Source organism: Acinonyx jubatus, chromosome E4 (genome assembly GCF_027475565.1).
Source record: "Acinonyx jubatus isolate Ajub_Pintada_27869175 chromosome E4, VMU_Ajub_asm_v1.0, whole genome shotgun sequence".
NCBI classification, from domain to species: domain Eukaryota; kingdom Metazoa; phylum Chordata; class Mammalia; order Carnivora; family Felidae; genus Acinonyx; species Acinonyx jubatus.
Genome location: NC_069395.1, coordinates 4,425,772 through 4,483,030, shown reverse-complemented (window position 1 = coordinate 4,483,030; position 57,259 = coordinate 4,425,772). Strand labels below are relative to the sequence as shown.

The window sequence follows — 57,259 nt, the reverse complement described above, 5'->3', positions numbered from 1 at the left end:
GTGCCAGGTGCCGGGAACACAGACATGGAAGGCGTGGCCCTGCCCTCTGGAGTCTGCAGTCTGGAGGAGGGGATGGGCTGTGTCACCTGATAATGACAGTCAGCCTGGTAAGGGTGGCTTGCAAGGGCTTATTTAGAATGGGGTCTGGTGCGTGGTCAGCACTCACAAGAATCTTAACCGTTGCTACTAAGTGGCCAGGGAGGGAAGAGAAGAGAGCAGGTTAATGCAGAGCAAGGGGGTTCGGGTGTGAGTAGCTCCATCCGCCGGTCCCAGACTGGAAGCTTGGTGAGGACAGGGCCAGGTCCCTACCCTTCCCCCTGCCGGCAACACCCCCAGCCCCTTGCCTCGCCCCCCGTCGATAGCCACGGGCAGCCTCCCCAAGCCGGAGTGCCCTGGTCAGGTGTCCGGTCAGGTGTCAGGCCTGGGACGGCGAGGGCGTGAGACGTAGGAGTGGGGCCGTGGCGGGGATGTAGGGAAAGGGGCGCCCAATTCCTGCAGAGCAGACGGTGGGCGATCGTACTCCCTCCTCTCCCGCTTGGTCTATCCAAGCAGGCACTGAGTTGAAATCGCTGCCTTCCCAGCCCACCCCGTGCCCTTTACCTACAGGGGAACTTCAGGGAAGCCCAGGAAGGGTGAGGAGGGGGTTGGCGGGGGGTCAGCGGACATTCCGTCTCCCAAAGGGAAGAGCTCCAGGCTGTGTGACGGCTGGAGAGAGATGGACAGGCGCAGTGCGGGCTGGGTTGGGTCTGCGGAGACAGGCTCGCCCCCGCTGCTGGTCACTGGTGCAGAGCACGGTAATTACCCCACCGCGGGGACAGCTCTCGAGTCACGGGCTGGGAGTTCAAAGGCACCACTCCCACATTCCTTAATTAAGAGAGCAGCTGGCAGCTGGGCCTTTCTGGGAAGCCTGACCCAGGGAGACGCTGGGGCTCCAGGCTGCGGCCCCCTCTGCACCTTGCCCTCAGCCTACCTCCACTGCGGGCGGGGGCGGGGAGCAGGTGTCCCCAGTGACCACGCGGGCCGCCTGAGCTCTGTTCGGGGCCAGTGGAATCTGGGGGAGGGTGTGCGTGTCAGGGAGGCACCTGCCCTGCCCACTCACACTTGTCGTTAATTCTCGGACTGGCCTGGACACAGAATGGGGCCACGCAGAAGAGGGGAGAGGTGGAGGAGGGACAAAAAGGGGAGCAGGCAGGCAGGGGGGCAGGAAGGAGGGGCATTCAGCGGGCTTTTTGGGAGCCAGGGTGGGGGAAGGGGGCAGAGATGTTACCTTCTGAGGGGTGGGGGGTGGGGGCTGAGAGGCCAGGTAGAGCCCCGCCTAAGCCGTCACGGTGCCACTGGGCGCCGGCTGGCCCCCAAGGCTGCCCGGGGTGGGGCAGCCCATGCCCGCCACTCCCTCCGCAGCCAGCTTGGGCAGCAGGGGCAGTGCCCGCACGTGTGGAAACGGTGCACCTGACCTCCCACCAGAGGACACTGTCAGCCTGCGCGCACGGCCTGAGCTGCCTCTTTAATATTTGTGTGGATGGTGCCTGTCTTGTCCCACCCTGGTCCTGGCCGTGCCCCAGGGACAGGGGCAGGGAGCGGAGTCTTTGCCCTTTGGTGCCTGGGAGCAAGGTGCAGGCAGCTTGAGACGGAAGGTGGGAGAGAAGGGGACCAGCCCGTAGGAACTGGGTGGGGCGGTCCAAGGCTTGGTAGGATTTGCTTTTGAGGCACAAACATACTTCCCCAGAGAGCTGAAGGCAGGCTGCATACAAAAGCGACAATGCCAGGACTGTGCTTCGTGGGGGTAGCGAGGGAGGGGCTGGACTCTCATTTGCTCATTCAGTCATTCAGCAAACATCTGCGGGATCCCCACCCTGGGCACCTTGCGCCGGTGAGCGGATGTGTAGAGCACTCAGCACGGTAAGCCCGTGAGCGGAGGACTGGAGGATACGGGGCTGTTTCTGTTTTTTTTTTTTTATTTTATTTTTATTTTTAAATGTTTATTTTTGAGAGAAAGAGACAAGTGCAATTGGGGGAGGGGGAGAGAGAGAGAGAGAGAGAGACAGATAATCCGAAGCGGGCTCCGAGCCGTCAGCACAGAGCCCCATGCGGGGCTCGAACTCAGGAACTGAAGATCGTGGCCGGAGCTAAAGTCTGATGCTTAACCGACTGAGCCACCCAGGCGCCCCCTGCAGGGCTGCTTAGCGGATGCTTGCTTAGGACAAATTGTCCAAGACCTTACTTTCTAGCCAAATCTAAAATAAACCCAGAATTGAAAGAAATCCCAGTATCTGCAACCTGCCCGGTTCAGGGAAGGGCCACGTTTCATTTTAGTCGTTGGCATCTAAAGCGTTTAGCCGCACACAAAGCAAGGCCCGGTGCCTGATGGCACCGCGCAGTGAAGCTGTCGGGCGGATGGTCGGACCCAAGGGGGCCAGCAGAGGGCAGCCGCGAGGCCCCGTCCGCTCTCAGTCTCCCCGAAGGGGCGGTGGCTGCCTCAGCCCTCAGCCCGGCTGGGCTTGGAGTCCTTTCCCTCCGGCTCACCCAGCGGGTGATCTCTGTCGCCTGCCCAGCAGGTGCTGCGGCCCCTCGGAGCCCCTGTCCCTGGAGCAGGCAGACAACTCGCCTCGGCTGGGGGGGGGGGGGGTGTTTGCATTTAGCTCTGACTCGGAGAGGAGAATGACGTTTTGCAGCGCAGGGCCTTGCGGGCAGCGGTGCTTGGGGATGCCATGTGCCGCCTTCCTTGGTGTCTGCAGGGTCTGTCCCCAGAGACCCGTGACAGTCCTCTTCTCCTCGCCACCACTACTTTCCAGGGCCTGCAGCAGGTTCCTGCTTCCAGGGCTGGCAGCGAGCCCTGGGGCCCGCCTGCTCCAGCCAGAGTCTGGGGTCCCGTCTGGGGTCCCCTCTGTAGGCTCTGCCTTCTCTGTGGTCTTTTTTCCCCCCTCTAAAGTTTATTTATTTATTTTGAGAGAGGGAGAGAGTCCCAAGCAGGCTCTGCACTGTCATCGCAAAGCCCCATGCAGGGCTCGAACTCACCAACCGTGAGATCATGATCTGAATGGAAACCAAGAGTTGGACACTGAACTGACCGAGCCACCCGGGTGCCGCTGTTTTCTCTATGCTCTTTTGGGGGATTTTCTTTGTCTTCAATTTTCTGAGTAATTGTTCATTTTTAAAGATGGCGGCTCATTCTTTTCTAAACTGAGGGGAAAGGATATTTTTGGCTCTGTCAATAGAAGTGGGGGTGGGGAGGAATTCTGGGGGAGGAGCATAGTGGGGGGCGGGGGCGGAGACCGGGACAGGCGTGTATGTAGACCGAGTCTGTGTGTGTGTAGGGTGGGACTTTTCACCTATCTGGGTCAAAGGAACTGTTTTTCTTTATTTTCCCATCCATCGCGGACCCATACTTTTGTAGGATACAATAAAAGCAATGTACTCAAAACTAAAAGAAAAAGAAACATACAAAATCTAAGCGCTTTTTTTTAGGACTATATTAAACAAACAAAATTGCTCCCTCAGGTTGCTATAAAAGGGTCTGAGTTCTTGCTTTTCATTGTTCCCCGTAGCCCATCCTGGGCCGGTAAAGACCATCCCCAGCTGGGCCCCGTGTCGCTGGTGTAGGGCAGAGGGCAGGAGGCGTGAGTTCTCAGGGAGGAAGCGGTCCCTGGGGATGACCCGCAGGGCCGGCTCCTTCCGGGTCCCCAGCATCAGTGTCTCCTTCATGAGCTGTCCTGTCTTTGACCGGACTCTTTACGAGGGGCCCGGCCCGTTTATAGAGGGCGCGGCAAGGCTTGGCTTCTACAGTTGCTTCCTGATTGACCAGATAGGACCCTGTGCTTCCAATGACCTGGCATGTGCTCCTCGGCCTGGCAGACAAGAAGCGAGGGGGAGGGGCCCCGGTGTATCCTGGATGTGGATTGGACCAGCCAAGAGAGAGATGGGGAAGAGGAGGCAGAGGCTGGGCAAGAGGAAGGTCAGGTGGGGGGAGGGAAGGAAGAGAAGGCATAGGGAAGTGAGAAACGCCAGCACATGCGTTGGCCTAGTAGCTCTCTGGGCCCCCTTGTGTCATCCAGTGACGCTCCAGAAGGCGAGTGGACAGAGGTATTCCCATGAAGTTTGGAGGCAGACCAAGCTTTTTAGACTTTACTGGGCAATACGAACCGCCTAGAAATCTTATTTTCAATGCGGACTGAGATTCAGCAGATGTGGGGTTGCCTCTGAGTGGCTACGTTTCTATTAAGCTCAAGGATGAACCCTGACCGTGGCCAGCTCCGGGTGTACGGGCCGGAGTCCTCTGAAAACGTGGACCTCTTCCCAGGAGAGGCGGGCGGGGTCTGCGGGACCCCACTCTGTGACCCGGGAGCAGGGACCCGGAGGGAACCGGGGCTCGGAGGAGAAGCAGGGATAATTGATCTTCCTAGTTACTAGTGTGACACTCTCAGCGTCACGGAGTGTGGGCTCTACAACCCCAGACCAAACTGAACCAGCAGGCACTACAAGCGATTGGTATTGGTGAATAATATTGATGCTTTTCTATGGACAAATACGTTCTACCAGCACGCATCTTTGCAAACACAAGGGGTAACAGTTTTCTGCGGTGCTCCCCAAGGGGGGATTCGGGGCAGGCCTCATTCCATAAACGTGGGTAACCTGGGAGCCTGGAAGGGGTGTGGACAGAAACGGGTTGCATGCGAAGGCAGCATTCTCCGGGCCTGGGGAGGGGCTCTGGCTCAGGGGTTAAGAGTTGTGTGATATTGTGGGCTCCAGGCCCTTTCCCCCGACCCTTGATGCCCCCGAGCCTCTGAGAGGCCCTCAGCCCTCCGGTCACTCAGGGGCCTCAGCAGAAGCTTGGAAGTTGGAAATGCTTTATGGGAGCTGCCCAGGGCCAGCCCTCAGGGTGTGCAGATTAATTCTCTCCGGCAGGGTGAGGCCAAGCCCATCCATGGGGACCAAGGGCTGTGGGAGAAAGCACTTACAGATGTGTAGACAGAAGGGATTGCAATGCTTCCATTCGTGTGAAAGAAAACATCTGTGGCTCCCGTGTCCAGTCCCCTCGTCACGCGTGAGTGCGGATGTCCCTGCCCACACGCTGCCTGTTCTGCTCAGAGGGGGCCTCCGAGATCATTTAGGCGCTCGTCGAGTCTCCGGGGACCCTGGCCAGGACACGGGGCTCCCTCACTGCCAGACTCAGGGACTGGGGACCTACAGAAGGGGCTGGGGTCCCCGCTGGCCTCCTGGGGAGCACCGGAGGGTGGTGTTGGGGGGAATGCCTTTAGTAGTGGAGAACCTCCTCTAAGTGACCAGGGAGGGCTTTGTGGGTCCTGCTTCTCGGATTCCGTTTCGCGGCTGGAAGTTCACCAAGCTGTGATCGTGTCACCTCCGTGTAGATGACAGAACTGTCCTGTGGGAGAGGCGGGTCGGGATCAGGAGGCAGATGTAACACAGAGGGTGGGGGGAGGGCAGGGAGCCCAGCTCACCTGAGTCCCCGGGGCTGAGGCAGCAGGCCCGGCTGTCGGGGGGAGAGAGAAACACTCCGGTTGGGGTGTCTGGCTCATCCGTGCACCTGCAGCCCGCCTCCTCCACGCTGTCTTCTCTTACAGAGCACAGACCAGCCCAGGGAGCGCTGCTCCCCCTTTCGCCTCTGGGAACCCCTCATTCTTCATCCAGACACAGGAGGTCTGGGTCTTTCCACCTCAACCACAGCCCAGCCATGTGACTGCAGGCCAGCCACTCAGCCCTGGGACCTCAGCTTCCATAGCCAGGGAGAAGGGAGGGGGTGGTCACAGGGATTATAAGGAGAAGAAAGAGAGATGAGCCTATCAAGGGTGCCTTTAAAACAGCTACTTGATTAGACAGCTACCATGCACCAGGCAATCCTTCTGGTGTGGGCATTATATTTATTATATTAATCTCACACCAATCCTGCAAAGTAGCGATGATTGATTCCTTCTCCAATTGAGATGAGAAAACGGAGGCTCAGAGTGGCTGATACTCCCTGCGGTCATGTCTGTAAGAAGGGGAACTGTAGACAAATATCAAATCTTTGCATACGTGAAGCATTCTTCCAATGATAGAAGATCCAGCGTCCCCTTCCTGTGAATCTTGGAATACAATGGCCTTTCCTGACTCTGGGTTTCGGAACCCCTCGCCCTCCCATCAGGGAGAGCCTATCGCGAGCTGGGAGGAGGCCACCCGGCCCTGAATCACGCCTTCGCCTTGTTGCCCTGCTGTGATGAAAACGGCCACATTTCCTTATTGCAGCCAGTGAAAACCATATTTGGAGGTTGGCTTCTTTTTTTGTCTCTCTCGTGTTCAAGTCCCCATTGTGACTCTCCTCTGAAATGACCCGTGTCTATGTGCGTGTGCCTTCCCATCTATCCGGCCATGCTAGGGTCCTGGGGAAACTGCCCCTGAGTCCAAGAGACTCCTTGTCTGTCCACTTCCCCTCGTGCCCTTCATGGGAAAGAGCAGGAACCCCAGGCTGATTCAAACCCATCGTACAGCCCAGGAATAGAAATAGCAGCAAAACAAGAGCTAGAAGCTTCCTGGTTTTGAACACCTGTGGCACAGCAGATAACCTGTGAAGTGTCGAGACCTCAGTTCCATTCCTAGTAATTTAAAATAGCCTTGCAAAATTAAGCGTTATCTCTATTTTTTTATACATTAGAGAGCTTAAGAGAGAGAGCTTAAGTAACTTGCCCGGTAGCAGCACAGTGAATACACAGAGTCCCGTTTCGAACTCAGATCCGACTGACTCAGAAACCCATACTCTCCCCATGACGCCATGTTGCTTTCCACCCCCGTTGGAGGGATGACTAGCCTTTCCCTGTCCCTGCCATCTGATTCTGGTGTTGGTGGCCGGAGCTCAGGGTCTCGGCTCCTCTAAGAGCCGGGACTGTCCTGCTGAGACTTTTACTCTGGGGCAAAGGCACACTGTGTTATTCTCTCTCTCTGTTTTCTTTGTTCCTCCACAGTGCTGAGAAAAAGGCAGAAACACTCCCTAGTTAGGGTGGCAACGGTGGTGGAGATGATGTGGAAGACAGTCATTATGGTGGACATAGCGTTTTTGGGGAGGATGGTGGTGATGGTGGGGGTGGTGATGGGGGAGGAGGTGACGATGATAATCGTGGTCATGGCACAGCGGTAATGTCGGTAGCGATACTTCACTCCAGGCCCCAAACTTCCCCTTTACATTGGCAAAAATGTCCAGTTTCACCCAAGAGTACTCACCTTTACTCTTCCGGGAGGTTGCATACACTACAGAGTAATCATCATCTTCATTCTCATTCTGCCAATGAACTGAAAGAAAGAATGGGGCTCGAATAGGACCCACCTGCTCTCCCACCTCAAGACCCCTGTGTCCTGAAGACACCTATGGAGGGAAGCCAGTCGGGGGCTCTGTCATGGCGGTAGCTGGGAGTGGGTGGCAGCCATTAATGTGAGATACCCATCTTGGCAGAAGGCGCCCGCCCCCACAGCAGGTTCCAGTAGCTTCACCAGCCCCAACTAGAGGTTTAAATTCTTTTTCTGTAAACAAGAGTCAACCCTTGAGGCTTTGCAGGCCATATGGCCTCTGTTGCCTCCACTCAGCTCTGTAGTGTGAAAGGAGCCATACACAAAACATATACAATGTTCTCCACAAATGCAAAATTGTGTGGTGAACTAGATTTGGCCCACGGGCCAGAGTTTGCCAACCGTTGGTCTAACCTCTCCACGCCCTCTCTTCGGAGGCCGGGCTTCCCTCCTACCTCCCTGTGCCTCCACCGGCTTCGTGGCACTGTCCCCTCTAGCTCTCCCCAGAAACCATCCGCTTCCTTCCCCGATGACCGATTCCTGAGACTTGGGGGCTCCCGGGGGGCTCATTCTTGCTCCCCTTCAGAGGCCCTCCTCTGCCGTCCGGGACAGACCATGCGTGGTCCTGCTGGAGGGACTTACCTTCGCCATACAGTAGGTCCTGCTCTCCACCGGGGGCTGGGAGTGGATTCTGAGATGGAAGGGACTCTGGGAGATACAAAGGCGCAATTTGGTGAGTTCCCTGAGAAAGTGTGCTGGAAAGTAGGGGGTAGAGAGTCTGAGAGAAAGAAAGTCGGTGGAGGCTGCTGGAGGTCTGAGTCTGGTTTGTTTACGAGGGCTAATTCACAGGTCTGGACACGGTTAATTTTTATGGGATGTTTCCTTTGAAAAATACCCTAGAGGGTAGCATGGCCCCATGGGAATCACAAGCCGGGAGGAAGTAGGGTCCCCAAGGATGAAGACCTGCATGGAGAGGGCCCAGATTCACCAGTCAGGCTGCTTTACAGAAGAAGGAGAAGCTGATAACTGTGACCACCCACTATGTGCGAGACACTGGGCCAGGGAGTTCAAACACGATGTCTACTTCACGGCACAGTGGCTAACCCCGTGCCCAGCACATAGCTGGACGGCAAAAGAGCCTCCCTTCCTAACCCTTTGGGGTCTGAGAGTCTTTTTACAACCGTCGTGCAAAGGTCGACGCTATGATATCATAGTATCATACGTAGTATTATGGAGGAGGTGACTGAGGCTGGGAGAGGCGACTTCTCCAAGGTCATACAAGGTGAGGGGTAGGGACAGAATCTCAATCCAGGTTTTTATGCTTTTTCTCCACTGGCGTGCTGCCTCTGTGAAAGCGGGTGCTTCCAGAACCTTAAAGATTAGCTCCTGGGATAGGAATTGGGCCACATGTGGATTTTAGAGCACCTGCTCACACCTGGTGCCCAGGAAACGTCCATTAGCTCTGACAGCAAGAATTTTCATGTTTTGAAAATTGCCTTGCGAGATGCAGCCCGTTGGGCATCTTTGGTGGTGGCATGGTTTTTGCTTGTCGAAGAAGTGGCTAGGTTATCTGGAGATGGTTAAGAATCTTCCAGAACGGGGTGTGGGGGATGAAGCTGTTGATCTACAGCTTTTCTCAGGGAGCTTTGGAACCGGGCCTGGAGGTGGTCTTCCGTGTGATACTCTAAACGTTTTGTGTCGCTGAGCTTCTGAGATAGGAAGACCGCCATCAGAAGCCCTATTTTCTCCGGCGACAGGTTCCTTAATACAATAGAACCCAGCTGCTCCCGGGTTGGCAGTGGGGGTTGGGGGCGGGGGGAGCGTGGACCGTGCAGGGGCAGAACCTCCACGTGAAGAGGGAGGCTTCTTCCTCTTGAGGACCCCTCCCCAGCGACTCCCTCCCCCCCCCCCAACTGCACTGCCTTGTCTTTAATGTTCTGACCCAGAGATGAGTGGACAGAAACAGAAACACCCGTGTTACCGACACCAGGTAAATGGCCGGGCCCTTTGCAGAGGGTTTTGTTGTAGACACAGGAATGCTAGAAGTCACACGTGCAGTGTTGGTCCGCTATTCCAGCTGCCTCCCCATCTAGCTCTGGGCCTGCCTCCACCTTTCTCCTGCCATCCGGGTAGCTATACCTTAAAGCAAGATAGCCTGCATGGAACCTTGACTCAGGACTAGAGGGAATGTTCGTTGGACAAAGACTGATAAGTCAACAAGGGGAGAGGAAGTTGGAGGCTGGCCCGAGCCCTACCTGGGGTGCTGGTAAGGCAGGGGAGAGGGTCCAGGGCTAGGGAGAGGCCCTTTCAGGTATCCTGGCTGGTGCTCAGGGAGGAATGCTTTGAGTGTATGACTGGGTGGTCTTTCTCACGGAGTGGTCTGGCCCGGCTCCCGAAAAACTCATCGCGAATTCCTTAACAGAAGGAGCTGCCAACTTGAATAAGTAAACCCAGCTTTGGAGGCCTGTGGGGGCAATCGCGTTTTCCCTTGGCAAGTGGAAAATAAGAATGCTGTCCCTGGGGAGGAGGGGGTGGGGTGGATTGGAGTCTCAGTAGGTGGGTTTGAAGGCCTAGGAGGAAGCTGGGATCAAACAGCTTTGGCACCGATAGGCCTTCCCTTAAATGTGGCCTGAGGCGAAGAAAGATTAGAATAGGAATAAGTGTGGAGCCACCCAAGGTGATGGCTGTGGGAGCCCCCATTCCTGCTTCTTCATCATGACCGGACAGGAGAGGAGGAGGGTGTCCCAACATCAATGGGCTCCCTGGAAATGCCATTTATCTGATTGCTGTCCCTTTTTCTCTCTATGGGTCCCACTGCATCTGAATTCTAACGCTTCTTATTTTCAGCGGTTCCGACGAGAGAGACTAGGGGACGTGTGGCAGGAGAAGGGGTGGTCTGGGGAATCTGCGTCGACTAGACGGAGACTGTACTGAGCGCCCACCAAGTGCCAGCCCAACACGTCACCTGTCAGGTAGCTGTCATCAGCCGAAATGCTCACAGTAACCCCGGGACGGAGACACTTCACGAACTGGCCCGAGGTCACAGAATTAGTAAATAGCGGTGTTGGGAGCAGGCCATTGCTTGGTCCTCTCCACCGTGTTCCTTTCGGATGACTGAATGTCCCCTGGGCACTCACCTCGGGCTCGGCGCTGGACAAGAGGGGTGTGTGCGCACAGGTGCACAGACACGCATTGGGCTTCTCATTCTTTCTCTCTCCTCTGCTGAGCTTAGTGACAGAGGGTTGGAGGCCTGGGGTTTCCCTGTTATATTTGCAGCCACAGATTATCTTTCGAAAGTGAAAGAATCTGATGGCGCTTGCGTCTGGCGGGTGAGAATTCCTCTGCTTGTGCCTCCATTCATGCCCAAGCGTGCAGTCGTGTGTTGTGCACATCCCTGGGTGACTGCGTGTGTGTGTGTTTTGGAAGCTGTAAGCGTCCCTCCGTGGACTACTTTGGGTGACATGTAAAGAGAAGTCCCTCCTCTCACCCAACACCCCGGAAAAGGAAGCAGCTGGCCCCGGCAGGCCTTCCAAAGGCTGGGTAATGCCCGGCATAGGGATTCAACCACCAAGAAAGTCAAAAAGGTTACTGACCAGCTTTTCTCCAGGGTCTGAAGCAAGCCAGAAGCGCAGTGGCGATGACCAGCACACCAAGCAGGCTCGCGGACAGCCCGGCAACCAGCCAGTGGGGGCTGTTGGGGGCAGACAAGCCCCAGGTAGGGGTGACCATGAGTGCTGAGGATGAAATTCAGAATTGTACCTCAGATGGACAGAAAGAGGCAGAATGGCTGGCATCAGGGGGGATGGCGTGGCCTGGGGAGCTTTGCAGATGGAATCAGGGATGGCCCCGAGGACGCCAACAAGGACAGGCAGCTGTCTCACCCACCCCCCACCAAGGATCTCCTGTTTTCCCTCCAGGTCCAGTGGACGGATACTCTGAGCAGCGTCCAGGCTCCATCATGCAGTGCCTGCTATGGGTCCAGCTTCGTGCAGGGTGTGGGTGGGGGGCACACGGAGGGGTGGGACCTGCCCCCTGCCAGCTTGCTGGGGCTCAGAGCCCAGCTGGGGGACAAGACGTACCATCCAGGGAGAGTATCTTGGGCTCACTGGTCTCTCCGGAAACATAATTCTCTGCCCGGCAGGAGTATCTGGCATCCTGCTCTGACGTCACGGTGACCGGGAAGCAGGTGGTTCTTCCATAGGGAGATGAGATGTTCCCTAGGATCTTCCCGTCCAGGTAGAACAAGTACGAGATTGGAGGGGAGCCCTTCTGGGCCTCACAGAGGAGCTCCACCATGGCCCCCACAGCGAGGCTGGTGGGGCCAGGTCTCAGGGTGAGTAGAGGCTGGGACACAGGAACTGGGGCAGCACAGAGGGGGGAGGCTCAGCTGTGCCACCCAGGCTCCTGGCCCCTCCTCCCCTGGGGATCCCTCCCCATAGGCCCACGGGTCCCGTTGCCCAAAGCCCAGACCCCTGGGGAGTGTCTCCCCTCCCTCCCCACTCACCCTGCACCCTGACCTCCAGCTGGGGGCTCTGCTTCTGGGCCACACCACCCTCAAGGGTGGCCCGGCACCAGTAAAGCCCAGAGTCTCTCTCCTGGGCTCCTGGGAGGTAGAGCTCCGGGTGGGGGCCCCAGTCCTGCAAGGTTCTGGCATCTCTGTGGAAGGAGAAGAGGAGCCTCGAGGCCGACTTCTGGGGATGCAGCTTCGTCTGGCATCTCAGGGTCAGCGGGCTCCCCTCACGGAGCTCGGGAGAGGGGACAGCGCTCAGCACAGGAGGCGGGAACGGCTCTGGGGAGACGTGGGCCCAGGCTCAGGGGGGGCCTCCAGAACCCTGAGTCTCCAGAGGCCGGGGTCCAAGCCAGAGCGCATCCCAGGTCACAGCCCCACGCCCCACGGGAGACCCTGTCATTGTGTCCCAGGACCCGCCTCCCAGCTACGACCCACACCGCCAGAGCCTCTCTGGAGTCCCGAGCCAAAGCCAGAGGGCCGTAGGGGTCAGCTGGTCCCCAGAGGGGAAGGGTCTGGCCCAGGCTGGTTCAGGGCACTTCCTTCCCCTGGCTCTAGACGGGGGCCCTGTTGTCGACTGCCATCAGGGGCAGCCAGAGGGACAGCTGCTGACCTCTAGAGACCAGATCCCTGAGCAGCATCCCAGCCCCATCCCCGACCCCCCTGAGCTGGTGACTCACCTTGGACTTGAACCTTGACCAGCTCTGAGGTTTGTCTGCCCAGGTATGGGACGTAGGCCACCTTCCCAGAGCAGCTGTACTGGCCACTGCTTTCCAGGGTAGCCGTCCCCATGGACAGGGACCATCTGGTCTTCGGGGTTTGGAGTAATTTTCCGTCTTTGTAGAACTTCACCTGGGACAGGGCCTTGTTGGCCGATCCATGACATCGCAGAGTCAGGGCGTCTCCCTCGAACACGGGGTCTGGCCAGGCTCGGAGGTGCAGCCAGGCTGTGAGACACGGGAACGGGGTGGCCCCGGAGCCACACACTGCGTGGCCGTTTTCTCCCTCTGTCCCCCCCCCCCCCCCCACCAAGCCCGCCTCAGGCCTCCCCCTGGGGACACAGGCTGCTGGATGGCACCTGCTGAGCCGCCCCGCCCCCCAGGCCTTCCTGCCAGACCTGGGCGGGGCCTCTGCTTTCCTCTCCCCTCCCCTCCTCCCCTCCTTCCTCTCCGCTGCCTCTTCTCTCTACTCCCCTCCCACCCTCCTCCCCCGTCTCTTCTCTTTAGCCTTTATCCTTGCATTTCCCCTCCGCTCCTTTTACTTCGCCCTTTCGACGTTGCCAAGCTTGGGTCCAGTTGAATTCCTTCCATCCATTGTCCTAACTCCTTCCTTCTCACCCAATCCTCACCTCCCTAGACTGGTTACTTGCCCCCTGGCTCCCCCAGTCAAGCCTTTCTGCAGCATCCACCTCTGAGAACAGCTGGCCCCGGACCGCCAGCCAGAAGCCAGATGGATGGATGTAGGAAGTGCCTGCCAGGGCTCATCCTTCCTGCCTTCCTTCTCAGGCCCCTGGCCTCTACCTCCTTCCCCAGCAGGGAGTTTCATTTCCACCACTGTCGTGGGGAGGGGTCTGTCCTGTCTGTCCTCATTCCTAAAACGTGTTCTACGGCCTGATGTGGACAAGAGAAGAGCTCCCGGGGACCCCAGCCTGGGTCTGTCCCTAGGCCTTACTTCTTTGACAAGTCAGACACCATTGGTCCCAGAGAGTCTCAGGAGCCAGGCCTGATAAACTGAGAACAATAATGAAGAATCAGATAGGGACTCCCGGTATATCCTGCCTTTGCCTCAGTCCTCAGGACCCGCCCCTGGAGCCTCACGGGGTGACTGAATGACCCTTGCTTTTACTCCTGTTCTGTCGAGCAGCACTGAGCATGGCTTCGAGTTCTGCCCAGCAGCCCCCATTGCCTCCAGAACCATAGAACATGTCCTTGGAGGTGAAGATGTTCATAGGTCAGGCTTCTTCCTACTTGATAGAAAGCTCCGTGAAGGTCAGGATGGACTAGAAGGCAGAAGGAGCTGAGGGTCAAAGCTGCCTTCTCTGAACATACGAGGGATGGAAGGGAGTCCAGGGCCTTGCTGAGTGGAGAATACAGGAGCTCCAGAGCCACCCTGAGAGGGACAGAGGCCAGTGCCACTTACAAGGGAATAGGATGAGCCCCAGAGCCACTTGTTGGGGCTTGAGCCACCTAGAATTATCCTCAGCCTGAGAACAGTGGAGTCCCAGGTCTCATCTCTGCCCGGGTATCAGCCAAGGCTCCTGAGGAATGGGCCTAGTATGCTGTTGTGAAGACGCCTCCGGGGGACCCGGTGGCCCATCAACTAAGTTTTGGTCCAGAGACACACTTGGAGATGGAAGGGACATACACAAGACTCACCACTTTGCCCAACACAGGGAACTGTAAGAGAACAGAGTGATAGAATTAGGGTAAATAATAGAACCTTTTCACAAAGAGGCCTGTCCCCTCAGGCACGGGTGCTCATGTCCATTCAATAAACCAACCACCCAGCCCCCTAAGCACCTACTCATCCAACTACCCAGCCACTCAACCACTCAGCTACCTAGCCATTCAGCCACCCACCCAGCCTCTCAGTCCCTCAGTCCCTCAACCATTCAGCCATCCAAGCACCAAACCACCTAGCTTTTACGTTGGACCCAGCGCCTGGAATCCTCTGCCCCTGTCTCTTTCAAATGTCGCTTCCTTAGGTGGTTCTGGGGCCCCCCATTGAAGGACTTCTCAACCCCTATTATAACACCCCACTGTACTATCATCAGAGCACTTATCTCTATTTGAAATTATCTTATTCTTTAAATTGCCTACTTGTTATCCGCTGCCTCACTCTGGAACGTAAGCCCCACGAGGGTGGAGACTTGTTCACGGTCTTGTCACCTATGTCTCGGACCCGTGCCCGGAAGGGTCAGTGTTCAACAAGCATCTACTGAATAAATGCTTTCCTCTGTGCCCAGCCACGTGGGGCAGGGCACGCGACGTGGGAGACACAAGAGTGGACTCTTGCACTAGTGGGTCTGAACGCCTACCTGCACCCGCAGAAGAACTCAGAGAGCAGACCTGGTGTTTCCTGCGCCAGATCTGTCTACGCGGCTCTGGAGAGTAGAGCTTGGAAGTGACGGCTGAGGGAGGTGAGGAATCCCTGGATGGGCGGGTCAGATGGGACGGGTGAGGGGATAACACACAGGCCAGTGCATCACGCACTATGCTTGGACCTTTATATGTGGTATGAATGCTTTTATTTATTTTTTTATTTTTTTTAAATGTTTATTTATTTTTGAGACAGAGAGAGACAGAGCATGAACGGGGGAGGAGCAGAGAGAGAGAGGGAGACACAGAATCTGAAGCAGGCTCCAGGCTCCGAGCTGCCAGCACAGAGCCCGACGCGGGGCTCGAACTCACGGACCATGAGATCGTGACCTGAGCTGAAGTCGGACGCTCCACCGACTGAACCACCCAGGCGCCCCATGGTATGAATGCTTTTAAATGAATGAATATTTGAGGAGCATAGGTGGCCCGGGAAGAGAGGCCAAACCACAAAGTGATGACAGATGAGGTTAGACAGGTATGAAAGGCACAGGGGATGGCATGGGTGGCGGGCGGGGGGGGGGTGGGGAGGCACAGCTGGGCGTGACGCGGTGGAGAGTGTTCTAGACTGTGTGACAAGGAGTGAAGCAGTCAGTGGCATTGGGCAAGCGTGGTCGGGCCAGCCGTCCTCAGGCAGTTACTGTGTCCTTCACACTGACATGTCCTAGGTGCTGTGTAGACATGGAGGAATGTGGGAATGGCCTTGGGAGGGCCATTGAAGACCCTCTCACCAGGGGCTTGAGATGTGGCTGTTTGGTGTGTTGAATCACTCGCTGTCACCCTTGCTGTCCATGTGGCCTGGGACCCAGACGGAGGCTTTTAGCCTCAGTTCTCTGCTCAGCTCGGGATTAGCTCAGCCACAGGCTCAGTGTATGCAGAATTATGAGTCTTTCTTGTCAACCCTCCCTCAATCTCCCACTGGGTCCATCTAAACAGATCTCTTGGAAACTTTTTAAGTTTATTTATTTGAGATGGACGGACATAGGACGAGCTGGGAAGGGGCCGAGAGAAGAGGAGAGAGAATCTCAAGCAGGCTCCACGCTGCCAGCGCAGAGCCCGACGTGGGGCTCAAACCCATGGAACCATGAGATCATGACCAGAGCCGAAACCAAGAGTCGTGACGCTTAACCGACTGAGCCCCCCGGGGGGCCCCTAAGCACATCTCCTCCCTGGGCTTAGTGCAGTGGGAAACACGCAGGGCTCGGAGTCACGTGACCTGAACTGGACTCGTGAATCCACCTCTTTCTATGTGAACTTGGACAGCTCGTTGAAATTCCAATAGCCTTGAATTCCTGGTCCCGTCTACACAGTGGGAGCCGTCACAGCCATTTCTTCCCTGCAGACTGCGTAGATTACCGTGACCCACCACCTGGAAAAGTGGTTACCGCGTTGACTGAAAGCAGAAAGGAGGCCTGACCTCAGAGTGACTAATACCTCGCAGTATAGTGATGTCCCTCTTCCTTTTCCCTCCTCACCCGCAGAACACCTCTGCAGCTTCAAAGTGATGAGTAAACAGGAGTGAGGGCACTGAAGCCCTACAACCAGAGAGGGGGCATCCAGAGAGCAGAGAGACACTTCAGATGAGCTTGTGTCCCCAGACCCCATGAGACCTGGGAGCTGTGCCCGCAAAGCCGGTGCCTGTAACGAAGGCAGTGGGCAGCGGGGCGCACAGAGGGGCAGCGGCCACGTTACAGCACTTCCTACAAAGAGGGCCATGGGCTGAAGATGAGGCGACAACACAGCCAAGAGCCGCCGTTGAATAAGCTGCACAACAGAGTCCTGGGCAATGGAGGCCGCAGCCCCGCTGACCTTGGCACTACTCAGGCCATGGTGGGGGGCGGGGAGAGGAAGGCACAGGGCTTGGTCCACTGACAAAGAGCATCGAGCCCAAGCAGACCAGGCTGATGAGCAGGGCCAAGAAACCATTCCCCACTCGAGGAAGCAGGGACATAGTAGTCTCCAAATATTTGATGGGCTAAGTGTAAAAGAGGGAAGAGACTTTCAGGTAGAAGTGAGACTAATTCAGAGGAAATGAGAGAGACCAAGGAAGCAGATTTCAGCAAAGCATGAGGGACTTTGTCACAATCGAGCTCTAGGACATTGGAACCCGCTACTTCGCCAAGCTATGGCTTCCGTGGTGCTAGGGGTGGCCGTGACGTGGAAGCCCAGAGACACCTGTCATGGACGGTGTGTGTGTCTACGGGTGGTGGGTTCCAGTCCTGGGGCTGAACCTGGCTGATGCTCAGCTCAGAAGGAAATTAAGTCTCATCTCCTAAACTTCAAATCACCTTTAACGTACGGCCGTGTCCCATTACGTTCAGGGCCAGGGGCCCCTCGCCTGTCGAGTCCCTGATGGCCAGTAAGAGTAACGGGCACCATCTATTGTGTGAACACGCCCCACCAGGCACTTTAAATGAATTTTATTTTCCAGTCTTACATGATTAGAACCCAACCAGAGTCCTGCCCGAGGCATCCGGGTGGGATGCAGAAAGCATGAGTCTGGCAACACGTGGAGTTGGAGTTGTATTTCTGTTTTGCTCTTGTTGCCAGAGCAATTCTACACAAGTTTCTTAACCTTTTTGAACCTCAGTTTCCTCAATTGCTTAATAGGGACAAAAAATACCCACCCAATAAGATTTGAAAGGTTAGATGAGATAATGTGTGCACTACTGAGCAGGGTGTTTTCTCTGTCTCTCTGCCCACATCTAAGAGGAAATAGCAGCTGCGCACTTATGGTAACTCTGTTCCTCCACATCTAGCCATGGGGTCTCCATTTTAGGCTGGTCTTCTGGGGTCCCCAAGCATCACGCATGACCCTGTCGAATCTGGGTCCTCTACCACTCTGTCCCCTAGTCAGTCAGCTTTTGACTCTCTCCTCTCTTGCTCTGGTCTTCCCCATCCAGATACTGGGTTCCAAACGCTTGGACTTTATCCAGTCAAGTCCAAGGGCTGTTCTTTTTACAAGGTGGTGATTTGCCCATGATGACCTTTCTTCTGGAATATATCCAGGCACTAGGCCATCCTGACCTTGTCCAGTATGACCATTAGACCTTTTCCCTTGTTCAAATGGCCATTTGTAAGCACACAGGGTAACAATGAGGTGGGAGAAGGAAGAGCATTGGGCGGAACAAGTGTTTCTTTACAGGGTCAAATGCCCGCAAATCCTGTCCAGGAAGAGATCACGTTTAGGAATGGTTTGCTTTTCTGGTTCAATGAAAACAAACAAACAAACAAACGAACAAACAAACACAAACTATTGGGAACAAGTTTAAAATAAAAAGTAAGTCAACTCAGAAATTGTAACGTGAAACATATGCCCAGAATTGTTCCTTCTAAGTGTGGCAGGGTGATAGTGGCTGAGACTGAGTTGAGTCGGGGAGGCCCAGTGGCCCTCTCCCCACTCTCATAATCCTCTGCCCTTGGAGGACCAGTCCCTTCAGTCTCTGGTGAGGGTGACGGGTGGCCCCTGGGGAGGTGGCTCAAAGAGAGAGAGATAGATCAGAGAGAATGGGTTTGATTCTTCGAACCATCCCCAAGGACCAGTCAGACCTGAAACAGACCTCCCCACCACAATCCCCAATAGAGAGAGGCAGGAGGAGGATGGCCAGTTTGTAAAGGGCTTGAACACTCCGGGCAAAGCCTCTTAATCAGGTGAGCAGCCTGGACATTGTAGAGTGGTTCTAAAAAAATGCGGAGGTTTCATAAAAATTTATCTTTGATTTCTTCCAAAGTTTATTGATGTATTTTGAGAGAGGGAGAGAGAGAGAGAGCTCAAGTGGGGAGGGGGCAGAGAGAAGGAGAGAGAGAAGCCCAAGCAGGCTCCACACTGTGGGCTCAGAGCCCACATGGGGCTCGAGCTCACGAACCATGAGATCATGTCCTGAGCTGAAATCTAGAGTCAGATGCTTAGCCGACTGAGCTACCCAGGTGCCCCCCAAAATACTTTTTGTGAAAGCCCACCTTCTGCTGCTGAGCAAAATGCACAGAATTGCGTTCTCCCATTTTCCTGGTCCTCCAGCCCACCCCTGCCCAAAGCCATAACTTCATTTTCCTTTTGAGGCAGCCCGATGAGTAACTTAACCTTATTTCATGGGGTAAACATGTGGGTGGGCCTCAGAAGGTGATTTTCTGCCTCCTTAGTTTAGCTCTGATACACTGAAGGCCTGCCCTACCAAGGACCCAGGAAAATGCAATGGGAAACATCAGGGAAGCCCCCCACCACACCCCATGTGCACACACTCATTTCAAGCTCCAGCCATAAAACCCACTAGAACCTGGAAAGGGGAAATTAGGATTCCCATAAATGACTTACAGTCTTTGGTGCCCAGGAAGTAAAGCCCATGCTCGGTGACTTACCGAAAAACAGCAGAACCCTGCAGAGCAGCATGGGGCCTGGCCTGGCACAGAGCGGGGATACAGGTCCGACCGAAGGCAGACTCGAAGTCGGGGTGGAGGGGAGAGCATCTGAGCCACAGGCCCAGGGGTGGGTGAGTGACCCCTCTGACGTAGGTGGTGTTACTGCTTCATAGCCTATATAGAGGAAGTGGGGAAGAAACTTCAAAAGTTCAAATTTCCTCTCTGGTTGAGGGGGTATTATTTAAGTGAACTTTCTTCACCATGAAGCATGAAGGAGTCAGGGAATCTACTAGTAAGCACTTTTGAACATTCTCCATGGCTTCGAAAAGCTCATGCTGGTGAACCAGGATGGGACACGGCTATGGGAAGATCCAGAGACTACCAGAATTTGTGTGGTTTCAGCATCACTTAGCTTGCAAGGCAGCACAGTTCTGGATACACTAAGATCCGTTCCCTACCTTGAGTGACCTCCAGTTCTCCAAGCTTCCTTCCTATCTAAGGAGAAATGTGTTTGGACACTGCAATGAGGTGGAAAAGAGGAATCCTGAAAATGGTCCACAAGACCATCAGAGGAGCTCAGAGGTCGATGAGGTCAGAGTAGGTCAGGCTAGAGTTTCTGAATCTGAGGTTTTAAGACTGTCAGGCTATTATTTTGAGAACTAGTCCTTAAAAAGACGCCACTGAGAGAGCAATTAGGCAAGCCACAGGGTGACAAGATATTTTCAATACATATGACTGAAAAAGGACCCATATCCAGAATATAAGACTTTCTACAAGTCAGTAAGAAAAAGACAGACAACCCACTAGGAAAATGGGCAAGATAATTGGGTAGGTAATTTACAAAAGCAGACACCTGAGCGCCGAATAAACAGAAAACGAAGCTTGACTTCATAAATCACTGTAGAAATGCAGATTTAAACTAAATGAAAACACTACATTCCCCATAAGAATGGCTAACACTGTTAACATAGACAGCCAAGTGCTGGTGAGGATGTAAAGCAGCCAGAACTCTTGTAGACCTCCGGTAGGAGTGTAAATTGGTACAACCACTTTGGAAAGCTGCATGGCAAAATCTCCTCAATGGGTTATACGAATACCCGATGACCCAGCATTTTTGCTTCTAGGTACATACTGAACAGAAATGCATATGTATTGGCACCAAAAGACATACACAGGACTGCTCACTGCAGCATAACTTTTAATAGATAAAAATCTGGAGGGGCGCCTGGGTGGCTCAGTCCATTAAGCATCCAACTTCAGCTCAGGTCATGATCTCATGATTTGTGAGTTCAAGCCCCATGTCGGGCTCTGTGCTGACAGCTCGGAGCCTGGAGCCTGCTTGGGATTCTGTGTCTCCCTCTCTCTCTGCTCTCCCCTGCTCGCATACTCTCTTTCTCTCTCTCTATCAAAAATAAATAAACATTAAAAAAAATAGATAAAATCTGGAAGCTACTTAATGAGCCCTCAACAGAGAAGGAGGCCATGAACCCTTATCTCCTTTGAAGACAGAACATGGGAGTTTAAACTGAAGCATGGAGGGCCGGGTTAAATACCAGGAAGCAGTTTTTGAGAGTAAGGTTTTTCTCAGAAGTCCTTAGGTGAGAAGTTCCATAGAGTCTGGAAAGAATTCCGTGTGCTTATTGCCAAAGACAGGAGTGGAGAGTGTGACCTTTCTAACTTTTTGTGTTCTAGATTTTCTGATTGACTGGAAATGGGAAACCAATCCGACAATGACAGGCAATTCTTTCATGACTCTGTTGATCGGGAGAGAGGTGCACTTAGCGAGGAAGTAATGTAGGAAACCGGTATCTTATCCAGTCTCCCTAAGATGTTAACATTTATGCATTTCCCTTACTGTTGTCTTTCCACCAGATCTCTTGACTTGAGTTGTCTCCACTCCACCTCTGCTCAGCTGCAGGTCCAGAGTGTGGGGCAGCAGCTCTGCAGGGCTGTAGCTAGGGTAGATGGGGCAACCGCAAACGGTCTAGATTGCAAGCACTTACTGTGCTTTGCATGCAGAACAGTTGAGGCCTCTACCCTAGCTGCTTCTATTTTCACCAGGTTCTAGCAGTTTGGGCATGTGAACTCTCCCTGACTTCTCACTCTACCCTTGAAGAGTGAGATGTTGCTGCAATTTTATTTTATTTTATCTTATTTTAATTTTTTTAATGTTTATTTATTTTTCAGAGAGAGAGAGAGACAGAGAAAGAGAGACACAGAGAGAGAGAGAGAGAGTGGGAGAGAGACAGCACAAGTGGGGGAGGGGCAGAGAGAGAGAGAGGGAGACACAGAATCTGAAGCAGGCTCCAGGCTCTGAGCTGTCAGCACAGAGCCTGACGTGGGGCTCGAACCCATCAACTGCAAGATCATAATCTGAGCCAAAGTTGGACACTTAACCAACTGAACCACCCAGGAGCCCCAGATGTTGCTGCAATTTTAAAGGTGTTAGTGGGATTTGCCTCTCCAAGCTGAGCTGGCTGCACACCATTGCTTTGGGGATGAAGGTGGGATGCTGCTAGGTTAGGAATTTTCCAGAACCCAGACTGACCTTGAACTGAGATGGAAATGGGTTGGGAGAGGGATAAAAACCCATAATACTAAAACTCTAAGGGAAATTCAGGGTTAAAAGGAGGTGCGGAGGATAATGCGGGTGAGGGAATTCTCATCCAGATGGGCTTATAGACTTCATAGATACATATCAAGCATTGCATCCCCAAATGTCGGAATACACATTCTTTTCAGGTGTGCATGGAACATTCTCCAGGATAGGCCACATGTTAGGCCCCAAAACACGTCTTAATAAATCTGAGAAGACTGAAATCATATCAAGAATCTTTTATGACCATAATGGTATGATATTAGGGATCAGTTGCAAGACAAAATTGGAAAAAAACATAAACATGGAGGCTAAACAACATGCAAGTAAACAGTCAATGGGTCAATGAGGAAATCAAAGAGGAAATAAAAAAATACATTGAGATAAATGAAAATGAAAACAACCTTCAAAAATCATTGGGATGCAGCAAAGGCAGTTCTAAAAGGGAAGTTCATAGCCATGATAGGCTTACCTCAAGAGACAAGGAAAATCTCAAATAAACAATCTAACCTTATACCAGAAGAAGAATAAACAAAGCTCAAAGTTAGCAGAAGGATTGGGGATAATAAAGATCAGAGTGGAAAGAAATGAAACAGAGACAGAAAAATAGAAAAGGTCAATGAAACTAAGAGCTGGTTCTTTGAAAAGAAAACAAAGTAGGTAAAACTTTGGCCAGACTCATCAAGAAAAAAAGGGAGGGGCCAAATAAATAAAATCAGAAGTTAAAGAGAAGTTACAATTGACACCATAGAATACAAAGGATCATAAGATAGTACCATGAACAATTATATGCCAACAAATGGGACAACGAGAAAGAATGGATTAATTCCTAGAAACATATAATCTTCCAAAAATGAATCATGAAGAAATAGAAAATCTGAACAGACTGATTACTAGTAAGGAGATTGAATCAGTAATAAAAAAAAAATTCCGACAAAGGTCCAGGACAAAACAGGTTCATGGGTGAATTCTACTGAACATTTAAAGAAGTATTAATACCTACTCTCAAGCTATTCCAAAAAAATTGAAGGGGAAGGAACATTTTGAAACTAATTTTATGAGGCAAGGATTACCCTGATACCAAAACCAGACAGACACCACACACACACACACACACACACACACACACACACACATTACAGGCCAATATCTCTGATTAACATTAATACAAAAATCCTCAACAAAGTATTAGCAAGCCAAATTCAACAATATATTAAAAGGATCACTCACCATGATCTAGTGGGACTTATTCCAGGGATGCAAAGATGGTTCAATATACACAAATCAGTCAACATGATACATCACATAAGCAAGATGAAAGACAAAAATCATGATCATCTTGAGTTTGTTCAATATTCACAAATCAATCAACTGTGATACACCACATTAATAAAAGAAAGGATAAGATCCATATGATGCTCTCAATTGATGCAGAAAAAGCATTTGACAAAATATAGCATCGTTTCTTGATAAAAACCCTGAATAAGGTAGGGATAGAAGGAACATACCTCAACATCCTAAAGGCCATATACAAAAGACCCACAGCTAATATCATCCTCAATGGGGAAAAAGTGAGAGTTTTCCCTGTAAAGTCAGGAACATAACAGGGATGTCCATTCTCACCACTGTTGTTTAACATGGTACTGGAAGTCCTAGCTTCAGCAATTAGACAACAAAAAGAAAGAAAAGGCATACAAATTGGCAGGGAGAAGTCAAACTTTCACTCTTCGCAGATGACGTGATACTCTATGTGGAAAACCTGGAGGACTCCACCAAAAACTGCTAGAACTGATACATGGATTCAATAGTCACAGGATCTAAAATCAACATTGACAGAAATCGGTTGCATTTCTATACACCAATAATGAAGGAGCAGAAAGAGAAGTCAAGGAATAGATCCCATTTACGATTGCACCAAAACCCATAAGGTATTTAGGAATAGGCCTAAGCAAAGAAATAAAAGATCTGTACACTGAGAACTATAGAAAGCTTAAGAAAGAAATTGAAGAAGACACAAAGAAATGGAAAAACATCCCATGCTCATGGATCGGAAGAACAAATATTGTTAAAATGTCTATACCACCCAAAGCAATCTACACATTCACTGCAATCCCTACCAAAATAACACTAGCATTCTGCACAGAGCTAGAACAAACAATTCTAAAATTTTTATGGAACAAGAAAAGACCCCAAATAGCTAAAAGTAAAGTTGAAAAAGAAAATCAAAGCTGGAGGCATCACAATTCCAGACTTCAAGCTGTATTACAAAGCTGTGATCATCAGGACAATGTGGTACCGGCACAAAAACAGACATATAGATCAATGGAACAGAATAGAGAACCCAGAAATGGACCCACAAATGTATGGCCAACTAATCTTTGACAAAGCTGGAAAAAATATCTAATGGGAAAAAGATAGTCTCTTCAGCAAATTTTGTTGAGAAAACCGGACAACAACATGCAGAAGAATGGAACTGGAGTACTTTCTCACACCATACACGAAAACAAATTCAAAATGGATAAAAAACCTAAACATGAGACAGGAAATTATCAACCTCTTTGACCTTGGCCACAGCAACCACTTACTAGATATATTTCTGGAGGCAAGGGAAACAAAAGCCTCCCTCACTGGGACCTGAAGATAAAAAGCTTCTGCACAGTGAAGGAAACAATCAGCAAAACAAAAAGGCAACTGATGGAATGGGAGAAGATATTTGCAAATGACATATCAGATAAAGGTTAGTATCCAAAATCTAAAGAACTTATCAAACCAACACCCAAAAAACAAATAATCCAGTGAAGAAATGGGCAAAAGATATGAATAGACACATTTCCAGAGAAGACAATTCAGATGGTTAATAGACACATAAAAAGGTGCTCAACATCACTCACGATCAGAGAAATACAAATCAAAACCACAACGGATACCACCTCACACCTGTCACAATGGCTAAAATTAACAACTCAGGAAACAACAGGTGTTGGCAAGGATGTGGAGAAAGGGGAACAGTTTGGTACTGTTGGTGGGAATGCAAACTGGTGCAGCCACTCTGGAAAACAGTACAGAGGTTCCTCGAAAAATTAAAAATAGAACTACCCTACAACCTAGCAATTGCACTATGAGGTATTTATCCAAAGAATACAAAAATGCTGATTTGAAGGGGCACATGTGCCCCGATGTTTATTGCAGTGCTGTTACAAATAGCCAAATTATGGAAAGAGCCCAAATGTCCATTGACTGATGAACGGAAAAAGAAGATGTGATACATATATGCAGTGGAGTATTACCTGGTAATCAAAAAGAATGAAATCTTGCTATTTGGAACAATGTGGATAGAACTAGAGTGTATTATGCTAAGTGAAATGAGTCAGAGAAAGACAGATACCTTATGATTTCACTCATATGTGGAACTTAAGAAACAAAACAGAGAAGAGAAGGAGAAGGGAAGGAAAAATAAGACAAAAACAGAGAGGGAGGCAAACCATAAAAGATTCTTAAATACAGAAAACAAAGTAGGGGTTGCTGGAGGGGTGTCAGGTGGGGCGATGGCCTAAATGGGTGATGGGCATTAATGAGTGAGGGCACTTGTTGGGATGAGAACTGGGTGTTATATGCAAGTGACGAATCACTAAGTTCTACTCTTGAAAACAATGCTACACTATATGTTAACGAACTTGAATTTAAAAAAATAAAAAAATAAGCAAAAAAATCATGATCATCTCAACAGATGCAGAAAAACCATTTGATAAAATTTAACATCCATTTACGATAAAAAAAAATCTCAGCAAAGTGGGCATAGAGGGAAAATACCTCGAAATAATAAAGACCATTTATAAGCAACCCACAGCTAACATCATACTCAACAGTAAAAAGCTGAAAGCTTCTCCTCTAAGATCAGGAACAAGACAAGGATGCTCATTCTCACCATTTTTATTCAACATATTATTGGAAGTCCCAGCAACAGCTATCAGACAAGACGGAGAAATAAAAGGCATCCAAATTAGAAAAGAAGCAACACTGTCACTATTTGCATAGATGTAGAAAATCCTAAAGATTCCACCAAAAAGCTATTAGCACTAATAAATGAATTCAGTAAAGTTACAGAATACAAAATAAATACACACAATTCTGTTGCATTTCTATACACTAATAAGGAACTATCAGAAAGAGAAATTAAGAAACCAATCCTATTTATAATTACATCTAAAAGCATAAAATACCTAGGAATAAATTTAACCAAGGAGGCAAAAGACCTATACACTGCAGACTCTAAAACATTGATAGAAAGAACTGAAGAAGACACAAATAAATGGAAAGATGTATTGTGCGCATCGATTGTTAAAATGTCCATGCTACCCAAAGCAATCTAGAGATTCCATGCAAGCCCTATCAAAATACTGATGGTATTTTTCCCAGAACTAGAAAAAATAATGCTAAAATTTGTATGAAACCGCAAAAGTCCCTGAAGAGCCAAAGCAAATTGAGGAAAAACAAAGTGAGAGACATAATGCTCACTGATTTCAAATGACACTACAAAGCTACAGCCATCAAAACGGTATAGTACTCGCACAAAAATAGACAGAGGGCAGTGGAACAGAATAGAGAGCCCAGAAATAAACCCACGCTTTGTCAAGTTAATCTTTGACTAAGGAGGCAAGAACATACAATGGGGAGAAGACATTTCTTCTCTTCCATCTCTGTTCCATCTCTTCAATAAACCGTGCTGGGAAACTGGACAGCTACCTGTAAAAGAATGAAACTGGACCACTTTCTCATATCATACGCAAAAATAAACTCAAAATGGATTAACGACTTAAATGTACAACCAGAAACCATAAAACTCCTAAAGGAAAACACAGGTAGTCAGCTCGGGGTCATTAGTCTCAGCAATGTTTTTTGGGGTGTGTCTCCTCCAGCCAGGGCAACAAAAACAAAAGAGTTTGACTACATCAAACTAGAAAGCTGCACAGCAAAGGAAACCATCAACAAAATGAAAAAGAAACCTACAGGGAGAAGATACTTGCAAATGATGTAACTGATAAGTGGCGAATATGCAACATATATAAAGAACTCGTACAACTCAATACGTAAAAGATACGAACAATCTAATTTAAAAATGGGCAGAGGACCTGAACAGACATTTCTCCAGAGAAGACCTCCCGATGGCCAACAGACACATGAAAGGATGCTCAGCATCACTCATCATCAGCGAAACACAAATCAGAACCACAACGAGATACCACCTCACACCTGGTTGGAAGGGCCTTCTCAGAAAGAGAAGAAATAGCCAATGTTGGCGAAGACACAGAGAAAAGGAAATCTTCATGTACGGTAGGTGGGAATGCAGACTGGTGCAGCCGCTGTGGATGACCCTGTAGGATGACCATCCTCAAAAAATTGAAAATAGAAAGACCTTACAGTCCAGCAATTCCACTTCTGGGTATTTATCTGAAGAAAACCAACACGTTAATTTGAAAAGATACATGCAACGCTATGTTTATTGCAGCATTATTTACAAGAGCCAAACTATGGAAGCAACCTAAGTGTCCACTGACAGATGAAGGGACAAAGAAGCTGTGGTATATATACCCACTGGAGTCTTAGCCATAAAAAGAAGGGACTCTTGCCATTTGTGACAACATGGATGGACCTAGGGAGCATCATGAAATAAGTCAGAGAAAGGCAAACGCAGTGCGTTTTCACTTACGTTTGAAATCTGAAAACTGAAACAAATGAACAAGGACAACAACAAACCTGAAACAGAAAAAAACTCAGAAAGACAGAGAAGCGTCCGGTGGCCGCCAGAGGGGGAGGAGGTGGGCAAGATGGGGGAAGGGGACTAAAAGGTACAAACTTGAGGTTATAAAATAAATACGACAGGGGTACCATGTGCGGCACGGGGGATCCAGTTAACAGTTTGTAACAACTGGTGTGGCAACCACAGATGGTGATCACTTCATAATGTCTAGGACTGGTGACTCCCTAGGTCGTGCACCTGAAACTAATATGATTTTGTTTGTCAACTACTCTTCAATTTGTTAATTTATTTTTTGAGAGGGGGGCGGGTGGTGATGAGCAGGGGAGGGGCGGAGAGAGAGAGGGAGAGAGAGAATCTCCAGCAGGCTCTGTGCTGTCAGTGCAGAGGCCGACAGGGGGTTCCATCTCACGAACCGTGAGATCATGACCTGAGCTGAAGTCGAGAGTCGGACGCCCAACCGACTGAGCCATCCAGGCACTCCCACTTCAGTTTTAAAAGTGGTGGTGGGGGGTGCTTAAACCTCAGTGTCCCTATCACTCAGGGTCAGCCGTGAGGGACGGTGGCTGTTGAGGACCAGAAGGTCAGTCCCACTCATAGGAGGTTGGGGGGAGAGAACCACAGCCCAGATTAGGGGCAGCTCTGGGTGCAGAGACAGCGTGTTGGGCCCTGAAACTACCCATCTGAGCTTAAATCCTCGCTCTGGACCCCAACCCGCTGAGGGCCAGGCTGCGATTGTAACCTCTGTGCATGTCCGGGTCCTTACCTCCGGTGGATGCATGGTTACCCTTGCATCGTAGGGTTGTTGTGAAGGTTCCGTGAGACAAAAACGTGAGAGGCCCTTGGTGCTGCCAGAGCTTTCTGTGGCCGTGGAGCTGTTCTCTGGGCTGTCTGACCAGAGAGGGAGCCAGCCCGGAAGCCTTGAGCCCCCGACCCTGCCTCCCCCGTCGGCTTTTACTAGTGCGTCCCAGAGAGGTGGGGTGATGTGTGCGAAGGTACTCAGCCACGAAGGCTGCCAGGATCCGGGCCTCATCCCTGGCTGCGACCGGAGGCCCAAGGCAAGACCCGGAGCCATTTCCTGAGTCTGAAAAACAGCAAACTGCAGAAAGGGATCGAAAGCCTAGTCCTTAGGACAGAAGCTGGGTAGACCAGGAGTCAATGAGGGTGGAACCGGACGGAGGACGGAAGTCCGAGCTGGTCTGTAGGGGGAGGACTCGCCGGGAGGCATCTGGTCACCACACTCTCCCTCCCAGCCTTGTTCTTGCTCTCCTTCCTTCTAGCAGCAGCTGGAGAGAGGCCGAGGGGCCCGTGGAGAGAGCGTGTCAGGTCTGCAGCGACCCCTTGTGGCCACACGGACAGCAGGGAATTCGTCCTGGAAGGTGGCTCGCCACCCACCCAGCTTTCTTTGTTCAGCTCTTGGTCAGTGCGCAGCCCAGCCCTGCCTGGGGAGCTCGGGAAGAGACGGGTTTATACTCGGTACAATCTTTGTGCTTCTTTACCTTTTTTTTTTTTTTTTAACGTTTATTTATTTTTTGAGAGACAGAGAGAGACAGAGCGGGGGAGGGGCAGAGAGCTAGAGGGAGTCACAGATTCCGAAACAGGCTCCGGGCTCTGAGCTGTCAGCACAGAGCCCGACGTGGGGCTCGAACCCACAAACTGCAAGATGGTGGCCTGAGCCGAAGTGGGGCTGAGCCACCAGGTGCCCCTTTCAGTAGTTCCTAAATGCCTCCATTATTCTATTTTGTCACAATGCATCATGATTGTTTCATTGCCTTTCTCGACTTCTAGGCCGTGACCTCCTCAGAGGCGAGGCTAAGTCTACTTCCTGTCAGTGTCTCCAGGCCGCCCACGCTATGAGCTTCTAGACACATTGAAGTGTAACTGTCAGGAGTTCTGGAATCAGAAAGATCTGGGCTCTAATCCAGATTCTGCCGCTTCTTAAGTAGGGGACCCCGGGCTTCGACTTAGTGTCACTGACCTCCGCTGTACAACCGGTCAGATTTCTAGTATCACGGGGGGGGATTACATTTCCACACACACAGCATCTGGACTCCCGTCCCTCCGCCTGAGAGTGAATTCCGCCCCCACGTGTTCTTAGGCGCCGTGGACTAGGCCTATCTGGGGGGCAGGTTCCCACTGTGTTTGCTTGTGTGCTCCCATTGTTACCGCAGACGACCCCGTCCGTCCTTAAACACGGGGCACGGGGACACCAGGACACCTGTCCTGTTTTCCTCCCCATTCCCTGGCTACTCCTTCCTGCACTCTCAGCCTCCCTCCTCTGGGAGCTTTAGATGAGTTCTACAGACCCAGGCCCCAGGGCCCTTGCTCTCTCTATGTTCTCTCCCTAGCTATTCTCATCTGTGACCATGGGTCTGAATGATGGCCTCTAAGGCAAGAGTCCCAAATGTGTCTTTCCAGAGAAGGCGGTAACCCCGTTTCGGGACATGAACCAACTTACCTGGGGGCTAAGCTGTAATGGGCGTGCAGGACTTGAAAAGTAAGGACGTGCCGATGGGATTCACACGGAGGCGGATCTCGGGGTGGCGATTCAAAGGAGCAACGCAGGCTAAGTGGGCCTCCTGCCAAAGAAAGTGACCGTCCCCTCCCGTCACGGAGGAAGGAATACGGGTGGTGAATTATTTGGTTGCCAGGCTAACTCAGAGTCAACCAAGCGCCTTTATGTCGGAAAATCTCGCCTAAGATCCACTAGCATAGAAATACACACAGTGCCGTGCTTCCCAATGCGTCTGGCTGTGCGGCACCTGGAGAAAATCACATTTCAACGGAACACTGGGTGACGGGATATCACGCGGGGGGGGGGGGGGCTCGGAGGCTCTTTAAACTCCGCGTGTCAAGACTGCGCCCAGCCTCTGCCTCCCAGCCTGGTTCTTTCCTGATGCTTCCTGCGTTGGTCGGTCAGCAGCACCACTCACAACCCTGCTGTGCAAGTCAGAAACCTGCTGTCACCACTCTGATTTGCCCCAAAGTGCAAATTAGCTCAGCAAAAATGTTCCCATGAATGGCACCTTTGGGATAGCAGCTATCGTGTGTGTGTGTGTGTGTGTGTGTGTGTGTGTGTGTGGAGAGAGAGAGAGAGAGAGCACACGCTTTGTATTTCTGTTGTTCGTACTTTCCCCACCGCCTGCCCCCACTGCCAGTCTGGCTAAAATCCTGGTAACGTCCCAGATTTCAGTTTATAGAACATTCTCACACAACCCCAGCCTGACCGCTGTGTCCCACCCAGGTTGGGTCAGGTGCACATACATCCTGTCCCCGCTCTTAGCACGTCCATCCCGCATGCGTGGCCTCTCGCACGCATGTCCCCAGGACTGCCGGCTTGCGGAGGGCATGGCTGTGTTTGTCTCGTGCTTTGCTGTACCCTCAGCGTCTGGCACGGAGCACGGCTGTGGGTGGAGACTGAGATGGGAAGCCGACCCCGGGGGGCCCTGCTCCCGTGCAGGTGCGATGGGAGGGCTGCTAACCGGGGTCTCACGGGCTCTCCTTCAGGCCTTCCCACCCTCTCCTTCTCTTATTCCCAAATCAGTGGATCTTAGGTGAGATTCCCCGGCATAAGGGTGCCTGGCTGACCCTGAGTGAACCTAGCATCCAAACAATTCAGTACCTTTGCTCCTCGCTGGTGGTTCTGCCAGTCTGCAGCTTCTGTCCCTGCTCTGCTGCCCGTCGTGCATGCCCGTGACATTCTTCCCTGCCCATGTGGTCCTGGCAGCACATGACTGGTGTTCAGGTGTGCTCCAGGGAGGACAGCCCGGACCCGAAGTCTGGGGTCACCAACAACAGACTTAGAAAGTAGGTCGGGCGCCTGGGTGGCTCAGTCCATTAAGCTTCCGACTCTTGATATCCGTTCAGGTCATGATCTCATGGTCTGTGAGTTCAAGCCCCACCTCTGGCTCCGCGATGGCCTGCTTGGGATTCTCGCGCTCTCTCCCCTTCTCTCTCTGCTCCTCCCCCCTCCCAAAATAAATAAAAAGAAAGAAAGTAGGGAGGAGCCCTGCCCAGAAGGGGCTGGGAATGGACGGAGCTGTATTCTTCCCTGGAGATGGGAGAAGAAAAGCATACATAATTCAAGTGATGAATTGGATTGTTCTGGGTTCTCTGTTTACCACCGTCAAACATAATCTATTTCACACATTTATACAAAATGCATAAAATAGGTCAGACTTCATGTTTTGCGGTTTGCTCATTTTCTCCTCCAGTTCCCTGGGCTGACGCGGCCCCCACATGGAAGCGGAAAGGCCGGAAGCCGCGCGTGCTTTGAGGCGGTGGATGAAGGGTTTCACACGCTGGGCCCCGGGCTGGATGCCGGTGAGCAGGCACAAGCCGTCAAGAGGCCGGGAGATATTTGGGAAGGAGCGTGGCATTCGGGGTCAGACAGGAACCCCAGCTCGGCTGCATCCGTAGAATTTGGATCTCATCCTCCTCCCTCCCGCCTCCCGTCCCTCTCGGTGCTGATGTGCGGGGGTGCCCAGACGTCATCCCCGATGAGACAGCCTCTCCCTTGGCCTCACTCGCTCCTTCCAGCTCCCACCCCACCTCACTCCTCCCTTCGCTGCCCGGCTTCCCCAGGGTGGCCCACATCTACCGTGTCCTCTGCTGGAGTCACGCCCCGTTCCGTCGTGGAGGGTCTGGCTCCGCTGGCCACACTTCTCAACTGACTGTGCCCCGGTCCCAAGGCTTTAAACAACGCGTGGTGGCCCCCAAATCCCTGACCGACTGACCTCGCGGGTGGACTTCAGGCTGGAATATACGGGAAGCCTCTCCCCCTCCCCTTGGGTAGTCTCGGACACCTGCTGCACCCTGTCCTTCTTGGTGGCAGTGGACCAAGACGCCTACCGCCCTTTGCAGCACCCCTGCCCCCCTCCTCCTCGGTGGCCTCGCCTCAGCAGACACCGCCAGCAATGACTCCAACAGAAACTCTGGGGTCACCTTGATCTCGCCCCCAGTTCCACTGGCTCCTCTCCAAAGTGTGCCTCAGACCCCCCCCCCCTTTCTCTCCCCGTCCTCGCCGGCCCTGCCTCCGGGGACCCTCCACGGTTTTTGCCTACGCTGCTGTGAAAGCCTCTTAAATTCTCTTCCCGGACTCTGCTCTGGCCTCCCGTGCGTGTCACACACAGAAGAAAGAAGTGACCTACTCAGAACATAAACAGACACAATGTCAACACGCCTCTGCTTAAAACTCCCACTGTGCCTCCACCTCCAGAGCATCAAACATACCCCTTTGTGTCATGCCCCGCAGGCTGGACCCTGTCTGCCTCTCAGGCCTCCTGCGAGGCCGAGGCCTTCTCTGTGTGTCCGTGCGGGGGGTGAGGGGTGTGTGTCCTTCAGTTCTTCGAGCAACTTCCAGCTCCTTCCTCCTCGGGGCCTCCTCTTTGCTCTTCCCCTCACCTCTGGGCTCTGCCGTGTGTGTGCACAATGGCATCGAACATTCTGGAAGGCAGAGCAGGTGACACAGACGCCTGGGTACCCACCATCCAGCTCTATTACTTTAAATACAGTAATACAGAATCAGCCGAGGCCCCGCCCCCACCCCCGCTGTGTCTTCCAGAAGTCACCCCTGAATTTGGTATCTGTCCTTGCCCTCTCTATTTTTGTACTTTCACGACACGTATTTGTCCCTCAACTATATCTAGTGTTTGGGGCACATGTAAAGTTGATGCAAGTGATATTTTATTGTGGGAGGATCGGGTATGGCTCGGGAGATGGGTCCGCGCTGACGCACGTGGCTCTAGCTGTCACCGCCACCTTGGCCCTCATTTCATCGGATACCTACGTCTAACTTCATTGATTCTCCTAATGATGGATAGCGGTGACAGTTTTCGATTTTTGGCCATCTTAACCGCAGCTGCAAAGAACATTTGTACACGTCTCCTTTGGCACGTATTTGAGTTTCCCTAGGGTAGACCCTTAAAAACAGCCTTTCAGAAGAAAAGCGGACGCGCCCCTCCAACTCGGCCAGGCGGCGCCAGGTGTTCATCCCCGCGGTTGCACCTGCCCGGGCCTGGGCGCCGTCGGGGCTGCCGCGCTCGGACGCGCCGCCAGGGGGCGCAACGACGCGCGCCGCCGCCGCCTGGGCCGCGCCTGCACCTGCTGGTGCCCCACGGAGGGTCCGATCCCAGAGAAGCGACGGCGGGCGCTCTGTGGCCCCGGGTCACTGAGAGGGGAGGGGGGGGGATGTGGCCTTAATCCTTCTTTCAACCAACTCTTTTCGAAAGTGAAAGCAATACAGAACAAAAACTTCCCCACCTTGAACTAAAACTGTAAAGGACCCAGGATGTGAAAACACACATTTGTGTGTTTCACACCCGGAAAGTACAATGCCAGCATCTTAACGTGTATGTTTGCTTCAGATGTTTTCTTTTTAGGAAATTTAACATTCCAGAGTTTGCTTGGAGTTCTCCTCCCTAGTCCTTCACTTAAACTCTCCCCCACACCCCACCCCTCCAGCAGGCAGCTAAGCCCCTGGGTTTGAGCAGTGGCTTAGCCAAAGCATTAATTTCATAACACAGGTATGTATCCATAAGCAATTATATAGTAGTGTTTGCCTTTATTCACACAAATGGTTCTGTACCTAATATTCTGCAATCTTCTTTCTTTTTAAAAAACAATTTTTTTTAACGTTTATTTATTTTTGAGACAGAGAGAGACAGAGCATGAATGGGGGAGAGTCAGAGAGAGAGGGAGACACAGAATCTGAAACAGGCTCCAGGCTCCGAGCTGTCAGCACAGAGCCCGACGCGGGGCTCGAACTCACGGACCGCGAGATCACGACCTGAGCCGAAGTCGGATGCTTAACCGACTGAGCCACCCAGGCGCCCCTGCAAGCTTCTTTCTTACACACCCAACACTGGTCCCACGGCATAGCCACGTCCACGCCTGTGTATTCAGTTCAGCGTTCATCCGTTCTCCTAACGGCATATTTTAAAATTGTTTTCAGGTTTTGGCCATTTAAACAATGCTGTATATACACTCCGTGAGGGTGGAGATTTTCGTGTTTTGTTCATGCTCGGTTTTGAGCTCCTAGAAGCGTGCGATATGCTAGGTGCTCAGCACATCTGTATCGAGATTAATGAATAAACGAACAGCCTCACACACGTTTCTAGGCTCACATGCAGAATTTGCCCAGAATATACATACCGACGTGAAGTGGCTGGAATTTCCAGGTGAGCTGGCCACATGACTCTCTAAAGAGTCCTGGAGCAATTTACATACCCCCCCAGCAACTTGTAAGCTCCCGTTCTCCCAGTCGTGCTAACTCTGGTGCTTTGAGATTTGGTGTATGTGTGTCCAGCTTGACCTATATAAACTCATATCTTATTGCCGCTTTAATTTGCACTCCCCTAATTCCTTTCCAACCCCCCCCCCCCCATGATTTCCTCTGTGGCTTCTGGGTTATCAGATGAGCAGAAGTGGATTGGGGCGGGTTGAAGGTCAGTCACCCTCAAGCTCTCAAGGGTGCAGCCTGACGCCTGCATCGTGGGCCTGGAGGTCTCTCCCCGCATCCCCAGCCTCCTTCCCTTCCCGGAGGGTTTTGAGTGCACCTGCCAGGCCAGACCCAGGACCCGCAGGACTGAGGAGTAAAGTGTGCAGACTTAGGCTCCCGTGCGGGGCAGGAGAGGGCTCCCTGGGTGCCCGTGCTGGTCTGTTCTTCTCCAGGCCTCCAGGTGGGGCCCAGGGGTGCTCTGGTGTTCACAGCTGCCTCGACTCCACTGAGAATCTGCGTGTTCCTGCACTGGGGGCGGGGGCAGCCTTTGGAGCCCCCCGCACTGCCCCTCCTTGGCACCCACCGTGCCCTGAACCTGTGGGAGAACATACCATCTGGTCTGTCTGCTCGTCTATACTTGACAAAGTGACCACCACTTGACAAAGGGAAGAAAATATGAAGGTCAGGGGACAGACATCACGGGAGGGGTGGGGAGCAGGGGAAACTTTGAGCTCATGGGGCACCCTTGGCCTTGGGGCACTAGGGAGACACGCCAGGGCACTGGACTGAATGCAGAATTGGGGCCACCACCGCTGCGGACCTTAGAATAGGGTCAGTTGGCTTAGGGCAGCGGCCCGAGATTTAAAACGCGACACCAGCGACTTGGCCAGGGCCGTGGCTGCGCGGGAGCGGGTGCCAGCCGCCGTGGGAAAGACACGCATCTCTAGCACGCGGGCGCGACACTCGCTTGAGGTCCTTTGGCATTTGAAAAGCATTAAAAATCATAACCCGCAAGCCCAGAGGCTGGAACAGCCCCTTTACTTTCTCTGGCAACGCGTTAACGTCATTAACTTTCAGCAAGCGGGGAAAGCGGGTTCTTACTTAACTCGCATCTTCTGAAACGTCCTAAGGATCAGCAGCGGTGAGGCCTTGTCTCTCTTTGGCAGGCGTGAAATCACAAAGCACCGCAGCGCCGCCCGGCGACGGGGCCCTGCTGTCGCGCGGAACTGAAGAAAAAACGCGGAGCCCGGCGGGGTGGCCTCTGCGCCGAGGCCTGTGGCGCCTGCGCACTGGCGATCGGATGCAACCCACCCAGACCCTCCGGCAGGAGTGTCGGCGGCCCCTTCACCGAGCGGATCTACCCACGTGTGTTCCGCCGCCCGCTGGGGGCGCCTCGGCGCCAGTCGGCTCCCTGTGCGCCGCCCTGTACTCATCTTTGCGTCACACTTCGGGGCATGCGTGCCACGGATCCGCCACTAGATTATATGCCCTGGATTATTCTTCCCGGTTTTGCGTCTCGGGGCAGGTACCCGGTCAGTCGGTTGCCACGTGTTTACGGAGCACCCGGGTTCCAGGCATTGTGCTGGGCGCCGGCAGCATGGGCGAGGTCCCGACACTCAAGTAGGAGAGAGAGACAATGAAAGGAATCATAGGTGAGCAAGGGCCCGTGAGGGAGGACAGATGCTTCGGGAATATGTGTGAGTGTATGTGGGGGGCGCTTGGAAACCTTTTCCCAAGAAACGGTTTTAAACCCAGACCAAGGGCGAGGGCGGGGGCAGGTGTTGGGAGCTGGTCACAGTTGGGGACAAAGCCTTGCTGGCAGAGGGAACAGCACCCCCCAGGCTGTCATGGGCAGAGTGCGGGATACCTGGTCGTGCGCGGGACGGGGTCAGCTCAGCAGGCGGGGTGGCCCAAACCTTACGCATTCCCAAGGTCGTCAGGCCTGCCCCTCAACTGGCTCCTGTGAGGTGATCTCTGAGCTCTTGAAACATCCTGCCTCATAAGGACGTCTTTGGGCACCTGCGACCCCAGGCTGGGCAGAGGGTGTGTACTAACAACGTGAGTGTGTGGACGCCAGGCTGCTTGGGGCTGGGCGGCCTCACTCTGCCCTCTGGGGCTGCAGACCAAGCGAGCAGCGAAGGTCAGTCATGCCAGGGCTGCGTGCCTTTGTGACTGCCCCCAGCAAAACCCCTGGGCACTACTAAGGCTCCGGTGAACCTCGCCGTCAGGCAGTATTTATGCATTTTCACAATTCCAGGGGAGATAAGTGTGCCCGTGTGATGCCATTGGAAGCCCATACCTGGTTTCCCCAGGCTCTGTCCCTTGTGCCTTTCTCCTGTGCTGATCGTCATTTGTGTCCTCTCTCTGCAATAATATAATTGGTAATATGACAGCTTTTTTTGTGAGTCCTTCTAGCAAGAGTGGTCCTGGGGACCCCGAAAAGGGCTGGATTCTTTGGGGCCTTGTAGATCAGGGTCAAACGTGGCGTTGTTCTCTCTGTGCACTTGATCCCAGTATGGTTACTTTATTCAATTCTACTCCACGCCCCAGGCTGCACCCAGCTCCAACCAGCCCTCACAACAGGTGCCTAAACACGCAAATTGGTGAATTTGCTTGGCGTGGGCCTGGGGAGCCCAGCGGCACAGAAGACACACTGCAGGAGGTGAGCAGTGCCACACGTGGGGCATCTACACTGGTTATTCCCCATCTGTCCCACCCTGGGTTTGGAGCAGACTCACTACTCAGCACGCATCGCTGAGGAGGACACAGTGATGTCTTTAGTATAAAAGGCAGGGGGGACATCCCAGAACTGTTGGCGGTGCTGAATCCCACACACCGAAAGCTCAGAGGTGACATCACCACTTTGTTTCGTGATCACGTATCCAGGGTGACAGAGTGAGTCAAGGGAAAAATAGGGTGAGAGGGTGGCCGAAGCAATTCAGGGAATTTGTTGGCACAAAGGACTTGGTTATCAAGGTTGCAAATAAGTCATCAACTTGAGGCATAGACGTGCACCAAGTGTTTCTCAGATTTCTGCTTGCTTGCACAAGCACAGGCCTTCTCGAGAGTACGCCTCGAGTCCATAATAGCGGAGACAAATTTTAAAGTAATGGAAGAGGTGCTTATGTGACTCACTTCTAAATCAATAGGGGACTATATTTTTGACGGTGCAGGAGGCTTGAGGCAGAAGCCGGCTGGGGTGGCGGCCAGTCAGGCAGGTCAACACTCCCAGGACAGAGCGGCGGTGCCCGAGTGTGGTGGTGGTGGTGGGGGGGGGGGGTGGTGCGTGATCCCAGAGCTCCACCGGGAGCCTGTCGGTCCAAATACTTTGCTTCTGGGGAAACACGAGATGCTGCTGTGTGTTTTCTAATGAGAACAATGTCCCCTCTCCACGCCTGAGAGACAAGGCATTTACAGTTAGAGAAACGCAGGTTTGAGTCCTGGTCTAGCTATGTGACTGGGCATGTTATTCAAACTCTCTGGGCCTCAGTTTACTCATAACGTGCACTGGTCATTATCATGACCTTGTTCGTAGGGTGGCTCTGTGGATCGACTGCGATAATGTCTGTTGAGCACTTGGCATGGAGCCTGGCACCCATTAAGGGCTCCAATAACAACAACAAAGCCAGAAAGGAGATTCGAGTTTTCAATAAATCATCGGATATTTTCAAGGGCTCAATGACATTCACACGTGCCTCCGGATCGTCCTGCTGGGCGAGGACATCACAAGCTCCGAGTCCTATAGTAGCAGCTGTGACAGAGGTGACCTGATGACCTGCTTCCCTATTCGGGACTTAAACGCTGGGGCTGCATTTTAAGGAACAGCCACAGCTCAGATGCATTGGCTTCAGCGTCAGGTGCAGTTTATTCCCTGACCTCCTCGGAGGATGGACAGAGGGACGTCAGAGGTTGTGTTAACACGGCCCTCGAGGCTGAGCTCTGACCATGAAGACAGACTGCCACACGTGACTGGGGCTGGGGGGAGGTCGGGCGGCGGGAGCAGGGTCCTTGTTTGATCCCAGCTCCGTCGCTGCAAATGTGGGCAAGCTAGCCAGCTCTGCACGCCTCAGTTTATCTATAAAAAGGGAAGAATACCTGATTCGCAGAGTGGTTGTAAGGAGAAGAAGGCATAACACGATGTGTGTAAAGCAGCTGCTACGCGGTCGGTGCTTCATAAATGTGACGGTTCAGTCACGATGAAGCGTGAGATGCATTCGTGGTCACTGACGCTGTTTCGCGACGCAGCAGTCCCGTGAGACCAAATTCGTTTCCGTAGGAAAAATGGCAACGCAGACAGCAGAAGTTTTGGTCTGAGGCTCGGCGCAGGAGTGCGGTTCATTCTGGGAAATGGTTCATGATCTGGATCAAATCCCTGGCCCCCTGACGTGCTCATCATTCTCCTGGGGAGGCCTGGGGGCCTGGGCACGAGGAGCGGACTCCCTTCACCAGGGGGAGGAGGGGCCGCCCCGTGGGACAGGTCCCTACGCGGTGGGTGCAGGATACATGATGCAGACGGATCTCTGCAGCAGGAGGACGCATGTCCCCCCCCCCCCCCCCCAGGGCGGGGACACATGGCCTGGGAAGAGCCCACGGAGAAGTACCCCTGTGGGGCTTGCGGCAGGCGAAGCAGAGGAGGAAGAACCAGGGAGGAGTGTCTCAGAGAGCGGCCCGTGCGCCCCCTGTCCCGATTCTGGTTGCTCGCGCATCCGAACAGCTTTCCGGGAGAGGAACCGAAACGGCGCCGGCCGCAGAACCCGAATGACGTGGACGGATGTCTTCCACTTAGAACAGCCTCCATCGGGCAGGGATGGCAAGCCGCCTGCCAGACCATAAACGTGAGCTTCAAAGACACGGGGGTGTGAGTCCACATCACTGCAGACGTTGAAAGTGAACGGTGTCTGTCACCATCTTGGAAAGCCACCCTGGGCAAGGGGGCGGGGCTGGGAGCGGGCAGCAGGAACCGCTGCAAGAGGGACGCGTTTGAGGGCGTCTGGTCCTTTCTCCCCCCTGGAGACGTGTGCGTCCACAGGAGAAATGCCCAAGCACGTTCCTATAGGGAACGAAAGCTCATGGTTGCCTCTGGTGCTTGCTGGGCTGAGGCACTGGTTCCCAACTGGGGCCAATTTTGTCCTCCTGGGGGACATTTGGCAATGCCTGGAAGCATTCTCGAGGTCCCATTTTGGGGGGGGGTAGGCAAGCTACCAGCATCTGGTGAGTGGAGAGGTCACGGATGTTGCTAAACACCATACGGCACACAGATGGCCTCGCAACCGAGAAGCGTCAGCCCCAGATGCCAGCGGTGCTGAGCTGGAGGGACCCTGGTTTGAGGGGGGGCACAGGCTCCGTGTCGGCGGGGGTGGCCCGTTCCTCACACCCGTCATCTCAGTGAAGGTGGGACGGGGAAGGGAGGCCTGTAGCCCCTCCCTGGTGGTCACAGGAGAGGCGAGCAGGCCTCTGCTCCCAATCCCCAAATATCTGGGGGTGGGGGTGTGCCCAAAAGGCGCCTCAGGCTAACCTCCCCAGGTAGGTGGAAGGATACGGGCAGAGTTTTTCATCTCAAGTCAACTCTTACTTATTTAAAAACCGATTTCCTTAAGCACATAATTATATGTTTATTTCCCCGAGGAACTCTTGAGGCAGCAGAGATCTGCTTAAATTATGGGGACGGAGGCTGCATAGGGGGCTCTAATGGGGTTAGAAAAATGTTCCGTCTCCTCTGAAGGAGCCCCGGGAGGAAGGGAAGGGCAGGTTCCCCTCCTGCCGTCCAGAGGACAGGATGCAGGGGAGTGGGAGCGGAGGGCAGGAGTGTGAGGACTGGCTGTTCGACAGGGCACGCCAGGATCAGAGCAGACGTGAACCCTGGGGTGCAGCCTCGAGCCCCCACTTCCCTGTTCCGATCCTGGTAGGTGGAGGGGAGGGGTCCGGGGAGCAGGCCATCCACAGGTTTGCTCCCTTCACGCACGTGTGTGCACACACACACACACACACACACACACTCCCCTGTGGAAGGGGGCTCTGGCACACGCACACGCACACATGCACACACACACACGCTCCCCTGTGGAAGGGGGCTCTGGCGCACGTGGAGAAACAGGCCCAGGCCTCCGGTGAGGCGGCAGGTGGAACAGGTGGCCGGGCTTCGGTGCATCGGTCTCCGAGCCGCTTCCGGCTCTGCTGCAGCCTGAGTGCCTGCAACTGTGGGTGCCTCTCACGCACGGCCTGGCCGGGCTGGTGGGGACCCAGGGGAGCAGGATGAAGGACGGATTACTCGGCTCTGATAGTCCTCAGCGGAGAGGGGCCCTTAGTTAGTCCGCTGCAGGACTGGAACTTAACGGCCTGTCTCCCTTCCGGAGACAGCGGCAAGACTCCAGCCGTAACACTGTGTGAGAGAGCAGAAAGATGGGTCAGGAGCGGGCGGCTTGGGCCTGCCTCTGGCCTAGGCTATACAGGACGGGGTCCGCGGTGGGGGAGCTGGCCTCCTTCCTCTGTGTCCACTGCATCTGGAAGGCAGGTCTGTCCCAGCGCCCCTGTCCCTGCTGCGGCCCTGTGCGAGCCTGTCCCTGCAGGAGGTGGTGAGTCATCTCACTCAGCTGGAGCCTCCGCACCTGACAAGGCCGGGGACGCACAGCACTCAGGACGCGGTTCAGGACCAACCTCTGCCTCGTGCAGCCCGGCCTGCTGCACAACAGGGGACGGGGATTCAGACAGAAGTTACAATAAAGAGTCCGTGTGGCTGGTCTACCCCATTCATCCTGTGTCTCAAAGGCTCTGGGCCTTCTAGAATGGTCTCCAACCAGGAAGGGAAGGGAACATCAGAGAAACACGCTAAGAGTCATGGCCCCGCATCCCTTCATCTAACCATCAAATAGCCCTCTCCACACAACCGCCCAGGCTGGCTCGGTTCCAGCCTCCCTGGGCCTGGGGCTGGGGGACAGCGTCACAGGCAGGGGCTCACGGGGAAGCCCAGAAGCCCACGGCTGGTGAGAGACGCCTGGTCCTGGGGAACTGGCGATAGTAGTTATCTGTGTGCACAACACCCAGGCCTTCTCCGTCTCGAGAGGGTGGACAGGATGACACAGGAGGGGCATGCGGGCCCAGACTGAGGGGTTGTGTCCACAGGACGCTTCCGGCCTGTGAGCATCAGAGACCCCGGGCCCCTGGGGATCTGTGACCTTTTCGCTGACCGGCTCCCCAGGAGAGACATCAAAGATTGTCAGGGAACAGACACATAGCGTCTCAGCATCTTTCAGGGGCTGAAGATGTGTGCTGTGGTCCCGGCCCACCCTTCCACTTTCTAGAAGCCTGGCCTTGGGCCTGGGCCTGAGCTACCTCACCCAAAGAACAGCGATGGCCCTGCTGTCATTCCTGGGTCACAGGGCTAGCGTCCAGTTAGTTGGCATGTGGGAATGCTTTGTAAACTGCACGGGGCTATGCACTGCGAGCTGGCTCTTTGAAGTTATTTATTCGGGGAAGCAGCGGAGGCCCCCCTGCCCCCCCTGCAGTGCAGCCCCAGCCCTCTCTTTGGTCAAGGCCTGCCTGCAGGGAATGGCCACTCAGTCTCTCGAGCCAGCGGGAGGGCCTGGTGCTTCCAGTGCAGGTCAGGGCATGGGCCAGGCAGACGGGTGCCGGGGGCCCTTATTTAGTCCGCTGGTAGAACTGGAAGACGGCTTTCTCCTGTTCGTAGGTCTCGATGGAGCCGGGTCGAAGGCGCCGGATTTCAGCAATGGCATCTCCCGCGGCCAGGCCCCTCTCTTTCACCAAGTAACAGGCCAGCATGGTGCCAGTGCGGCCAAAGCCCAGGGCACAGTGCACTCCCACAGCCTGCGAAGAAGCAGCTTGGTCAGGTGGAGCCTGGTGCCCTCCCCCCCCCCCCCCCCCCCCCCGCCCTTCCCTTACACCCCTCCCTCTCCCTGCAGCTGCTGCTTCTGGGTGAGGCCCAGGACCTCACAGGCCGGCTCAGGCCCCTGGCTCAGGCTCTCAGGGGCCGGAGAAGTGACATCAAAGTCAGGGAGGGCTGTCCCGTCCCTCGTGGTTTGGAGGCTGCCAATCACACCCCAAGTAGCTGGTTCAAGAGCCGGGTTCCTGGCCTGCCCGCCCACAACCCTCTACCTGCGCTGTCCAGTGATACCCCCACCCCCCGCCCGCCTCCCCCCTGTCCCGCCCCCCGCGGAGCGCGGAGCCGCTGCTCATCCGGATTGAGATATGACATAAAGTACAACCAGGTTTTGAAGACGTGGTACAAAAAAGTATTAAAATATCTCATGAAGAATTTATATTGATTATATGCTGAAACGGTAATATTTTTGACTTACTGGGTTAACCTACATCATCAAAACGAGTTTCCCCTCATTCTTCTTTACCTTTTCAAAATGTGGCTGCTAGAAACTTTAAAATTGCAAATGTGGCTCCGTTATATTTGGACTAAGTGTGGCTCCGGAGAGCGCTCACGAGCCACTGCCTTCCACCCGCATGTCGCCCCAGAGCGGCCACCCTTCTGCCTCAGCTCACAACACTCGTTGCTTCCCTGCGGGCCCTACCCCGCACTGCGCGCCTCCGCCAGTCTTCCCGTCCTGGCCCCTGGGCGCTCCCTCTGCTCCCCGAGTCCAGCGAAGTCCCTCCCTGCCCGGCCCCGCCCAGTCCCCCCGCAGGCTCCTCCCTGTCCCCCCCCCCGTCACCCCCTGTAGGCCCCTCCCTGCCCTAGCCCCGCCCTGTCCCCGCCCAGTCCCCCGCGAGCTCCTCCCTGCCCGGCCCCGTCCTGCTCCCCGCTGACGCTTGCAGGCTCCTCGGTGCCCGGCCCCGCCCCGCCCCGCCCCGCGCAGGCCCCTCCCAGCCCCCCGCTGACCCCCGCAGGCCCCTCCCCGCCCGCTGACCTCCCCGCGCGCGTTGGCCTCGTCCACTATCCGCACGAATCGGTCGATCTGCTCGGGGGCCGGTGGACAGAAGTCCGGGATGCGCAGCCGGTGCAGCGTGAGGCCGGGGCAGGTGTCGCTGTGCGGGGGCCCGCGCTCCGTCAGGGACACCAAGTGCCGCACGCCCTGGTCCAGCAGGAACTGGTAGTGCGCGGGCAGCCGCGGCAGCGCCAGACCCGCCAGCCGGCCCGGGAGCACCCACGAAAAGTTGGGGGGCTGCACCCCCATGGCGGCGGCAGGGCACGCGACCGCGCCAGCCCCTCGTCCCCCGCCCGCCTCCGGGGCCCGGCACCACCCACCCGCGCCCTGGTACCACGTGGGCTCCGCGCCCCGCCCGGCGACGCCCCGTCCCGCCGCGGGGATTGGCCCACCCGCCTCGGGGGCGGGGCTGGGGCGCCGGACCGAGAAGACGGGCGCCGCGAGCCGGCTGCAGTCCGGGGCAGCGCGCTCGTTGATTGGTTGGGTAGCAGGTAATGGGCGGGATTGCTGCAGCGGTGCTCACGGGGATTGGTGCAGCTACTCAAACAGCCGGAGGCAAACCTAGAGCCCGGGATGAATTGCTTTCTGCGCACGAAGCCACCCGGGGTCGGGCTCTGCTGCTCCCTGGCGTCCGGTGGCAGTTATTACACCAGTGTCCCCTGCCCCTGCAACCCCAGGGCCTGGCCTCATGGAGTCTTTCTTCACAGTGGACGCCTAGCAGATCTTCCGCCTGCGGGGAGGAACCCCTTCTATGATGACCGACTGGTCTCTTCAGTGACTTGGTGAACCCGTCCAGCAGGGGCGATCACCGCTGCGGGGACTCTTCTCATTTTCTATCGCTGGAATTCTTCAAAAAACTACGGGGCTGCCATCTGGTGCCCTGAAATCTTACCCGGGTAGGAATTAGAGTCCAATGATGATAATAACCCACAGCATAAGAATTACCGTTTATTGAGCATTTGCTACATGCCAGACAGTGTTCTAAGCACTTTACCTGTAGGAACTGATTTAATTGCCACAATAATCTTATGATGTGGGTAATCTAATGCACCCTGCTTTACAGGTGAGAAAACTGAGGCTCCAGAGAGGTTCAGGAATGCCACCGATATGACTAATGTCCGGGGATTTGAAACCAGACAGCCTGGCGCCGGCATCTTTAACGCCCCAGTTTTGTTTGCTCAAGTTAAATGAAAGGATGCTGCCTCTTCACATAACCATCCCCACACTCCCAAATCATCTGCGTGAAGCAAGTGCAGCACTTCTTAATTTCTTTTCATATTTCATGACTTCCAGGCTGAGTCACCCTCCGGTGGGGAGACCAGAGTTCATCAGCCTTGCTCGGAGAAGGTGGGGACCCAGCTCTGAGCACAGCGCCTTCCCTGTGATCTGACCCGCCCACATCCTCTTTTGGACAATGCGCTTGCTAGTGATGCAGACTAATTATAATCGTGAAAATAGTTAACCCTCCTTGAATTTGCTCATGTGCCAGGCCCTGTGCCAGGCGCTTTCTGGAAGAACAACACGCGGACGGTATTTTTATGTCCCTCTTGTACGGGAGTAATCTGGGGCTTAGACAAGTTGGTTAAGCTGGTCAAGGACACTCAACCAGTATGTGGCTGGGCTGGCTGAGCCGAGGCCTCCCTGAGCCCAAGCCCAGGGCACTTAGCCATAAAGATGCGCTTCCCTCCCCCTGTCCCCTCCAGCCCCTGATACACACATTGGGCCATTGAAAGCTCTGGTTCCAGCAATATGGAAAGGAACTTTCTTCCCCCAAAGTTCAGAGGCTCTGTTGACCCTGCGGAAGATGCACTTACCGTTCACCCAGACAAGGCTGAACATTGCCTCCCCCTCGCTCGCTGGGTGCCACGAGCTGAGCCATTTCCCCCTTTCCCCACCTTCCCTGCAACCCGAGCCTTGATGAGGCCCTTCCTTTTGGCACTCACATTTCCCACCAACTCCTGATCACTCTTCTTGGCTATCCCCATCCATCCATCCCCTCCTTGCCTGCTGTGGCTCCCCAGGGCTTCTGGCTGCACGGACTGTGGAGAGAAGTCTCCAGGGCTCCTGGGGTTGAACATTTCTTGGTCCCCCTGTCTTGCTCTCCCGTCTTTGCAGCCCTCACTCGTCAGAGGAAAACTTCCCACATCCCTCCCCGCCACCCGGTGCCCCTTCCTTGTCTCCTTGAGATCTACGTCAAAGCCTATCTTCTCCGGAGCTATTTCTGGGGAAGACAGAGATTCCCTTCTCCCTTGAGCCCCTAACAGTGACTCTCCCCTTGTGCATCCTCCCACCTGCCTGGGCCCCCTTATGGAGAGCCTGTAGGAACTCCTTTCTTCTCTACAACTGTGCCCTTCCCTTCCAACAGAGCCCTGGTGAAAAGGGCCCAGGGTCCCTGCCTTGGGCTGTGTCCCATGGCCAGGGGTGCTGTTTAACTTTTTGTCTTGGGCCTCGGGAGTCTGAGACTGAAAGGAAGACCCCTCTGTGATGGTTTCCTGGCCCAGACCCTTGCCACTAACCACGTCAGTGCCTTGCACGCCCCGTATGATACTGGTTTTCCTTCAGGTGTTACCTGACGCTCAGGAAGATTTAGGCTTTTTTTTTTTTTTTTCTTTTTTCTGGGCTCGCCTCTCACCTTGTATAAATATGTACTCCCAGGCAACAGTTATTTTATTGCATTGTGGTTACCTCTTTGTGTTGAAGCCAAGGCTGCATCATTCCGTCTTTGAATTTCGTCTTTGAATTCCACAGATCTAACGTGGAGTCTGATACGCAGTGCTCAAAAGTGTGCAGTGAACCAACGAATGGGGGAGAAAAAAAGAGTGCATAGGCCAGACTGAGAAGACACACTTCTGGGAGCGTACGTGAGTCTCCGGGACTCTGTGACAACGCGTGATGTGTCGCTTCTTAATCGCGCAGATTTGAGGACCGTATTGGGTATCCTGTAACACCTTCTTACGGTGTGTTTTTTACGTGTCTGTGCTTTTAAGGAAAGAACACCTGTGTCGGTATGATCCTGGCTAAGTCTAATTACTAGTTTTGTTAAAGAGGATAAATCACCCTTGGTTTTTTTTAGAGCTCCTCTCCTGTTGTGCGCGCGTGTGTGTGGTTGCGTGTGTATGTGAGTGTGTTGGGGGGGGGGGGACATATTCCCGGAGAACGTTCTGTTGGCACTGATGGTGAGCTGAGTAAGAAGCTTAATTTCCCCAACATGAAGGAATTTACAACATACTTCCGAGGATTTAGACTCAAATGTCATTGTTCTCGTATAATAAAGCACTAAATTCCTCATCAAAGATAATCAGATAATATATATTAAAACGTTAATTGTGTAGTAAAAACACCAAGCACAAAGAAGTCAGCGGGGGAAAGATAAGCCTGGGTTAGAATCACCAGAAAGTCCTGTGACCTTACATTTTGTTCCCTCCATTGCGAAATCCTACAAGTCACTTTTCATTGGACCACCTGGGTGGCTCAGTCGGTTGAGCGTCCGACTCCTGGTTTTGGCTCAGGTCATGATCTCGAGGTTTGTGAGTTCAAGCCCCATGTTGGGCTCTGCGCTGACATTGGGAAGCCCCCTTGGGATTCTGTCTCCCTCTCTCTCCGCCCCTCCCCCACGCTCTCTCTATCCCTCTCTCTCAAAAATAAATAAACATTAAAAAAAACAATAAAAATAAAAAATATATTAGAAGTAACTTTTCATTGACAAGCTCAACAGAACAGTTTGGGGGCATCCTGTACCCTAGCTCCCCCTTCCCCAGTCCATACAAATGTTTTGACCTACTCATACACGTTGAGATCTCAGCTCCCTGACTGGCTTCATGCCAGTGACAGTTGGAAATGAAGCCAGAGTCAGAGAGTTCCTTGCTCCAAGTAAGCCTCTGTGTCCCCTCAGGCAAAGGACTGCTTGGGCTGGCTCCTGGATTGCAGTCAGAATTCTCAGCATCTTAAGTATGCTGCTCTTCCTTTGTGTAAACACATTTCATACCTGGAACCTGATGATTTGGTGATTGGGCTTAAGAAGGGATGGTGTGATGCTGGCCTCCAAGGTGGCCCCAGTGAACCACCTCCTGCCTTGCCTCGTCCTTTCCCACAGTGACAGAAGTGTAGCCGGCAGGATTCTGTGGAAATGATGGCGGGTGACTTCTTAAGTCATGAAAGACATTGTGGTTTTGCCTTGGAGAATCCAGCTGCCATGTTGTGAGGACACTCAATGAGCCTTATGGAGAGATGAGGTGAGGAACTGAGGCTTCATGGCCATATCACGCGAGGGAGCTAGCTGTTGGAAGTGGATCCTCCAGCCCCATCAAGACTTTAGATGGCCAGCATCTTGACAACCTCATGGATTCCCTGAGCCAGAACCACCCAGCTAAACTGTTCTCGAATTCCTAACCCATGGGAACCGGGAGATAGTAACTATTTCTTATGCCATCAGATTTGGGTGTGATTTTTCTGCAGCAACAGGTAACTAATACGAGGGGGAATATCCAGATAGAATCAGATCGAATCAACTCAAGATGTAAAATAAAATCAGATTTGTTTTTACAAGAAAAAGTTATACCATAAACAGTTGTGGTCTAAGTGTGTCGTATGTGCATGTTTGTTGGGGATGAGGTGCCGTGGTAGATCAATGCCAATATCCCATTTAGAGAGCCGGGCTGTGTACAGGATCGAGGCTGAACAGCTTGAGTGTGGGTTGTGTGTGTGTGTGTGTGTGTGTGTGTGTGTGTGTGTGGTGTTGGAGGTATGGGGGTTTATGTGGTATCCGTATAGTTAGGGATGATATACAAATTATTTAATTACTGCCCATGGCAAAGGAAGCAAGCTATCAGAACAGACCCTCCACCAATCAGCTCCGTGGCTGTAAACAAAGAGTGAAGCCACCCTACTCTCTCTTGGATGCTCATCAGCACTGAGTGTGGAGGCTTCCACATGGTCTGGGTGTGGCCAGATTACCTTGGACATTTTAATACAGGTCTTTCCACAAGATGGCACTGATAGCTTTTCCTTGTTTTTCTTTGTCGTCTTGTTGAAAAATTTCCGACTCGTATACTGTTACAGAACGTTCCATGACTGGACCCTCCCAATTCACCAGTTGATGCCTTGTATTCCCGACAATTCCATCACCTTCATGACACTGTAAATTTTTCCTTTAGAGCATTCCAGGAGTTCACTGAGACCCTAGGTTGAGATGTTGGGGCACGGTGTTTATACCAGAAGCTGTGATCAGGAGCGTTGGAGGTGGGCAAGGGCAGGGGATCGGGCTTTGGTCCTTGGCAAAGCTACCAACCCAGGCAGGTGAGAGAGCCGAGTCAGAGGAGTGGGAACGCTCACGTAGGTAAGAGCCACCTGCGGGATGGAAACCCTTTCGGTGAGCTCGCTCACATCTACGGTTCATGCTGCTACAGCCTTGGTTTTGCCTTGAATCTGAATGGAAGAGATTCCTGAAAATCTCCACGTTGCACTTTTCATGTCATAAAGGTCAAAACTGGAAGGAAACTCGGAGCTCTCCTGGATTTACCTCTCCATTTCTAGGTGAGGAAACTCATGGGTGGTCCAGACTGGGGACCCCATCCATTCTATCAGAAGTCACTGGGTCACGAAACTGTGTAGCTAGACCAAGTTACTTAACATTTCTAGGTCTCAGTCCCCTCGCCTACAAAATATAGATGTCTACAAGAATACTGATCGTTAAGGATTATTGAGAGGGCCTAACATGCTAGGAACGTGTAAAGTACCTAAGCAAAGTGCCTGCGCATCATTGGTGCTCACAGCATGGAGGGTGATGCCACCATTATCCCAGGTGATTCAGAGCCTGATGAGAATAAGTGAAGTAATCACACTTATGCTGAAATAGCTCCAATGTGGAACACACACTCGTGAGATGCTGTGGTTGGCAGAGTTCTAAGACAGGTCCAAAGGCCCACACCCTTTGGCGAGGGGATGTGGCTCCCATGATTATGTTCGTTGCACGGCCAAAGGGGCGCACATGGCAAGGTGGCCTTGAGGAGCTGAGGCAAGGTCTCGGCTGATGGCTACTGAGAAAGCAGGGACTTCAGTGCTACAGTTGCAAGGAAGTGAATCCCGTGTCTGAATGATCTTGGAAGAGGACCCTGAGCCTCCAATGACAGTCACAGCCCGTCTGGCATCTCAATTTCAGCCCCATGAGACCCTGGGCAGAGGATCTAGCTAAGCTGTAATTGGATATCTCTTTAGCTCCCAAGTTTGTGGCGGTTTGTGATGTAGCAATAGACCACGAACGCAGATGCCCTATTGACTTTCTTTCTTTTCTTATTGTTAGTATGCTGGTTGCAATAGTAGATCTTTGAGGCTTCGGAATTGCTGTCTTATGTCTTGTGTCTTGTCCCCTTGTTTTAAGTCTCCCAGTGTCCAAAACTGTAAACTGCACAGGTCCGTTGTCCAGTGCAGAGGCAGCAAACATAGTGAATCAATGGAACTCAGGACCTGTCAGTATCTTCTTCCCTCTGGTCGCCTTACCAACCTCCTGGCCGTTCTTCTGAACGCTTTGGAACCAGTCCTTCTCAGAGTGGGGCCCACAGTTGCGTGTCACCTGGGGGGCTTTGAGAAGTACAGACCCAGGTCCTGCCCCAGACCTGTGGGATCCCCAGGTGGTTCATATGCACATCTTCGCCTAGAAGTCCCGGTGTAATTCCGCTTTGTTCTGCGGCTCTGTGGACCTCTTCTGCTTGACAGTCACTGATAGCACCTAAAACATGGCTTGGTCATGAGGGGACATCTCTAGGTGTCTCCTCCCTGGAGCTGGGAAGCTTTGACTGAGCAGCGGGTCTGTGGGCAGAGGAACCAACCAGTGCAGACAGAGGCCTCGAAGAGGCCCGACTGGCCTGGGTAGGAGCCCGAGGTCATTTAGTAACACCGAACAGTCCCTGATGGAAACAATCTATTGCTTTCTCTACAAGTTAGGCAGATGTCCAAGAAAAATATGCTTAGATGTACATTGTGGCTTTCCTGTTTTGTTTCAAGGAAGGGCTTGGTTCTCAGATTTCCTTTCTGGAGGCATTCTTGAAACATCATTTTCCACTCTCTCCACCTTAACAGCACATTCCAGGTATGACAGAAATTGCCTGATTTATCATCCCCCTCCCCCAACCTCCCTGCAATTTGGGGAAAAGGGGAAGAGAGCCACGGACCACCATCTGTCACATCCCGCAGCCCCCCAACAGACCTCTTCCCACCCAGACCCCATCCCTCTGGCATCTTCTTAGGACCCATCAGCCCCGTGGCCGTCTGGACTGGCCTCCACCATTCCAGCCTCTACACGTTTCCCCTCTGTGCAGCTACAGTGACTTTCACAGAACAGAGATCTTACGTTTCCAGTTCTCCGAGAATGCCTGACTGCCTTCAAGACAAAGAAATCCCAATTGTGGACTGGCCTAGAAAGCTCTCTGGGATGAGGCCTCTTGCTTTTCTCTTCAGCCCCACCTTAACCTCACTCTCTGCAGCAATGTGTCCCTGTCAGACTTCGTAAAGTAAGGGTCGTTGGAGAAGCAGAGCTCTCTACCCGTCTGTGCACCTGCTGTTCCCATTAGCTGTCCTGGGCTCACCTTGCAACTCCTCACCTCCCTCAAGGTCCACTTTGGAACACATCACCCTCTCTAGGACGCCTTCCCCGCACCCACACGATCGTGTTTTGTAGCTCTCTTTGAGCTTCTGCAGTTATCTCTGTCAAAACTTTTATTATGTTACCTATCGAAAACATCTTGAAGCATTTATTGCTTTACCATACAAATGACGTGTTTTTAGTCCAAAGGCATTAAAAATATATATGCACAAAAAAAGAAAAGAAATGATCACCTCTTACCTAATTATATGAGTTGGCGTTCAAGGAGAAGCCGCTGTACGTTTTCCAAGTATGAAGGGAAGCAATACAAAGCCTCTAGAGGTTTACATACCCATGGGATGGGATGTGGTCCCACATGATTGATCTTAGCCTGGGACATGTGCGTGAGAGGCTCTCAGAGACCTTGCCTGGAAGCCACTCTGCTACGAAGCTGAAGAATGTCTGGAAAATCCCCACCGATGATCTCAGTCTGCAGCACTGAATGTGGAGAGTCTCAAGAGATTCACCTGGATGCTGTGTGGACCCTTCCATGCATCTGCCCACCTCTGGAAAATAATGGCCTCTTCTCTCCTTTGGAAACATTGTTCCCAGCATCTCTTCTGTGGTGCAGAGGCTTTAATAATGAGGGGCATTGCTGGGAGGTTTACAACAGACAGTTCACCTACAGATAACCACATCTTGGTGCACCACTTTTCACAGGTATTTGTGTGCGTGTGTGTATATAAGTGAGTAATAGACATATAAAGCCCTCCCTTTACTGTGCTCTATCTGTGTATCTCTATACATCTCTCCCCTCTAGCTCCTTGAAGGTTTAATGAGCTCGCTTCTCTACTTTTTAGAGCAAGGATTCCCAGCACTGCTTTGATGACACCCTGGAGTGTCTTCATTTATCTCAGGGGGTGCCTTGAAATCCACAAAACAAGATTAATTTAAATTCATTTTCATTTAAAAAAAGTAAACAGACATTATATAGTAATTACAGGTACAGGGTGTGTGTTAAAATCAAACTAATAAATGCTTGCCTTAGAGAGAAATAAGCAGGATGGGGGTAGGGTTGGAAGGGACCACAAAGGTGGTGTAGTTTGAATCTTTTTAAAACATCCCCTCCAATTACTTCCAGGTTGGTATTTCCTCCAATTAATCGTGTTTCTCCAAGTGGGAGTCAGGGCTGTGGGGGCCGAGAGCTTCCAGAGTGAAGGTCTATCTGTCTGTGCTGGCTCTGGGGCGGGGCATGTAGGAAGTCCTCAGAAAAACATTTTGATTGATTGAGGAGGGCGCCTGGCACTGGGGTCCCAGCTCTGGGTAGCAACTCCATTCAAGTCCCGGGAGACTGTAGACGGCCAGACAGCCCAAAGGAAAAGGACCCAGCCTGAGATTCACTGCCTAACGCGACCGGTGAGAGCTTCTGTGATCGCCTTTCTGTTAACCATTTGTGCGAATCAGAAAGTTAGGTCAACGAACATCATAAGCGTATAAATGTGACCTGCTGCCGAAGGGATGGTCCCCAAGGTCATGGACGCGGGAAGGAATTTTGGATTCTTGACAAGACTAGCATCTTTGAAGCCGAGGAGCGGGTGGTGGGTTCGAATCCTAGTGCTGCCATTTAAAGCTAGAGACATAAACTGCTTTCCCCCCGCAGCACCCTCCTCTATTAGGTGGAGATAATCATGGCACCTACCTCATAGGATTGTGAGGATTACACGGGTTAATCCACACAAAGTGCTTTGAACGGCGTTGGGCACAGTGAGAAATCAATAAATGCCGGCTCTTGTTCTCATCATCATCACAGGACTAATTGGTAGTAGGAATGATGTCCGTTCCCCTCTGCCCCCATCTGGTCCCAAAGAATAGGTTCAGGCACTCTCCCTGTTGTTCCCCAGATGGGCGTAGGAGCATCGTTTGCAGAGCTGGGGTCAGAAAAGTAGGCAGAGAGTTAATTACATAACAAGGACACAGACAAAAAATGAACACACACACAAATAAAACAAGCAAAAAAACCCCACCCCAAAACAACAACAAAAAACAGAACAGAAAACCAGCACAGGCAAGTTCTAATTCTCATGAATCCCTTCGTCACACTTTGAAGGGATATTCTGCTTCATGGGGAAAAACAGTGCAAACATACTTAGATTCTTAGAATCACAACTGGTAGCAAGGGAAGAATGTGTCTTTTAGCAGCATTTTATGACCTATCAATCCAGGAACGCAAGACATCATTAATCAAGAGGCAGTTTCAAAATGTGTTCATCATTACCCACTACTGTTGATGGAAACCTCAACCTATTCTAGAGAAACCGATTGATGGAAAGAGAGCTTGTGAGGCCATTAAGACACGTTCATTATTCTCTTTATTTTAGTGAAAAACTAAACATACCTTTTCCTTAGATGAGAAAGACAAATCAAGTCTCATGTCTGATCTTAGCAAAATTCAAATACGGGCTTTGAAATGCCAGTAATTCTATTCACTTCCTTTTCTCTTGTCCAAATACGGAGGAATAGACATTGTGTGATTATTGAGATGTTCAAATAGTTATGTAGGATCAGAAATTTTTCAAATTCATATAGAATTTATTTCTAAGCTTGCCTCTGACCATTACAGAAACAAGGTCGACGAGTTATTTATTTGAAATTCATGATACCCAAAGACCTTCAGCTAGAAAAGGTATCTGATTCACCAGAATGTTGGAAAGATGGTGAGAAAAAGTTCTTGTGATGGTTACCATTGTTATATAATATTTTTGGGCCTCCAAGGCTGTAGTAGCCCTAGCCTTTCTGGTCCTTGCATTTTGAAAACTCTGTGCTTCTTCAACTCACTTATACAAATATATACCAAATATGCCTAGGTGCACAAAATATTGGGCTATATACTTAAATGACGATACAGAGAAAAACACAGAACTTACATTTTGGTGCCCTGGGCATCACAGCCACAAGTCCAGTGAAACTCACCTCCCAGTAGCCACACCCTTATGTATTCCTCTTCCGTGTTAAGACCGGGCTCAGCCACACGACTTGTTTGGCCCGTGAGACATAGACAAGTGTGACGGAGGCAGAAGATTAATAAGCACTTTCACAAAGAACCCTGTCCGCCAGGAACCCTGAGATCACTGTACTATGAGGAAGCTCGGAATTCAATACCAGGTGGCAGGAAAGGGCTGTTGGGTCCAGCCCCCAAGAGTCCCTCAGCTGAATGCAGCTGCACAAGTGATCCAAGACACGACCTGTGGAAGAGTGACCCAGCTAACTCACAGAATCATGACAAGTAATGAATTGTTGGGTCACTGCGTTTGGGGGTGGTTTATTACACAGAGATGGAAAGCAGCTCTAAAAATTGGTACCCAGAAGTGGCTTGTTGCTGTAATAAAAACCTACACTATGTGGAATTGGCTCTGGGACCGAGTGGCTGGCAGAAGCCGTAAGGGCAGCACGAGCAGATTTCTGGTGGAGCTCAGAGCAGCACGCTCACCGCCAGGGACCTGTAAGATAGAAAATGCGCACCATGAAGTTGTGGCTGTTGCTTAAGGTTTCCATTTGGAAGGCTGAAGAGGTCAATTAACTTAAAAAGTTGTATTTAATAGGGTATGGGAAGAGAGAGATGTGCACTCGAGAAAGAACTGCTTTGTTCAAAAGCAGAATTTAAGTCAATATGCAGGGTCCAGGATGTGCTGGGCTGGGAAATAAAACCACTTCACGTTTCCAGTCTCTGCAACTGGCAAAAGATTCTCAAAATGAGGAATGACCTCAGGTATAGATCAAATCAAGAGTGGCTGTAAGACTTTGTGGAGACCACAGGAAGATGTAAAGTGATGTCCATTGCACTCTGTTAGCAAGACAAAAGGGCCTCTAAGAATCTTAAGGGCATTGTTTTTTTTCATAGCACCTTGACATGCTGACCAAAAATAGTTGTTGGTATAGCCTTTGTGTAATGAAATGGACCAGAGCTTGGTATGTAGAAAGCCCACACAGTTTATAAGGGAATTGGATGAGCTTAGACTAGATGGTGCAGGGAGACAGCAGAGAAAATCAGTTAGCTGCAAGCTACAGGCTCTTTCTTATTGCAAAGGAAGACCATTTCAGAGGGCAAGGTCAGACACCTCCAGGGAGCAGAACCAGCTCTATGCAAGAACGATTTCCTGCACTCAGAGTAGGAGGTCCTGCAACAATTGCCTGGCTAGATTTCAAAATCGCTATGGACCAGTGACTGCTATGTGGCTCCCCATTCCTCCCCCTTTAAAATGGGAGTGTCTATTGGGTGTTCCATCTTAAAATTGTGTGTTGACATGTCTGGAACACATTACATTTCTTTTAGTCCAGGGGTTCTGAATGATGACAAATCACACCCAAGAAGCTGCAGGAAGAAATGCACCTCAGGAGCCTCAGGCACATCTGGACCTGAGACAGATCAGGAGAAGGAGATACTGGACTGGAAGCTTGACACCATGATTGGATGAGATCTTTGGTGGTTTGGGAGGGGTAGTGCATTTTTCAAATGAGGGAAACATGAATCACTGGGGCCAGAGGGGAGACCGTGGCACATGTTACAGTGATAACCCTCAATGAATTATGCCTCGTGGTACCCACGCTGTGTGTAGCCCCCTCCCACATTGGCTCTGGGCATGGCCATAAGTCTTGCTTTGGTCAATGGGACATCAGCACCTGTGATGCAGACAGGCTTGAAAAGTGCTTTCATTCTGGCCTTGTCCTCTTGAAACTGCCCTGAGATCACCATGCTGTGAAGAAGTCTGATGAAATACCACATGGGGAGAGAGGCCCTGTTGCCCCAAACAGTCCTAGTTTAGCCCAGTACCTAGCTAACCCATCAGTTAAATGTGGCTTCGACTCACAGCATCACAAGATATCAAATATTGTTGTTTTAAGCCTCTCACTTTGGGATGGTGTATCATGCGGCAATAGATTAGTGATACAGGTGTCCCCTCTTAGGCACCCAGTTACACCTAGGAAATGGTAGAATAGGAGGATGCTATCCACTTGGGACACATGGCTTTCTGAAAGTCATTGATGTTCTCTTGGCAACTTTGTGTACAGAATGGAGGATTGGTGATGGAGTGAGGGTAGGTGTTAAAAGTCTCAGTTGTAGGTAAAGACGCTGAATAATGGGTAGAGTGCCCGATGAACACAGGGTAGAAGGGAATGGAAGTGGTCTAGGAAACAGGGAGACCCAGTGCAATTGTAGTTCTGTGAGTTAACTTTGGGCAGGTTACTGAATTTCTGAGTCTTTGCTTCTGTGCCTGTGAAACAGGAATGTAGGTGATCGCTATCAAGATTAACTGTGATAGGGGCGCCTGGGTGGCGCAGTCGGTTGAGCGTCCGACTTCAGCCAGGTCACGATCTCGCGGTCCGTGAGTTCGAGCCCCGCGTCGGGCTCTGGGCTGATGGCTCAGAGCCTGGAGCCTGTTTCCGATTCCGTGTCTCCCTCTCTCTGCCCCTCCCCCGTTCATGCTCTGTCTCTCTCTGTCCCAAAAATAAATAAACGTTGAAAAAAAAAATTTTTAAGATTAACTGTGATAATATGTACAGAAACATGTTTGCAGTGCCTTGGGCGTGGAAGGTGTGCCCTGTATGCCAATCTCTTTCTTCTTGAGTTTTCTCTGTTCACCACACAGCATTTCATTGAGGAGTCCACTGGGACCTTGTCCTTGGGGATGATGGAACAGCAACTCCAGGATGAGGGTAACCGGGCCCTGATGGCGGGATTGGGGATCTGCAAGCCAATCTAGGGACAGAGGAGAATTTCTGAGTTGTCTTCAGGATTCTCTCACATGTGATGTTCGTGGTCTTCTTGACATTGTGCACTGGCTCAGTCCCTGGAACTCTATTCCTCTCTCACATGTGAAAATACTCTGTCCTCAGTCCCACTTCCTTAGGGTCCTGCTGAAGTACCTCTTTGTCTTATAAATTACTGTCAAGATATGAATTCCATCTAGAAATAGAGTCAGTAACATGTCTCTGATAC

The 57,259-nt window shown here is 52.3% G+C and overlaps 2 protein-coding genes and 1 long non-coding RNA gene across 3 annotated transcripts; 1 reads left to right on the top strand and 2 right to left on the bottom strand.

Moving 5' to 3' along the window:
• Nucleotides 1-3,380: 3,380 nt before the first annotated feature.
• On the bottom strand, nucleotides 3,381-19,370 carry FCRL6 (Fc receptor like 6). The gene is made up of 10 exons (XM_053209398.1): nucleotides 19,231-19,370; nucleotides 14,155-14,175; nucleotides 12,460-12,726; nucleotides 11,777-12,061; nucleotides 11,352-11,630; nucleotides 10,866-11,006; nucleotides 7,915-7,980; nucleotides 7,210-7,278; nucleotides 5,457-5,488; nucleotides 3,381-5,380 (listed from the first exon to the last, which is right to left on the bottom strand). The coding sequence occupies exons 1-10, from the start codon at nucleotides 19,259-19,261 to the stop codon at nucleotides 5,252-5,254; spliced, it is 1,320 nt and encodes a 439-aa protein (XP_053065373.1). The 5' UTR covers nucleotides 19,262-19,370; the 3' UTR covers nucleotides 3,381-5,251.
• A 16,683-nt stretch (nucleotides 19,371-36,053) lies between these two features.
• Nucleotides 36,054-42,129, top strand: LOC113596194 (uncharacterized). Its single transcript, XR_003416961.2, has 4 exons — nucleotides 36,054-36,452; nucleotides 37,351-37,462; nucleotides 39,077-39,150; nucleotides 39,361-42,129. It is a non-coding gene; the product is annotated as an uncharacterized LOC113596194 (long non-coding RNA).
• A 114-nt stretch (nucleotides 42,130-42,243) lies between these two features.
• On the bottom strand, nucleotides 42,244-44,026 carry DUSP23 (dual specificity phosphatase 23). The gene is made up of 2 exons (XM_027048511.2): nucleotides 43,671-44,026; nucleotides 42,244-42,621 (listed from the first exon to the last, which is right to left on the bottom strand). The coding sequence occupies exons 1-2, from the start codon at nucleotides 43,935-43,937 to the stop codon at nucleotides 42,436-42,438; spliced, it is 453 nt and encodes a 150-aa protein (XP_026904312.2). The 5' UTR covers nucleotides 43,938-44,026; the 3' UTR covers nucleotides 42,244-42,435.
• Nucleotides 44,027-57,259: the final 13,233 nt, after the last annotated feature.

What these genes read in the sequence shown, in the direction of transcription:
- DUSP23 (XM_027048511.2), bottom strand. Translation starts at nt 43,937, where the DNA reads ATGGGGGTGCAGCCCCCCAACTTTTCGTGGGTGCTCCCGGGCCGGCTG. An exon ending in AGGCCAACGCGCGCGGGGAG is followed by an intron (nt 42,622 to 43,670) that starts GTCAGCGGGCGG and finishes GCTTCTTCGCAG; the next exon opens with GCTGTGGGAGTGCACTGTGC.
- FCRL6 (XM_053209398.1), bottom strand. Translation starts at nt 19,261, where the DNA reads ATGCTGCTCTGCAGGGTTCTGCTGTTTTTCG. An exon ending in GCTGGAGGTCAGGGTGCAGG is followed by an intron (nt 11,631 to 11,776) that starts GTGAGTGGGGAG and finishes GTGCTGCCCCAG; the next exon opens with TTCCTGTGTCCCAGCCTCTA. An exon ending in CAGACCCTGGAGAAAAGCTG is followed by an intron (nt 7,981 to 10,865) that starts GTCAGTAACCTT and finishes TGTATCTCCCAG; the next exon opens with AGTCCCTTCCATCTCAGAAT.